Below are 72089 nucleotides of genomic sequence, written 5' to 3'. Positions count from 1 at the left end.
CCATCCCTAGTGCCTGCTGGCAGTTGTGAATCTGCAGTGACATGTAGGCCAGACTAGGTAAGTTTGGCAGATTTTGTTCCCTAAAGGACATTAGTGAACCGGATGGGTTGGTAGTGCAGGGCCAAAGGAAATGATAATGGGAGATCTAAGGGGACAAAAGCAAAATGAGTAAAACCAAAATCTAAAGAAAAACAGGAAACAAAATGGGAGGAGAGGACAGAGTCTGAAACTTGAAATCCAACATGAGTCCAAAGGCTGTAACTCAGATCATTGAAAGATGAGGTCATGTCACGTTCTTTGAGCTTCAGTGTGTTGTGGGAAAAATCATCACTCGGAGTCAGATTTAAAGATTCAACATGCAGTTTGTTGGACAAAGCTTTGGGAGAAGCGCTGGGCTCTGCGCAATGCTCGCAGTCACCTTCTCAACTTTAAAATGGCAGCGAGCTTTTATACATTTTCAAATAATAGACAAGTATGGACATTAGCAGTAAGCATATCGTTATACATTTACGCCCTTTCAATGACTGATCTTGTTAACAAAACTTATTATCCCAAGCTAAGGTGATCATCTAGGCCTTAAGGTCTGATTTATTTCCTGTAGTAATTAGGCACTAACAGGATTTAACTCGTGTAACATCTGTGCCTAAGTCAGCACATCTTAATGTCTTTTCACAGAGTCCATTTTGTGCCAGGCAATCATCTTTTATCTTCTAATTTGGGTTTACTTCAACAAATGGAACACTGGAGGAGGCGGAGGACACACTGGTTAGCTTGAGAGCAAGGTGGAGAATAAAGATAATGTGACTAGAAACTGGGTGGGGCCTCACACTAATTGTACAAAGATGTTCCACGAAGCTGCCACCCAATCTGCATTTGGTTTGCCCAATGTAAAGCAAGAACAGCCAATCTTGAAGCAGCAGCAGCAGCAACCAAAGTTTAAGGTCAACAGTTGCTATCTCTACATATGATAAAACACAAATCTAGTGTTGCTTTTAAACACTGGAAAGCACAAACAATAAATCCAAGTGATAAAGCATTCGCTAATGATAATCAGTTACTAAACTCTGCTGATTTTATGAATTATACCCATAAAAATGGCATTGAAGTTTTAGAGGAGCATTTTATTTGGAACCAAATGTGTCTTTTTTATATGCAAACTTGTATTTAAATTTGGAGTTACATTTTTAAAAATATTTTTGATCTCATTGGGCTATATTTGTCTTAGTTACAATTTTAACAGTCTTGATGGTTTAAGCAGCAACGATCTCTTGAAACTGATTAAATGTAGTCTGACTGGTGTTTATGATGAAGTTGGTGACATCACCACATGCATGGAGGCTGGTGCCCCCTGTAAGGAGGAAGAGTCAAGGCTTCTGACTTCAGGACCCATTCAAAACAAGAGTGTGGACATCCGCTCCTTGTTACAGCATTATCAACCTGATTAGGTGGCTGAAGAGGAGAAATTGCATAATGGAAACCTAGTAAAAGGTTAAAGGCAATAATCCAAATCTCAAACCTGGGAATGATTAAAAGATTTCAAGTTATTTTTTCCACAGGAGACTCTTCTGTCCCTTGGTAGAGGAAGTGGCTGCCCAGACATGCACACTGAGAATAGAAATTGGAAGTTGGATAAAAGAAGAAAACCACTGTCTGAGTTCCTTCTGAGTTTGAGATTAAAAACAGCTCCCCACATTTGGCGCAAAATTCAGCTGCTTCATGCTGTTTTTGAGTCTACAGGTAACCTGAGAGATGCAAAATGGCACCCATAGTGGATGCAAGTGAACTTCCAGTGTTGTGTTGTATATTGTATTGGTGAGGGGGTTAACGAATGCATGCAGCAAGCACCAATCTGAGATGCAGAGTACCGATTTGACACCAGTGCTATTTTTGGAGCTCCAGTCCATGACCGCTCAATCATTCACACCCAGACTGGTGAGTCTCACATCAGTGATACCATCCTCACCTGCACTATTAAAAGTATGATTAGTCACTTTGAGTTGCTGATGGGCTTCTACTGGCTCTTGCTGTGTGGTGGTTATATGTGTTATGTATTTTCTGAAGTTATGTAAAATTGTTAAAAGTTCACGAGGCTGAAGCACTTGGTCCTGATTTTAAACTTGCTCCCAATCATGAGTGCTCTGGTAGGTTTCCCCTAGAAATGCAGCATAACTGGGAAAATAAGCAGAGGTCATACACACAGGAGGAAAAGTTGCTGGAAGTGGTGAGTCACAGTGTCGCGTAGTACAGCAAAGGCCCTTCAGCCCATTGAGTCTGCATCAACAATAACTACCACTAAAGTCACATTTGAATCCTTGAATGTTACGTTTAAAGTGCTCATACTTGAAATGCCTTTTAAAGATTAAGGTTTCTGGCCTCCACTACCTTCTTTGGCTGTGCTTTCTAGATTCCCGCCGCCCTCGGAGTGAAAACATGTTTTCTCAAATCCCCTCTGAATCTCCTGTCTCTTATCCTAAAACTATGTCTCCCATTGATTGACCACACCCCACCCCCCAAACCAAGGGGAACAGCTGCATCTATTCACAATGTCCATACCCTCATAATCTTATACGCCTAATCATGTACCCACTCAGCCTTCTCTGCTGTAGAGAAAACAATCCAAGCCTATCTAGCCTCTCAGCTCAAATGCTCCATTCCAGGCAATATTCTGGTGAATCTCTGTACCCTCTATCCCATCTTGACTGATGTTCTGTACAGTTCCAAAATTACTTCCTTGCACTTATACTTGGTGCTACAACTGATAAAAGCAAGTGTCCCATATCCCTCCTTAACTATGCTATTCACCTGCTCTGCTGACTTCAAGGATCTGGGAATAAGAGCCCCAAGATCCATTTATTCCTCTGAGCTTCCCAGTGTCCTGCCAATCATCAAATAGTCCCTTGTCTTGTTACTTCCAAAATGCATCACTTCTCACTTATCAGGGCTAAATATCATCTGCCACTGCTCTGCCCATCTGACCAACTTATCTATATCTTCCTGTAAACTATGACCTTCACTATTAACCCACTCTTTTTTCCCCACAGCTCTATCATTAATGTATATAACGAATGTTAAGGGACTCTTGTGGTATGCCACTGGACACTGGCCTCCGGTCACTTGAACAGCCTTCCATCACCACCCCTTGTGTCATATTATTAAGCCAGTTTAGGATCCATCTTGTGAATTCACCCTGAATTCCATGTGCATCAACCTTCTCAATCGGTCTCTCATATGGCAGCTTGTCGAAAGCTTTGCTAAAATTCATGTAAACTACACCAAATGCACTTCCCTCACCCATGTATTAGATCACATTTTCAAAACATTCTATCAAACTTGTTAGGTATAACCTCCTCCTGCCAAAGCTATGCTGACTATCCCTAATTAACTCATGCCTTTCCAAAGGAAGATTAATTCTTGCCTTCAAAATTTCCTCCAATAGTTGCCCTACTACTGACATGAGACTCACCAGTCTGTGATTCCCTCGTTCATCTCTACCACCCTTCTTGAAAAGTGGAACTACATTAGCTGTCTTCCAGTCCTCTGGCACTTCCCCCATGGCCAGAGAGGGATTAAAACATTTGTGTTGGAGACCCTGCAATTTCCTACCTCGACTGCCATAGCAGCCCAGGATGCAATTCACCTGGGCCTGGGGATTTGCCCATTTTTAAGCTCTTCAGAGCCTCCAATATCATCTCATTTCCTATCTCAAACTGTGCAAGTTTCTCACAATCCCTTTTCCTGAATTCTGTACCTGAGTGAAGACTAATGAGAAGTATTCAGTTAACACCCTTCTGGTGTCCTGTAGTTTTACACACACATTGCCCCCAGGGTCTTTAATGAGCTTTACACTTTCCCTGGTTAACCACTTCTTCTTAATGTATTTATAGATTAGATTCTCTCTAATCTTGTTCATAAGTATTAGCACTGCTGTTTCACAGCTCCAGGGACCTGGGTTCGATCCCTAGCTTGGGTCACTGTGTGGATTTGCACATTCTCCTCCTGTCTGCTTGGGTTTCCTCCGGGTGCTCCAGTTTGCTCCCACAGTCCAAAGATGTGCGGGTTAGGTTGATTGGCCGTGCTAAAATTGTCCTTAGTGTCCTGAGATGCATAGGTAAGAGGGATTAGTGGGGAAATATGTAGAGATGTGGGGGTAAGGCCTTGGTGGGATTATGGTTGGTGCAGACTCAATGGGCTGAATGGCCTCTTCCTGTGCTGTAGGGTTTCTGTGATAATTTTTCATGCCCCCTTTTTGCTCTTCTAATTGCTTTCTTAAATTCCCTCCTGCACTTCCTATATTCCTCTAGGGCTGCAGCTGAACTGTTTCCTTTGGACTTGCTAAAAGTCTTTCTCTTCTACCTTATTCAGTTCTGAACTGTCTTCGACATCCAGGGTTCCTTGAACTTATTGCTCCTACATTTCCTCTTCCGCTTCCCACAAGGAACTGTTGCCAACTTTGGCCCGATCCTGCCTTATTAAAATAAGATCTTTCAGTAGTTAGCCATGTTCACATAGGGTTTGTCTACTCCAATATCAGCAGGTTCATAACCCACAGAGCTGCTGCCATTTCCCTGGGCTGGCACCTTGGCAATCTTTGTGATATGCTGAAGCTCATGATGGCAGCAGTCTTGAGCTTCCACACTAAGCTGAGCAGTCCATACTTCAATGTGCTTCTAATACAGTAGCGAGACATTGGGTAGTTTTGCTTGTGCTGCAATGGAAACTGAAACATTGGCCATCTATGTTATGGTTGGGTCCACAAGTGTGTGAATGTAGTTGTCAATGTCTCTGTGGAAAGAATGGCTCTGTGCAAAGCTGCTGTCAGATTCCCCAGGCTTCTTAACATTGGCCAGGGTTTCTGACAGCATTTCTGTGCAAACCCATCATCCTGTTCTTGTTTCAAAGCAAAAATACTGCAGATGTTGGAAATCTGAAATGAAAACAGAAAATTCTGGAAATAGCAGGCCAGGCAGCATTGGTGGAGAGAGAAACAGAGTTAACCTTACTTCAGAACTGGGGGAAAGGTTAGAAATGGGTTTCTAGCAAGAGAAATGGGCAAAGGGAGATGGGGGGCAAGGAAAGATCTGGGATGGAGTGGAAGGGGCAAGAGCGATTGAATGATGAAAGGGGTGATGGTGCAAGACATAAGGGAGTCAGAATGGGATAAGGAAAGAGAAAAGATTTGGAGGAAGAGGTGCAAGGGGGAATAAAGAAAAGTCCTCACCAAAACCTCCCACCCAAAAACAAAACCACAGTATGATCTTTAACTTGTGAATTCAGAGTTCCAGACTGGAAGGCTATAAAGTGCCTCATCAAAAGATGGAATGTTGCTCATCTCGTTTATGTGAAGCTTCATTGGATTAGTGTACAAAGCCAAATGGCAGACAAGTGGATACAGATGGGAGTGGAAAATTAAAATGGTGGGTGATCAAAAGGTCAGGGCTTGAACAGAAGTGTACTGCAAAGTGGTCACCTGGTTACAATTTGTCTCCCAGAGTTATCAGACCACATTGTTCTCAGTGAATACAGCAGAATAAATTGAAAGAAATGTAAGTAAATCACTGCTTCACCTGGAAGGAGTATTTGAGACCTTGCACAGTGAGGATGGAGTTGTTAAAAGGGCAGGTGTTCCATCTCCAGTGCTTGCTTGCAAAGGGGGAGAGTGTTGGAGTGATTGAAGAGTGAACCAGGATGTCACAGAGGGCATGGTCATTTTGGATTGCTGACAGGGAGAGGAAGCAATGCATTTGGTAGTAACACCAAGCTGAAGGTGGTGGAAATGTCTGAGAATAGGTGTATGTGCATTGGGATCTTTGAAGGCAGTGGTACGTACTGAGAGAGAGATTAGCAAAACATCTGGGATCTTGGCTTTCATGGCCCAACACTGACCACTTTAATTATGGTAAGAAGTCTCACAACACCAGGTTATTTGTCGAGTGGTGTTCGTTCATCCGTTGTCGTAGCATCTGCATGGTCTCCCCAATGTACCCGGCCTCGTGACATTCTTTCCTGCAGCATACCAGGTAGCACAAGCCACAAGCTTTCAGAGCCCTGCTCCTTCATCAGATGAGTGGGACTTGTGTTCACAAACGGGGCATATAAAGACACAAACTCAATTTACAAGATAATAGTTGGAATGCAAGTCTTTACAGGTAATCAAGTATCAAAGGTAGAGACAATGTGAGTGGAGAGAGAAAGTTAAGCACAGGTTAAAAAGATATGTATTGTCTCCAGCCAGGACAGTTAGAGAAATTTTGCAAGCCCAGGCAAGTTGTGGGGGTTACAGATAGCGTGACATGAACCCAAGATCCTGGTTGATGCTGACCTTGTGTGTGGAACTTTCAGTTTCTGCTCAGCGATTCTGCGTTGCGTGTGCTGTAAAGGCTGCCTTAGAGAACAATTATCCAAAGATCAAAGACTGAATGCCCATGACTGCTGAACTATTCCCCAATAGAAAGAGAACACTCTTGCCTGGTGATTTGTCGAGTGGTGTTCGTTCATCCGTTGTTGTAGCATCTGCATGGTCTCCCCAATGTACCCTGCCTCGTGACATTCTTTCCTGCAGCGTACCAGGTAGACAACATTGGCCGAGTTACAAGAGTACGTACTGTATACCTGGTGGATGGTGTTCTCACGTGAGATGATGGCATCCGTGTCAATGATCTGGCATGTCTTGCAGAGGTTGCTCTGGCAGAGTTGTGTGGCGTCGTGGTCACTTCTTCTGAAGGCTTGGTAGTTTGCTGTGGACAATGGTCTGTTTGAGGTTGTGCGGTTGTTTGAAGGCAAGAAGTGGGGGTGTGGGAATGGCCTTGGTGACGCGTTCATCTTCATCAATGATATGTTGAAGGCTCCAGAGAAGGTGTCATAGCTTCTCCGCTCCAGGGAAGTATTGGATGGTGAAGGGTACTCTGTCTGCAACGTCCCTATTTGCTTTCTGAGGAGGTCGGTGCGGTTTTTTGCTGCGGCGCGTCGAAATTGTCAATCAATAAGTCAAGCCCATATTCTGTTATTATGAGGGCATCTTTCAGTGTCTGTTGCAATCCTACTCATCTGAGCAGATCCTGTGTATAAGGAGGGCTCGTCCGTAAGGGATGGCTTCTTTAATGTGTTTAGGGTGGAAGGTGGAGAAGTGGAGCATTGTGAGGTTCCACCATAAACATATTAAAGACGCCATCCCCTACGGACAAGCCCTCCGTATACACAGGATCTGCTCAGATGAGTAAGATAGCAACAGACACCTCCAGACACTGAAAGATGCCCTCAGAATATGGGCTCAACTTATCGATAGTTAAGATGCAGGAGGTAAATGAAGCAGGAGGTGGGGAAAAGGGAAAAGTTTCTTGGCAGAGTTCTTAGGGTCAGAGTAGGCCAAGCTCAGCAATGAGAGTCCTCAAACTCCTCACATTAGAAATGAGGATGAAGAAATGGAAAGGAATGTGAGGAGATGTTTTTCCATGGAGGAAAGCAGTCTTGGATGACTCTTTTCCTCCAGAATAACCTTGGAGCACAAGGATTTAACAGTAGATGATGGAGATGCATTTGTATGTGACTGATATAAATTTAATCTAGCAATTGAAAGCTGGACCTGTTCTGCAGCAGTCATGCTGAATAACTCTGTTATTTTAAGCACCAAAGCTAGGAAATATACTAGGTGGCAGGGATATAGGAGACTGTACAGTTTGGTAAATATAAAGGGAGCATCAAAGGCTTAGATAGGTGCAGAGCCAAAGGGGAGGGATTGGGAAGTTTGACTGTGGATTTGTGGAGGAGTCAGGGAGCATTTAATCCCCCAGTTTGTATTGAGGGTAATTAGTAAATTTCAGGGAGCAGGTCATGAGGTCAGCATGGATTCCACGATTTCTTTAAAACAACATACAATTTGTAAAGATGGTAACAGCTGAGTATCGGCCACAGTGAGGGGAGGGCCATTCGTAACTTTGCCAGAATGAACAACAAACAGATGTGGAGCAGTGACCCTCTTTATTGACCTAGCCAACTTTCTTGAGTGTGGTCCACGAGACATGTTGTTGACTGTTGCCCATGTGCAGAGTTGCCAGTATCTGCTGGTTTCTGTTCCACCTACTTTTTTCTCCTATTGATGTTACTAAAGTGAAACACATGTAAAGCACGTGAAATGAGGTGTCGCGTGTTCTGCCTGCATTCAATCAAAGCGCTGGCACAGTTCAATTGGCATGTCCCACAAATTCTAATTATGCAAGTACAGTTAGCAAAATTACCCTACTGCGGGAGACTGTCTTGTGACGATATGTTGGATGTAGGAAGTTGTGCTCATTTGTCACTTTTGTAGTTTAAATAAGGTAAGTGTAAATGTTTCCTTCCCTTTTACCATTTGAAGTTGATGACTATGAAAGATTAAGTATTTCTTATAACTTATTTAATATATGCTGAATGTTTCACAATGTATTTAATCTTATTCACGGGGTCATGGTTAGTGAATAAGCCTGATTCCAATCTTGCAGCTCACTATAATGAAGGAAGGCCACTCATGCAGCCCACTCACTAGCCTAGTTTGCCCGTCACGGGCCTGGGGAAAATAGTCCCACACTGCTTTGGTTTGGTGGTTCCTGGGGTTTAATACCAATGTAAATCAAACATGGATTACAACATGTTCAATTACAACACGTTCAAGCACTCCACAGGATCTCAGTGTCCTTTCCCTTTTATAAAGCTTGGATTTTTGGGAATGAAATTTTCCACAAGTGTCAGGAATCTGATTTCAAGATCAGTTGTTCTAAGCCCACATTTCTTGATTGCACGCCAGTGGCACACGTTTAGGGAGAGTGGCTATTTTTAAAATATTAATTCATGAGATACAAGCTTCACTAGCAATGTCCCCTTTAATTGCCCATCTCTATATGCCCTTGAGATGATGTTGGTGAGCTTCCTCCTTGAAGTGCTGTGGAACATTTTGTGTTGGTCCAGCATTAGGAAGGAAATTCCAGGATTTTATCCAGCACCAGTGAAGGAATGTAGATTTATTTCCAAGCTGAGTTGACAACCTCCGCTCCAGAAGTGAGACATGCGGGGGCCAATTAGAAAGCCGGAAGGAATGCCACCCCGTGGAGCACTGGGAGGGATGAGGATGGTGAGGAAGAGGGAGACCTAAATGCAGCCTCTGAATGGAGATGCTTCAGAAAGGGTCCAGAAGTAGAGGGATTAATAAGAAAAAAACAGGCCTAGAACTAAGAGGACCCGCCTGTGTTTGGTCATACAACTGCACCCCTTTGATCCTTGAAACGCCACAACACCAGCATTGACAGGAGCCTCTTATGACCCTCTAACCTCCTGCCAAGAAAGCACCTTCCATGTTGTGGGACTCCAAACATGGCCATCATAAATTGCCCCTTAGTGGTAAATATGTGGGGTTCCAGGGATAGGGCCTGGATGGGATTGTTTTCTGTGCAAGCTCTATGGGATGAATGGCCTTCTTCTGCACTATAGGAATTCTATGATTCTATAATGTGGAGCTCCAGGCAATGCTGGGAAACTTGCATAATTCTCAGAAAATTGCCCTTATTTGAGGCTTTCATTATCTTGATTGCCTCCTCGCCTTCATGGAATGGGGATTGCTGTTTTCCTTGGCTGGCCACCCCAGGAAACTTGCCCAGAGCCAGACCAGCCCATTTGGATTTTTCACTACTTTATCGCTTGCAGACCCATCTCCGTGGAGCTTGGAAAACTCCTCACTTGGCCTCATTGTTTATATTAATAATTAGTGAGATCTCTGCACATTGTGTATCGAGGCATGCACAGAGCTCTGTGCTAAACAGGATCATTAACTTCCCAGTTCAACAAGAGCCAAGCAATGTCTTAGGCCAGTAGTTCACCATATATGAAATGTGAATCAAAATTTCACCATGCAGAGTAACTATTTCACTCCCTCCTTAATATGGTAAGGGCTTTATATTCATGCAGTGTGACTCATTTCCTTAATTTCAAATGCATTATGCTGTCATCATCTTCTGTCTGTGGCAAGCATATTATGGGCCTTTCTCCATTTAGTTGAGTTATGCTACACTTGTCAGGATGCACACTAAAACACAAGTTTGGAATCTGTGAGGATAGCCAGGAATGGCAGCAGATGCCATTGAAACAATAGCAGTGCAAAGTAGCATTGAACTGTGAGATTGTGACTTCAATTCAGGTTTAGTGAAATCCCGAATAAATTAAGTTTGAAAAAGGGAGGCTTGTTGGGTCACCTGGAATAAAGACAATGCATAAGGCAAGGTACTTTTGGCAGGTATCTGTCAGTCACATGTTGGAACTTCAGCCTCTCTATTTGCTCATTTGCATTTGTATCACATTTAAAAGTGATAGCTTTCTGAGTTGTGCTACTGGGAGGGCAACTTACCATCAATACTGGAAAATCAAAGGGTTACTGTCCAACATTTATGTTCTTCCATTTTAACCACCTGTATTAGGAAACAACATCCTCCGTGCCTCTATTCCTCCTGATTCTATGATGCTGGATACCATTTCCTCCATAGACTGGGGGAGTTCCACCATGGATTGCCAAGGTGGAGTTGGCTTTTTTGATCAGCAATACAAAGTTCCTGGACAATAGCATTGATTACGTTGCTATTGGCCAACACTCTTCCATTAAAACCAATTCAAACCCACTTCTCCCAAAACACACCGCGCGCACACACGCACACACACACACACACACACACGACCACCCCCCCCCCCAACTCCTTCACACCTACAAGCAGACTTTTGAATTTCCTTTCGAGTATTAGCATATCACGGTGGCACAGTGGTTGGCACTACTGTCTCACAGAACCAGGGATCCCTGTTCAATTCCTGGCTTGGCTCACTGTCTGTGTGGAGTTTGCATGGGTCCACATCTGCATGGGTTTCCTCCGGGTGCTCTGGTTTCCTCCCACAGTCCAAGGTTAGGTGGATTGGCCATGCTGAATTGCCCCTTGGTGTCAGGGGGACTTGTGGTGAAAATACAAGGGGCTACTGGAATGGGGGCTGTGTGGGATTGTGGTCTAATGTTGCAGTTGTATAGAACATTGGTTAGGCTGTATTTAGAGTACTGCGTCCAGTTCTGGTTGCCTTACTACGGGAAGGATGTGGAGACTCTGGAGAAAGTGCAGAGGAGGTTTACCAGGATGTTGCGTGGTATGGAAAGACTGGGTTATGAGGGAAGATTGAAGAAATTGGGGCTCTTTTCCCTTGAAAGACGGCGACTGAGGGGGGAAATCTAATAGAGGTATATAAGATTATGAAGGGTATAGACAGAGTAAACAGAGGTAAGCTATTTCCTATGGTAGAGACGCATAGCACGAGGGGCCATGGGCTTAAGGTGAGGGGGCGAGAGGTATAACACAGATATTAGAGGGAGGTTTTTCACACAGAGGGTAGTGGGGGTATGGAATGCTCTGCCAAGTAAGGTGGTGGAGGCAAGCATGCTAGAGATGTTTAAGAGTAACTTAGCCAGGCACATGAGTGGGTTGGAGATGGGTGGATATAAGAGATTGTTTTAAATAAGGTTCATTAGCATTGGGGCAAGTCGATCCGCCTTGTTGCCCAACGAGGGGCATACACGTGATGGGTCGTACTTGGGCTTCTCTTGGTTGTTCGAGATTGGCCTAGTACTTCATGTCGCTAGTGTATCCGTAAACTGGACAAGATGCTGGGCAAGACGACAGCTCAGTGACACATGGATTTGGGCCAGTGACTGTGGGAGTTTGCGCATTCTCCCTGTGCTTGTGTGGGTTTTCTCCAGGTGCTCCTGGAGAACCAGATAAACACCCCAAAGATGTGCTATTAGGCTGATTGGCAGTAATAAATTGTCCCTAAATTAGTTTCCCTCAATGTGGATGGCCATAAAACAATAGATAAGGGTCATGGGTGGAGGGGGGGGGGAAACTGGTGGTGTTAAAATGGCGGCGTGGGCTCGTTGGGCCGAAGGGCCTGTTTCCCAGGCTGTGTTGTTCTTTGTGGTCGGCGCAGTCTGAATGGGTCAAATGGCCTCCTCCTGCACTGTAGGATTCTATGATTACATCGCAAGTATGTTCAGCATTTTCTGTTAATAGTTTGGATTTTCAGCATCCCTAGAATTCAGCTTTCCAATTCAACATCATGTGGCATTGAGAAACAAAATCAAATGAGCCAATATACAGGATGATGCCTGGGGTGTGACTGACAGATGGGTGTGTACCAGAAGTAGCTTGGCTTATGCATTGTCTTAATTCTAGATGGTATATCATGGTACACACCCCCTCCCTACCTCACCTCAGGTCATGCCTCAGTACCACCTGTGGCTGAAAGTACCACAGTTTGTGAGCAGTTGTTTGTAGTTGTGCTGTGGTTTGTGGTTACTTAGGTTGGTTTTGCAATGTGGTGTGCTGCACAGATGGTCCAGGATCACCAGATAAACAGTAAGTTCCGCTCATTCCTTTCTTCATAAGGTAATGTTGTATGAAATAGGAAGCAACACCTGCCAACTTGCACCATGATGTGCTGGATTAAAACGTTGCTGATATTGGCAATGAGGATACACATTGTACAGTGAATCAGAATGTACCCTCTGCACTCTGTCAACCTCTCACAACATTTCCAGTACCTTCACTTGTTCAGTCTCTGTCGCTCTGTTTGTCTATAGATGGTGGTTCAGTGCGACCTTCAGGTTTTGTTTTGGATCATTAAATCCACAGTGCAGGTGTTACTTGTGCCATTTCATTCCATATTTCCCCCTCCAGCTACATGGCTTTGGATGATTTCAACAGGCAAAAAAATGGGCAAAATCTGTGCCAATGCCTCTGACTGCTATGCTTGGGCTGGTGAACCCTGGTGATTTCTGGTGTTTTTTTTCCAATCAGCTCTGATAACTGCCTGGCAGCAGAAGACAGGTGTTGCTGTTTCTGCCTTGGTCTTTACCTGTGATTATTACAGTGAAGTGATGATTACAGGTGAAATAAGACACCCAAGGTTAAGATCCTGTGGATTGGAACATACAGCATTAATAACCAGGTACCCACTGCATTTACACCATACAAAATGCTTTTTTGTGCACCATTATGTACGTGGGTCCTTCAATGCTGAAAATCATTAAGTATCAGTTAAAAGAAATGTGTGTCAGAAAGTTAAACAAAGACTATATTCATCCAGTGAGTACATTGGACCATGATTTACTCTCAAAATAATGCAAAGCTAATGTCACTTCCCAATTTTTATGTGAAAATGGTAAACACAGCTTTGGGAAAGGGGTTGGCAGCATGGTGGCACAATGGTTCGCATTGTTGTCTCATAGCGCCAGAGACCCAGATTTGATTCCTGGCTTGAGTCACTGTCAGTGTGGAGTCTGCTCATTCTCCATTTTTGCTTGGGTTTCCTCTCTCAGTCCAATCCACAGATTAGGTGCATTGAGGGAGAATTTAGCATAGTCAATGTACCCAAACAGGCGCCAGAGTGTGATGACTAGGGAACTTCACTGCGGTGTTAATGTAAGCCTATTTGTGACACTAATAAATAAACTTTAAACTTGAAATGCCAATATCTTTACGTTGTTGTCTGAGTCAGCCCTATCCACCAATAGTTTTATCCATTGAAATGGATTGAAAAATATGAAGTTGCTACATTTTTTGCAGTGTGCACAAATGAAACTTGGCACAGAAATTACATCTTGTCATTGCAATGTGCTGGTTATTAATTATTGCCATTGACCTCTCACACAAGTCACATCCCTTCAGATAAAAACTACTGGAGTTTTAAAGTGTAAAATTTTAAATAAAAATTGACTCTTTTAATGTTTCCTTTTTCTCTTGTTCCCTCTCTCTTTTAATCCAATATTTCTTTCCCTCTCTATTTCTCTTTCAGCATCTGATTTGACACAGAATTCACACTCGAATTCAACTTCCTTCTCGGTCCCTTTCAATAGTCAATATAATCAATTACTGATAACCAGTATGATTGGTTAAGGGGATGAGACACAGTTGTTTGTTTGTGCTGGTCACCCAGATGCACTGTTACTGTCATTGAGATGATATCAGGTCATATTCCCAGCAATTTACGACACAAATTGATCAATTGGGCCAGTGGGCTGACAAATGGCAGATGGAGTTTAATTTAGAAATATGCGAGGTGATGCATTTTGGTAGACTAAACCAGGGCAAAACTTACTCAGTTAATGGTAGGGCGCTGGAGAGCGTTACAAAACAAATAGCTCTAGGGTACGTGTTCATAGCTCTTTGAAGTGGAGTCACAGGTGGACAGAGTGGTGAAGAAGTCATTCGGCATGCTTGGTTTCATCGGTCAGAACACTGAATACAGGAGTTGGGACGTCTTGTTGAAGTTGTACAAGACATTGGTAAGGCCACACTTGGAATACTGTGTGCAATTCGATGTGTAATTACTGAAAGGATATTATTAAACTAGAAAGAGTGCAGAAAAGATTTACTAGGATGCTACCAGAATTTGATCGATTGAGTTATAAGGAGAGGCTGGATAGACTGGGACTTTTTTCTCTGGAGCATAGGAGACTGAGGGGTGACTTATAGAGGTCTATAAAATAATGAGGAGCACAGATCAGCTAGATAGTCAATTTCTTTTTCCAAAGGTAGAGGATCTAAAACTAGAGGGCATAGGTTTAAGTTGAGAGGGGAGAGATACAAAAGAGTCCAGAGGGGCAATTTTTTCACAGAGGGTCTGGTGAGTGAATGGAATAAGCTGCCAGAGGTGGTAGTAGAGATGGGTACACTGTTGTCTTTTAGAAAGCATTTAGATAGTTACATGGGTATAGAGGGATATGGGCCAAATGCAGGCAATTGGGATTAGCTTAGGGGTTTAAAAAAAGGGCAGCATGGACAAGTTGGGCCAAAGAGCCTGTTTCCATGCTGTAAAATCTATGACTCTATGACAAATAAAATTAACCTTAAACATGTATGAAACAGTCTAACTAACAGCAGATGTTGTTAGATGTGGTGCTACAGAAAAATCTGGGCCAATGTGTCTACAAGTCTATGGCGATAACACATTTGTTACTTTTGATTCACATGCTACAAGCTTACCGTTGGTGAAAGTCAAAACCACTTTGCACAGATGCTAAATTTGTGAGTCCACTTTTGAAACAAAGCTGTTAACTGATTGAAGCAGAGTGAGACTTCACCCTCCATGAATTTTCACTTTGCTCCCTCCCAATGTCAGGCTAAAACGTTTCTTTATCTACAGACTGTATTTTCACTATAATGGCATCATCAACTCAAAACAAAATCACTTTGCGACCAATAATATGGATTAAAATATAGATGCAACATACAAGAAGCAATGTAAATGCTCAGTGAATCAGGCACAGTATTGGTGGAGGAAATGATATTTCAGGCAGATTTATTCTTGAACACTGACTTTTTCCATTTTTTCCATGTGCGTCACGTTCACACAATATGAACTCATGGAGTATAAATTTGAAATGGACATTTTAAAATAACTTTTGGGACTTATCTTTGAGAAATGGTGAATGGTTGCCTTTCTCCAAATAATTAAGGAAACTGTTTTCACAATACTACTTGCAAACCTATCTATCCTCAGAGTTGAAATCCAAGGAAATAGGTGTAGAAAAAGCCCAATTCTATCACAATGGTATGTGAATGTGCAAAACTTGCAGACCATTGTTTGACAATGGTAGAGCCATCAGAAACCATTTGTGAGGGCAATGCTGGAAATAAATATTTTGTTCACATGACAGCAACTAGGGTTCCGATAAGGAAATTTAGTAAGGCACATTTTTGGAGCATAAATGGAGAAACATCCAGACCAGCGAAAGAAAAAGATCTCACTTAAGAAACACCAGTAAGCAGAGACATGAGGTTGGCCTTTACCTCTGTATCTAAGGAACCAAGTAAGAAGTCTCACAACACCAGGTTAAAGTCCAACAAGTTTATTTGATAGTAAACCCACTAGCTTTCAGGGTTTGCCCCTTTGTCAGGTGAGTGGAGAGTTCTGGTCACACACAGAGCATATAAAAGCACACGCAGTTTACAGAATACTGATTAGAATGCAAGTCTTTACAGCTAATTGACTACCATCTAAGGAACCGTATCAGGATTTCGCTACGGGGGTCAGCTGCACATGACTGGAATGGAACAAGATAAATCTGCTACTGCAAGCAATGAACGACAATGAATCCGTCTTCCTAAACCTCCAGAATATTTCCTTCAGTGGATTAAAAGGATTATAGGCTTGGATCATTTTCCAGTCTTCACCCTGGGGAAAAGCAAGTGTGACCAAAGAATTCTCAAACTTTTAAGACCTAAATGCATGCTACTATTTTGTAATCACAATCTTTTCTTGAACATGTAAGTGTGATTGCATATATATTCCAGTGTTGAGTATGAAATATTTATCTTTCTTTTAAAACTTACAAGAAATCCTGTAATTTGTCCGATCCTGATAGTTACAGCATTCAGGGAGGGTAAAACATTTTCCTTTTCATAAACATGCTCTCTTTGGTCAGTCAAGAGGTGAAAAATACAGGGAACCATCCCTATCATCTCTACTGTCTGTAACACTTCTACTTTTGCTTCAGATTTCCTGTATCTATATTATTTTGGGTATTGAAATGTAAACACAGCCTTAGACTTATTGTCCTTAAAGCTACACAGGTTAAGAGACTTGCTGAAGGTCCTCCACTCCTCCTCCTCCTCCACCAATCTTAAAAGAATAAGGCTGGTCTGACACAGCATTAGAAGTTTATAATCTGGAACAGTATTGGACATGCTGACACTTACATAATACTCAAGCTCCTCCTACAACTGAACACAGATCCTCTTTGAAAAACAAGTACAGAAATCCCATGTTCAAACTTTGCACAACACTGATGCCTATGAAACATACTCCCATATGATTTTACCTGCAAGACTGAATTATCACTTGCTAATTTAGGATTGTTGGTACATTCACTAGGTGGTGGGGAATGTGCAAGCTATGAGATGGTACCATACACAATTCCTTTAAATGATTTTATCATCCCAATGACCTATAATGGTCTATTCTGTGCTGCAGCTGTACTCCAGTTGCCCCTGGTTCCGCAATGTCTTAGTTGTTTTGCAAAACAACTAACACATTGCACAGATATAATGTTCACTATAAAATTCTGGAGGAAAATACCTTACAACCGTGTGGTGAGGTACCATCTTTCAGTAAGGTACTGAGGGCAAAATCGGCTGGTTTTTGTTTTCACATATACAATGGTCCCTCATCTGGAAGTGTAGGATTGACTTTCTGAGGACATTGGTGAGCCTTACCTGTCACTGGGGTATATTGTGAAATGGTGGGCAGCTATTATGGATGAGACTCCATATCATTCTGAAAACAGACCCTTTTTAATTGATCTCTCACACATCCTGTCTGAGGACAAGATCAAGTGGAGGTGGGCACTGAAGGTGGCATCCTGACAATGACAGACAGGAGACACACAACAGAATCGAAAGCCTAGAGATCCACACTTCCGTTAGGAGATCATCTACCAGATTAGATAACAGAAAGAAACAAGTTATCCTTGGTTGTATAAAAGGAAGTAAATCCTAAATGATAACATTCTTAATAAGACAGGAGCAAGAAGAGAGACAGAGAAAAATCTAGTATGCAGCCACATAAAGGAGTGAGTGCAGATGGAAATGATGATTTTAAAAAAACATTAATCAAATTCTGGGCCATTCAATTTAGAAGCAATCAAGGGATGTTGAACTTCTATAAGACATTTATTAGGCCACAGCTGAAATATTGTTTGTAGTTATTGTCAATGCTAAGGGGAACATCTCTTAGAGATGCAGGTGGGACACTGCGAAGGTGCCCCAGGTTTTGAAGAAAGGTTGGAAAAAGTAAGGTTAAGGAGAAATCCAAGTGAACTTTTAAGTTATTTTTTTCTTACTCTTTCATGGGCTATGACTAGGCTAGCATTTGTTGCCCACCCCTTGAGAATTTGGTGGTGAACTGAGTTCTTGAACGGTTGCAGTCCATGTGGTGTAGGTATACCCACAGCGCTGTTAGGAAAGGATTTGGACCCAATTATAAAAAAATGTCGAGATGGTTAACAATAAAAGTCTGTAGTTGCTGAAAATTCAGTAACGGGGTCCACAGACTGAAGATTATCATTGAAGAATGAAAAGGGAAATGAGAAGAAATGATTTGCATGCAGGATGTTATTATAACAAGGAATGCTTAGCCATAAAAGGTCATTGAGGCAAAGACTAGAACTAACAGAATTTAAAAGAGAATTGGATAAGTATTTGATGAGGAAGATTGGAAAGGAAATCTGATTAGAGTAGACTTGGTGTTGAACTGCCAGCACAGACACAATAGGCCTGTAGTTCAATGATTCTGCACAGCTAATTGTGGAAATTCACAAACTGTGCCTGACATTTTCCATCCATTCATTTTATTAAATAGAAAATCATGCCTTGAGTATTGGTGATTTTCCACTATGAAGGCTCCTACCTACCATCATGAGCATCTATAGACTAGGCCCTTACATTAAAGGCTCCAGTTCCCCAGAACACCCACACTCATTAAGCCTGTCAGTGATAAGTTGATTCTCATTGCAATGAAGCTGAAGTTCTTTAAAACCCATTCTGTTACTGAAGTCTTCAGCACTCTTTGTTAAATGAAAAAGATCTGCATCAAAAAGAACCGAAATAATGATGTTTATTATTCTTTGGAACCCACTTTTAAAGGCTGCTACTAATCAATATTTTTAAAAGGTGTTTTCACACATTCAAACCTTGCCAAGACCAAGGTAATTCTTTTTAATGCAAGTTAGTCAGAAAGATGTCCTGGAAAGACTGGCTAATCTGAGTGGATTAGTTGCCTGGTCCGGATGGCTGCTAAAGGAAATGGAGAGAGCAGAAATCATAATTTTCCAATCTTTCAGAGTTTGGGAAAGTAGGAATTGTGATATTGTTGTTGAAGAAAGGGAGTATGGACAAATAGGCAAGACAGTTTAACATCAGCAGGGATAAAATCTTGGAGAGGTTTGCATTAATTAAGGAGATCCAGCATGAAAGGCAGATTGTGATTGACTGGTGTCATTAAACTTTTTTGATGAAGTAGTGGAGGGAGTTGATGAAGAGAATGCAATCAATGTTGTCGATATGGATTTTTAGAAAAAAGCATTTGACAAAGTACCACATAAAAAAGCTGTTTAATAAAATCAAGGTTCATGGGACTAGATGGGATACTGTCATCTTGGATTAAGAATTAATTATTATTTATTAGTCACAAGTTACAATTAATTACAATAACACTGCAATGAGGTTACTGTGAAATTCCCCTAGTCGCCACAGTCCAGCAACTATTCGGGTTAATGCACCTAACTAGCACATTTTTCAGAATGTGGGAGGAAACTGGAGCACCCAGAGGAAACCCACGCAGACATGGGGAGAATGCGCAAACTCCACACAGACAGTGACCCAAGCTGGGAATTGAACCTGGACCCCTAGCGCTGCAAAGCAGAAGTGCTAACCACTGTGCCACCCCACCACTATGCTACTGTGCCACAAATATTGGCAGAATTCGTCCATAAACCTATCCGTGGATAGGTTTATGGACGAAAAGGGATTGGTTTAGGTTAGTGGGTCATTGTTTTTTAACTGGTCGGCGCAATATCGTGGGCCGAAGGGCCTGTTCTGCGCTGTAATGTTCTATGTTCTATGAATTGGCTTAAAGGCAGGAAACAGCAAGTTTTAGCAAGTGGTTGTTTTTTCAAACTAAATGTTGCTAAACAGTCATGTTCCCCATGGATCTGTGTTAAGAGATGTGACAAACATGAAGAATAATTTTAATTGACTGTAACATGATGTATGTATGGCCAAAAGATAAAATACTGCAGATGCTGGACATCTGAAATAAAAACAAGAAATTCTGGATAAACTCAACAGGTCCTATGGAAAGAAATAGCATTAATGTCTCAGATCTAAATGAGTTTTCTACAGAACATTTAGAAGAACTTAGTTACAAGGATTGGTTGGAAAGGTTGGGATTATTCTTGGAGCACAGGAGATTGAGGGGAGATTTGATAGAGATGTATAAGGGAGACAAGTAATAGCTGTTTCTACTGACCAACTGTGGAAGAGCTAAGGGACAGAGATTTAAGGTATGAACAAGAAATGCATGAGAGATATAAGGTAGAACTTTTTAATACAGTCAGTGGTAACAACCTGGAGCGTGAGGGTAGTGAAAGAAGAGACAATGATTCGAAGAGGAAAATGGATGGGCCTTTGCTGGAAACTTGAAGGGTCATCGGGATAGAATTGGGAAATTGGACAGACTGACTAGCTGTACAGAGGGCTGGCAAGGATTCAATGGGCTGAATGGCTTCTTTCTGTACCATTATGACTATGAGAATTTCATGGAATTTTAGAGGGAAAAAGCTTTATCAGCAACACAGCCAACGTCTAAATGTAAAAGAATTGGCAAACTTGAAAACAGAGCAAAGGTCTTGCACAAGTGCTTCACATATCTGTAATGCATCCTTTTGTCAGGTTAGCAGCAATGTAGTAACAGGGCACATTGGAATATGATACAACAGTGCTAAATTTTCATGCACAAGCTGTGGGAATGATGACTTGAATCCCATTTATTATAAATTATTTAGCTGTCCAATAAATGCAATTATCTGAACTCAAGCACATTAAAGGAACCATCAAATATTTATTGATGTCACCGTGAGTTTTTACATGTAGATGGCAAGAGGCACTCATTCATTTATACATATCAAGAGTTCTGAAGAGGTTCTTAAGAGATCGTTCATACTTTTCAGTAAATATTCGACATATAATCATACTAAGATGCCAAATGTTTCTACATTCTATTCCATGTACCATTACCCAATGACGTTGTGGCCAACTCTGATAAAGGGAGATTTAGAATGTGGATAGCTGATCACTCAGTGGTCTCTAAGTGACTGGTTGTTACTCTGGTATATAGTCATTCTGGGTGTGCTACCTGGCTGTCAACCCTAGCTCCATGGGCTCATCAATATGTTCCAAGAATGCTGTTAGACCATGTCTGAGAAAAGAAAATGGACCAGGGTCAACAAGTTTAACATCTCAGTCAGACTGTTACGCTGTGTATTGACAGCAACATTTACCAAGCAAACATGAAAAGAATAAATTGGGACTGTCACTCTTAAAATTGTTGGTGGTAACTTGAGGCTTCTTATTTCAGGAAAATTAAATCACAATAAAATCCACTGCCCAGTCTGGTGAAAGGGGAACCGGTTTCACTGCAGCTGAATGATTTGAAAGTTTGCCTCAAAGGGAAGAAATAAGAACAGAAAGAAACAATAGATGTTTTTTGTATTGTTGAGCAGCAACTCAAGCAGACCTGGATTTCATAGTCCATTTTATTCTGGTTACATCAATGCTCCATTTTGGAATTAACACAGATTTTCAATCTGCCTCATTCAAAAAAGCAGAAAACATGAAACTTTTTGTGCTGCTTACAATAATGACAAATAGACATAGGAACATGCTAAAATGACACAAACAGTAATTTATAATTATTGGACTGGCTGCAACAAAATATTTAGTTTTATCCCAGCAACTTCTGGCAAAACTTTGAAATGACATTAAAAAGACAAATGTTTCTGGAGTTTGATGTATCCAAATGTACACAGTCATGAAGCCAAGTGGTCAGAACCTCAATGATCCGCTAATGTTATATGCTTGATGCCTTTTAAGATGCAGCAACCAATTAAAGCTACATTAGTGCAGATTCCAGGAGCAGTAACACAAAATGGGAACACGTGGGTAAGCAGACATTAGCAGCCATACACTCAGGAACTCCTTGCATCCCACTTTGGACGAACCAAAGCTTCTTTTTACAATCAGTTCCAAAAATACAAGCCTCACAGTCACCGCCATCCAAAAAGAAACTTGCTACACCAGTGACTACAAGACGCAGCTTTTCACATCACTATAAACAATCTGGCAAAGATATCTTGCTTCAGCAACTCTACACATAAAAACATCCATTCCAACTCCTATCTAAATACTGGGGGGAGTATAGGGGGTTGTTGGGAGTGGTGGTGCTGGGGGAGCAACTCAAGAGGATGAACAGTTGGGGAAGGGGTTGAGTGATATGGGTGGGTTGGGGAACCAAAGAGACTACTGCTCCACAACAACAAATAAAGAGTTCATGTAAGTGGGCAGATAATTGGACAACCAAGTCTATTGATTTGCCTAGTCCCCAATCTTGTTACCATGCTGTTAACTTGAAATCAGTGTTGTTTCTCAGATACCAGGCTGATTGGCCATTCCACATATAGCAGCCTAGATGACGATTGTTGGCAGATTATTTAATACAAGGCATCCCTGCCAACCTGACCCTATCAATATTTCCCAGCAGCGATTTGAAAGGACAGTTTTGGCTAATTTTCCGTCTTGCCTAATTTGTGGGACTCCAGCACCTCACTACTGCCCTGGTCAAAAATCAAGCATCTTAACAGTGATCGGGGATTAAAGAATGAACATTCCAAGTTAGCTAGATCACAGACCTATGAACTGTGGCTGTCAGCTTTTATTGACAATTGCTCAATTTACACCAGTTATCACTGTGGTGTTTCCCGGTCGTGAAAAACATTTCTTCTAAGCCACAGATTGTACAATGTGCTCAGCTGTGCACTCCCACACCAGGGCAACCTTTATTGCGACAGGCTTTCAAATTACATGGTAGAAGTGGCATCATGATGAAACTTTTAATGTAATAAATGATCTTCCATTATAATTCTAGTTCTATATTGTGCAGTACAGAAGAGCTAACAATGTGAGCTATTAAATGAATACTGAAAAGTTACCAACTTGGTGAAAAACAAAGTCTGTGTGGGAAGGAAATGGTCAACTTAAATCAGTTACTGTTCAAGTCACTTCTGACTAAAAATATATTCAGGCTTTCCTTTGCTTTTAGTCAGAAAATGAATATGTCAGTGGAACTTAGAGTTTTGCTTTAAGGCAGAGTTGAAACTGAAAAACATCCACCAACAACTGGGAAATGTGACAAATCAACACAAGGCCTTCATCCCATCAGTCTAGGATTAATAGTCACGTGAAATTAGTTTCTGAAGTTTTTGAATAATACTAAACTAATTCAGCACAAGTGGACAGAATTCGCCAAACTGCAACCATCTGGGAAATGGATGAGTCACACTGTTACAGTGACTAAATCATGGTTTGCAGTGATCTGACACACTTCAGAGGCTTGGACAATCTACAGGAGACACCTCAAAGCACTAGAGAAATCCCAGCAGCAATGTCTTCACGAGATTTTCCTAAACTTGTGGCAAGAAAGACGATTGTATAGCAGCAACCTCTCCCAAAGCAACCTGCCCAGCATCAAGGCACCAATCCCCATAACCTGGAGGACATGCTGGGCAGTACATATCATTCATGATCCAGAATGCCAAAGCAACTGCTCCACTCAGAACCCGATTGTGACAGGAGAGGCCTAGTAGAGCAGTGGAAATGCTTTAGGGATGTCCTTAAAGCATTCCTGAAGGGGTCAAACCCAATATCCATTCACAGGAGTCCATGGCTAGTGATCAATCAAAATGGAGAAGCCTCATCCAGGAAGGGACATGTCAAATTGTTTCACTGGCAACAGGCAGAGGTGGAATTGAGGCAACAAGGGGAACTCTCAAACCTCCGATCAACCCATTTACCCAACCCTTCAAACATTACCCCAACCCCCACCCCATGTGGCAGAGGCTATAGATCAAAGATTGGACCTATCTCACCAGAGTGAAAGTTCGATCCGAAGGGATTGCCTATGAGAAGAGGTTCTTCTTTTTGGGGTTAATGCATGTTTTGGGCTGTGGAGAAGGGGGTTTAACCCAGGACTAAGCCTGAAGTGTAAGTGCACAATACTGGCTCAGTACAAAAATTGGAATTTTCAATTCCAAAGCATTGACACCTGTCACCTTCCTGAATACAAAACAAATCCAGTGATGCTGCAATAAGTACAAGTTTCACTGAATAATGTCAGAACAAAGAGTATTCAGCAACCATGAAATTTACTGAGATTCCATTTAGTTTATTCAGTGGACTGTTGAATTAAAATACAGGAATCACTACGTACCAACTCCTTGATCAAAGGTCGCATTCATTGCGCACTGTCAGGGACACACCCAGTCATACCCAGCTCTAAACACCAAATTCTGCAAGAGTGCGTCAGCCAAATGTTTGTACCATGCTTAGTGAACCTGGGTGTTAACACTGGCAGGGTGCCTTTCCAATGGAGGTGAAACTGTTCACCTGAAACAATGCTTTCCTCCAATACATAGTTTTACCCTATTCAGTTAGCACTGGAATTCATGCAGAAAGCAAGAGAAAACCTGCATTTATGGAAAGTCTTAACACAACCTTCGGACATTCCAAAGTGCTTCACAGCCCGCGAAATATTTTTGAAGTGCAGTCACTGTTAAGTAAGATTAAATTCAGTGAAGTTGCTTAAGTAGTAAGGAACAAGAAGAATACTTTCAGGCAAGCAGGTACAAACATTTGGATTTTTAACTACTTTTAAAATTCTCCTCTTTGTTCCTACTATGCTGTGATATGTTTCCAGTCTATCCCTTGTTCTGCTGTGCATGCTATTCTCATTTAACCAGTCATCAGAAAAAATACAAACAGCCAAATAAATTTTCTTTTTGAAGAAGCTGAACAATTTATGAAAAAGAACCGGTCCCTGAGTTCTGGATAGAAAAGGGTTTACTTTTGTTGGAATTGGAATTGGTATTGGTATTGGAGAGAGTGGGGTGGGGGGCACGGGAAGGAGGAGGAGGAGGAAAGATTTTCGCCAATTTGCTGTGAAAGCTATTTTAAATACAGATACTTTTGCCAAAACAAGGAATTTGACCTCGTGATTTAAACTAATAAACCAGGGGTGTTGTGCAATAACAATATGAAGATGTTGTTATTGCACATGAAGCCAGACGATGTATCTGTGTTTCCACAAGGGCATGATTTGATGCAGTCTGCTTAGGATCCTGCCTATGCAAAACAGACTGTGACCGATGTGACAGCAGCGAAATAGGTTTAATTGATTCTCATGTCCTATGACTAACAGAACAGGGAGTGGGGTTGTGATTGGGAGGGGTGGGACAGGGTGGGAGAGAGAGGGGAGGGAAACAATTTTCACTTGAAGAATTTTAAAAGTTAAAGGAAAATAACTCACTATTTCTTGTTAGCACAAAATGTTATAAGATTTTAAATGAAGGCTATTTATTTTGGATAAGTTAGGTAGAAGGGGATTTAGCCAGAGCTAAACCTGAGGTACAAATGCACAATGCTGACTCAGAGCAAAAAGTGGAACTGATATAATTTTGATGAAATAAAATTTTAGCTATTTTGCTAGATAGTCATCTAATGTCTTACACAAAAAAACTATGCAAAATCCAAGTTTCATCAATAAGTTCTACATTCTCAAATAGGAAGCCAACGAGTCGCTTAGAAATCAAGACAGCTAAAATTTGATTTCACAGAATCCTGCAGTGCAGAAGGAGGCCATTAGGCCCATCAAGTCTGCACCAATGACAATCCCACCCAGGCCTCATCTCCACTTTCTCATGTATTTACCCTAGCTAGTCCCCCTGACATTAAGGGGCAATTTAACATGGCCAATCCACCTAACCAGCACATCTCTGGACTGTGACAGGAAACTGGAGCACCCGGAAGAAACGCACGCAGACACGGGGAGAATGTGCAAACTCCACACAGGCAGTGACCTAAGCCGGGACTTGAACCCAGGTCCCTGACACTGTGAAACAGCAATGCTAGTCACTGTGCCACCTTGTCACCCCTTTCACATCCTTTGATTCTTTTTTAGCTTTGAGTGCTTTGATGTGATCAATTGTACTTTAACAGTAAACATCTTGTTAACTGTAAATATTTATTTATATATATTTATACATTATTGGCATTTGTCCATCTTGGGAGATGATAGACTGTGCCCAGGGTATGTTTTAGACTGTGTCCATGATCCTCTTCTTGGAACTTCCTTATTGTCACAGCAGCAGCCACAAGTGTGCTCTGGAGCTGCTGGATCTACTCTAATCAGGTTGGCAGGGAACTCTCAAGAGCAGGACTCCCTCTCTCTACGGGCAGAAGTCCCACTCAGCTTGTTAAGACCAACCCCACTGTAGTATCGCTACAGGGCAGCACCTTTCAAGCTGTCAGCAGAGCAATATGTCCACCCCCATCCCCCAACCACTGTAAAATTCACCCAGTTATGCTGTGATTTAATGCATAAAAGAGCAGAACCATGTGAGTGAGGCGAGTCCCACTGAGCTGTGCAATAGGTGAGAATTGTTGGGTAGGACGGTGTGGTTGATTGACCATGGCTGAAGAGGGGTCAGGGAACACAGGGAGAGATAGAGCACCACTGTTACAGCCAAAGAAAATGCCATTTGTGAATCTGAGGGACAAAGCTTTCTTTAATATTTGCAACTGCAGAAAATTAGGGAGCTTGTATGAATTGGAAAAAAATGGCTGCTTAAGTTTGGAACATTTTGCAAGTCATTTTATTTGAACCACAGCAGGGAATGGCTGCTTTCAATAGTGTCCTCAACTTAAGCATTGTGCTTACAAATGTGTGGAATTGATTGCAAGAATGCCTTCACCACCAATCCAGCCCAAACCAGCATGGATTAGTTTTTACCAAAATGTGTAATTAGGAAATTGATTCATGCTTTAGTGCTATGCAAAATTATAAACCTGCCACCTCATTATGTTTTTGAAACATTGGTTCTGACTTCTAATTATGTATGAAAACCTATAACCCCCATCGTCTGCTGCAGGACTAATCTGCTGTACAGCATTCAGCTTCACTTCTGCCTTAGTTCTGATAATAGCTGGAGTTTTATGTTGTCTGGAGTGGGCATGTCCGCTCCACAGCTGAACATGTCAGGTACTGTTTTCAACAATTGGTGTCGCCTGTGTTTAATTACTACAAAAAAGCAGAAAGTACAAGTTACAACCAGAAAATTAAAATAATAATAAGGAAAACAGGAAACAAGGTCTTAAAGAGAGAGAAAAAAAACTCCACTCACCTGTCACTTTGCCAGAATGGAGATTATCGAAAAAAGGCATTTGATTTGAGATTTTGAAATAATGAGTGATATGTTTGGGAATGTGATGAAGTGAACTTGTTCCAAGCTTGCTTTTAGGTAGAAAGTGAAATGTTGGAAGTAGGAGTTAACATAAGAACATCTGGTATCCCACTCCCAGAAATATAAAGATATGCATCAAGAATCAGAGGTAAAGAAAATACGTTCAAAACCTATTCATACTGCCAGGCAGTACTCCACAGGAGTTTAACTAGATTCACCTCTTTAGTAATCTCTACTCCAAGTAGATGTCACTTTACCACCATTTGCAGATATTGACCCTATCCCCCTCCCACCCCCATGTACCTACCCTTATGTAGGTGTCACCGGATTGACCCATGTACCTGCTACTGAATCCCCCTACGTAGACATCACTGGATTCCACTATGCGTGTTCTACTAGATCTTGCTAATTTAAGGGCTAATAGATTAGCTCTTAAATATGTAGGAGCCATCAGATCTTTCTATGTAGGCATAACTAAATCCCTCCCCAGACATTATCAGATCCCCTTCTGCAGAAGCTACTAGATCTTTACGTGTAGATGTCATTATATCCATAGGGTAGAAATCCCTACAGTGCAGAAAGAGACCATCCAGCCCATTAAGTCTGCACCAACTCTCCCAAAGAACATCTCACACAGGCCTTCCCATTCCCATCCCTGTAACACCACACACTTACCAAGGCTAATCCACCTAACCTGCACATCTTTGAACAATGGGACAAGACTGGAGCATCCAGGCGATGCCCATGCAGACACAGGAAGAACATGCAAATTCCACATAGACAGCCCCTCAAGGCCTGAATCGATCCCAAGTCCCTGTCACTGTGAGGCAGCAGTGCTAACCACTGTGCCAGTCTAACGTATGTAGGCATTACCAGATCACTGTAAATAGCTAATATTAGATTTCCCTATATAGATATTACTGGATTTCCCTATGCAGGCATTACTAGATCACTGCCCTTCTACCAGCATTGTAAAGTCACTGATTGGTTACTGCACTATCAGATCCCCTACGTTTACATTACTGGATTACTATTTGTTCACTAGATTCACCTGTGTAAAATTTGCTGTATGTAGGCATTCCAGGATACCCCGGGAAGGTGTTAATGGATCACATATTTTCCAATGAATTAGTATTATTCTCTGAAGTTCTTTTCTACTCCTTATGCCACCAGTATACTTTTCTGTCAATTCAAGACTTAAAATATTTGATGCTCTCGATGTTGTCATTTTTACCAAGTACTGTTGAATATCAAGTTAACTTACGAGAAACCCAAAAAAACCATTCAAAAAATAAGCTAAAATATTGCCTGCTTGTTTTACAATCAAACACTGGAGTGGTGCCAGTTCGAACACGACAAGTCTTAGCAGTTGTGCGCACTCTTCCTCTCTGCTTCCACATGACTGCACATAAATCTCCATTCTCAATCTGTCCACAAGCTCAATCAGTAATGCTTTCTCGTTTATCTGACTGAAAGAAGCAATCCTTTCACAAATTTATGTAATTCTGCAGCCAGGCAGCTGCTGTCATCTTTACATTATTTCTTCCTTAGATCCATCGTCTTCCTGAAATCCCCCAATTCTCTCTTCCTCTTGTGAAACTGGGACCCACATCTGATGGTGAGAGTTGGATTTTCTAAATGAGAGCCCAGAAATTCACTAGAGTGCTGAAACACCCAAACCCCAGGGAAAGCATTGCTTGACCAACAGTTCTGACTCTCTGATTTCTTTTGTCAGTTGCACAATATTTACTTACACAAGATTTTTCAAACAAGAGTTTTCTGCTATTGATATTTTAAATAGTCTGGATGATTGACACTTTTTGTTTTGTAATAAAAATGAGTATTTTTTCAAGAAAGTGGAAAGTTATCAATGAATAATTATTTTGTTAAAGCTTGTTTTACACATCCTATTGTCATTAGAGGGTTCATTGGTGCTACACAAAGGTCCAGTGGATGAGTGGGGAAGGAAATGTCATAGCTTGATGCATGATTGGATATGGAAAGTGTGCCAGGAATGAGGGGCTGTGAAAGGTGAGAGCTAGAAGGTCAAGTCCTTCAATACTGAGGCGGCTCTTTCAGACTGCATACATCCGGCAGCCCCTTGGCTGCCTGCAAACTTTTTCCGGATTGGCTGGCCTGACTATACCACCCGCAACCGCACTTCCCCCACCCCACCCCACCCCTTTCCATGCACTTTCTCTCAAGGCCAGCAAATCAAGCTCGGAGTTTTCCCATCTTCCATGACTCATCTTGAGGATAAAAATCCAGGCTACTATGTCCTTCAATATTTTTCTTTTTAAAAACAATATTGCAGCTCTTTCTAAAAGAATGAATGGCCTCTGGTTCAACGAAGGTTTGCTGCACAGAACTCCATCTTGCAACAATCCTCTGCATACTGACTTTTTTCACACTCAGCTGAAATTATTTTTATAATGTTGTGATTGTCTTTAATTTGTGCCCTTTTATTCCTCAACCAAGAGAAACAGTTTTCTATTTTTAATATAACCCTGCATTATCATCACCAGCTTACCTCAACCTTCTCAACTCCACTGAAACATCCAAATGTTTTCTTTATAACTGAAATCCCCACCCTTGGTACAAGTGATATTTTTGTATCCTTTTTATGTTGGAGCATCCAAAATGTACACAATACTTCAACCATAGCCTGAAGTCTTCTACATGTTTACAATACTTCCTTGCTTTTGACTCTACATTTCTGGATATAAATCTAAGGATTCCATTAACCTTTTAATAAGGTCACTCTTACATCTTTAACGATCTGTGTGCTGTATGTTCAGGTCCCTCTGTTATGTGACTCTATTTCAAATCTTACCACTGAAAGTAACTTTCTCTTTCCCTTATAATTTTTCATTTTTCAAAGCTGACTGGCATCTGGTTACCCAGCTAGTAAACCCAAGGTCTCCTGCAGTCCTCCACTGCAACATAACTCCTTAGTCCAGATCATTTATCTGGACATATTAAAAGTGCCTTCAACACATACTCCTATAAAAACTCATGCAGCACATATTGCCAGTTCAAGAAAATACTCTGCTTGCTTCCTGTCCTTTGACCTCCTCCCAATCCAGATGGGAACATTCCCCTTAATTTCATAATTATTTCTCATAAGCCACTTAATTATCTTGTCAAATACTTTTGACAAATGCATCGAAACCAGAAAATTATGTACCCAGGAATGTACCCAGCATGTTCTGCTTTTGAGAAATCTGTGCTGCCTTGCCCTGATTAACTTGTGTGCTTAATAAGAATAGCTGACCTTAATTTTTTATCATCTCCCTGTCTTTGGGAAAAGGAGAATCACGTTTGCCATCATCCAGTTCTCTAACATAATTTTCCTTTCCACGTAATCTTAGGCAATTATAATCAGACCCTCCACCACTTCTTCCCTAACCTTAATCACTTTAAAATATGCATTTCTCAGATTATACAATAGGGATATAATGAAATTTGAGCTGCACGAGGTGCTCAGCAAATTAAACGTGTTAGTACTCACAGCTCAGTCTTAACTCTCTCTCATCTGTATCAGCATTGGTTCAGTGATATTTCTCTCACCTCGCTCAGCTGTGGCTCAGTAGTATCTCTCAGCTGCATCGGACATAGCTCAATGTTTACTCTCTCACCTGTATCAACATTGGCTTGGTGGGAGCTCACTCGTCTCTATCAGTCTTGGCTCAATGCAACTCTCTCATCTGTAGCGGTCGTGGTTCAGTGTTAGCACCGTGTGTAAGTCAGAGGTATGAGTTCAAGCTCTCTCCAGAGACTCAAGTATATCATCTAGGCTGTGCGGTGTGAGGGAGATTGAGATCAGAAAAGTCAGGAAATAGTAGAGCTGACTGTCCAACTTTTCCCTCATTCTGCATCACTATCCTGTCCTATTTCACGCAGAACAATGAAGGAAATTCTAATATGCTCTGTGCGATAGTGCTAACCCGTTAGAGATGTCATTTTTCAGATGAGGCATTAAATTGAGGTCCCTTTTGCCAGAAGTTAGCATTCATTGGAGAGCTGGGCAGTTTTCCCATGTTGTAATTAACATTTATCCCTCAGCCAACATCTAAAAACAGATTTAACTGGTAATAGATTGCTGTTTTTGGGATCTTGCTGTGCACAAAATAGCTGCTGTGTTTCTTATATTACACTGATGACTGACTTGAAAACATTGCATTGGCTTGCTGAGATGGTGAAAGGTGATGCATATGAAAGTCAGACTCTGATGGAATACCCTCCACTGACATTCATACTCCACCACATACAGTGGCAGGGTCTACTGGCTTCACAACACCATGAAGTAGCTTACCAAGGTTCCTTCTTCAGTACCTTCCAAACATACAACCTCAGAGGACAAGGGCAACAGACACATAGGATCACCTGCAAGTTCCCCTCCAAGCCACTCACCATACACACTTGGAAATATATTGCCATTCTGATGTTTCTTGATTTTTAGAAGGCGTTTGACAAGATGCCTCACAAGAGGTTATTACAGAAGGTCGGGGGCATGGAGTTGGGGGTAGGGTGTTAGCGTGGATAGAGGATTGGTTGTCAAATAGGAGGCAGAGAGTGGGGGTCAATGGGTGCTATTAGGATTGGCGGTTGGTGACTAGTGGAGTGCCCCAGGGGTCGGTGCTGGGGCCTCAGCTATTTACCATTTATATAGATGATCTGGAGGAGGGAACCGAGTGTATGGTGTCGAAATTTGCTGATGACACCAAGATTGGTGGAACGGCAAATTGTGCGGAGGGTGTGGAGAGTCTGTAGAAGGATCTAGATAGGCTGGGCGAATGGGCCAGGAACTGGCAAATGAATTTAATGTTGGCAAATGTGAGGTTGTCCACTTTGGTAGGAATAATGGTAGGAAGGACTATTACTTACGTGGCGAAAAACTGCAGCATGCGACGGGGCAGAGGGACCTCGGGGTCCTTGTGCATGAGTCGCAAAAACCCAGCCTGCAGGTGCAGCAGGTGGTCAGGAAGGCAAATGGGATGCTGGCCTTCATAGCGAGGGGGATTGAATATAAAAGTAGGGAAGTCTTGCTGCAGCTGTAGTGGGCACTGGTGAGGCCGCAGCTGGAGTACTGTGTGCAGTTTTGGGCACCGCACTTACGCAAGGATATTTTGGCCTTGGAGGGAGTGCAGAGGTTTACTAGGCTGATGCTGGAGTTGAGGGGGTTGAACTATGAGGAGAGGCTGAATAAACTAGGCTTGTACTCGTTAGAGTTTAGAAGAATGAGGGGAGATCTCATTGAGACATATAAGATGTTGAATGGGATGGATAGGATAGAGGTGGAGAGGCTCTTCCTGCTCAGAAAGGACAGTAGGACTAGAGGGCACAGCCTCAAGATAAAGGCGGGGGGCGGGGGGGCGGTTTAGAACGGAGTTGAGGAGGAACTTCTTCACTCAAAGGGTGGTGAATCTCTGGAATTCTCTGCCTGTTGAAGTGGTGGAGGCTGCCTTGCTCAATATTTTTAAGACGCGGGTGGATAGGTTTTTGATAGGCAAGGGGATTAAGGGTTATGGGGAGAGGGCGGGAATGTGGAACTGAGCCACGACAGATCAGCTATGATCTTATTGAATGGCGGGGCAGGCTCGAGGGGCTAGATGGCCTACTCCTGCTCCTATTTCTTATGTTCCTTCACTGTCACTGGGTCGAACTCTTGGAACTCCCTCCTTAACGGTGCTGTGGGTGTACGTTCACCACAGGGACTGTAGTGTTTAAGAAGGCAGTTCACCACCATTTTCTCAAGTGCATGTAGGGATGGGCAATGAATGCTGGCTATTAATTAAAATAATATATGCTTGATTGCTCATTGCATTTCTTTAGCTGATTTTCGTTGATGATGGATTTGTAACTGAATTCTCAGCTAGCAACTGTTTAATTATTTCATCTTTTTTCTTGATCCTGTCTGCCGGTTAATAAGATCACCAAATCATACCACAAGGGATTTCAGGATATTCAAAGAGAATATGAAAGGCAAGTAGTCTAAGCATGTCCTTGAGACCTGTGGAGATCATTGCAGTCAGTCTGAATCTACATTTCTATTGCTTCCTAAAACAACACATCCATAGAAGTAAATTCGGCTTTAATTTTTGGGCTGGTTATTTTAAGATTTATGGTAGATACATAAAAAGCTAGCAATGTGGATCTACCAACAGTTAACAACTTAATAATTATTTTTCTTCCCCAATTGTTATGCCAGCTGGAGATTTTCAAAACACCTTCCTGAACATATCAGTGGATAAAAGATTCTTACCACTTGCAGATTTGAATCAGAAATATATTGCTGTTCCTTCACTGTCAATGGGTCAAGATTCCTGAACTCCCTCCCTAACAGCATTGTGGGTGTACCTACATCACATGGACTGCAGCAGTTCAAGAAAGCAGCTCACCATTACCTTCTCGAGGGGCAATTAGAAATGGGCAATAAATGCTGGCCTAGCCAGCAACACCCACAAACTGTGAATGAATTTTCAAAAATCTGCATCTGGTTGTGACTAACTTCAAATTAATGCAACAATAATTCTCATACATTAGAATACATCCACACCGATTCAAGATCCACCCATTGTAAACAGCTAACAAGGCTCTCCCAAAGAATGCAACTTGTTTCGGTTGAGCAAGTGTATTGCTAAAACTCCAGCACAGTGCAACATACATAACTATCTCCAGCTGAATTACTGATCAGAACTTTGCGTTCTTCTATATATTTAAATATTACCGTACAGGACATACACAAAATGCTGACTCCAAACTACAAATACCTGGGTCAGACTGCAGAATTTCAACTTTATCCTGCATTTTTCATGGTACAGAACTTCAAATATAGCACTACATGTGCAGTACTGCATCCCAAGCAAAGACAAAAGATCCCAAATTCAGTTCTTAAGTTTGCATTGCTCTTAAGTAATCAGGCTAATCTTTGCAAAATGTGTAAAAGATGCTGGCTTATTTCTAGTAAAGATTGTATTTTATATAATAAAATGTTCATACTTAGTGTAGTAGTTCATCTAAACACCAGTTTCCCGTCACCGACGCCCTTTATCGTGAACCAAAGGAAAGGCTTCTCTGGCAGCTTAGTCAGGTAGTCTTCGCCTTGGGACCTACAATACTGGCCCAAGTTACAGGCTTAAAAACCTTTGTTGGCTGTTTCCTCTTGGACAAGTATCCACTCTCTGAATAAGGTAACTTGTACCACATGAAACCCATGGTTAGGTCTATTAACCATTCTCTATGGATTTCTTGCCCGTTATAACATTTCTCCCACCCTTAATTCTGTGTCTCTCCCAGTACATCCACCGCGAGAGCTCCTTTCCATCACCTGGCACTCAGGCAGAGGTCCATCGAAGACAGGGCTGAGTCAGCTGGTGAAAATTGAACAGGAAACCTTCTCAGAGGGAGCACTGCAAAGTTACCGATGCAGATCCCTCCTCAGGTTCTACTTCAGCCCAGAAGCCCACTTCTACAGCCTAAAGAACAAGGACTACAGATATGGCCCATTCTGCAAATTGCACAGGTCTTAAAAGCTCAAGCTTTCAGGGCACCACAGATCCATCTTCTCCAGCACGGACTAAGGGACTGGCCTGGCTCTTACCTACCTAGGTGTAGATCTTGGCCTTGGCTCCTTTTATTTTCCCGAACATAATCATGGACTGATTCAATCTAAGTCCATGGTCATCAGGAGGACTGAACACCTGGAGGAAGAGGAGGATATGTAACTTGAGTGAGAAGACCTGAACATCTTCAAGAAACAATTTGCGCTGGTACAGGATGTTTAATATTGAAACATGTCCCAAAATATAATCAGTTAAGAAATAATAGCTGCTGGTTACGTAGCAACATGGAAATAGAGTAGGCCAGTTAGCCTCTTGAGCTTGTTCTGCTATCCAATGTGTAACCTGGAGCTGATGATGTATCTGCAAGTCACAGGTTTAGGAAGCACTGTCAAGAAAGCCCTGCAGACTTTCTGTATTATATATTTAGGGCACAGTACAGTCACAGACATGGGTGGTGGAATGAGAAGATATTTAAGTCGGATTGCCAATCAAGTTGCATGCATTGTCCTGGAAGAAAGCTGTAAGCACTGAATTAGTACATGCAGGGTTAAAAGGCAAACCACGGGTGACCTGAGGGCTCACTTGTTACCTTGGTGATGGTGACTGTCTGATATTTGGGTCACCCTCACTGGGCTGGACTTGGCCTGGTCAGCCCTCAGTTTGCTCATTGTCTAATATTTCTCATTCAGATCCCAGTTCCTCTAAAGTTAAAGCTCCCCTCGATTGCTGAACCCCCACTTTAAATCATTCCCTAAGTTTCTTTCTAAGCACTGGGGAAGGGGGGGGGGGGGGCAGTCACACTGGAGTCTTCGTACAGGTTGGGGGTTTGAGGGCAAGCAGCACAAACCATGTGTGCATAGACATTTCCATACCATGTAACAGTCTGCTGGTAAACAAGCACCCTCATGGGGAAACTAAAACAGAAACTGCTGGAAAAACTCAGCAGGTGAGGCAGCACCTGTGAAGAGGGCAATAGAGTTAATGCTTCAAGTCTGTGCCCTTTCATCAGAGCTGGGGAAACATTTGAGATGGAATAGATTTTGAGCGAGGGGTGGCTGGGATGAAGACAAAATAAGAGGCTGTGATAGGAGAAATAGGAAGACAGGAGAAACTCGGTGACAAAAGAGTATTCCAGGTCAAAGAAAATGGTGATGGGGCAAAAACAGAGACAGAGTTGTGAGGGTTGGTAATGGATTGAGAATACATTGGGGAGGCCTTGGGGCTGTGGGGATTTAACAGGGAGTGTGGGGCTTGGGGGATTTAATTGGGGATATCGCTCTCACTCACACAATTGCTCTGTAATTTCAGTTTAAAGAGGGCGTATCAGAGGCTGGGCTCTGACCCGGAATCCGCCTCCACTACCGGGCCCTCCCATCCCCTCAGGGGGAACGGCTCTCCAAAATGGGTACCGTCCACGTGACTCAGCAACAGGCCGGAAATGTTCCGGGTTGCCATGGCGCCGTTTCCGGCGTATGGGGGGGCGGGACTTTCCCGGTGACGCGTCTCCGTCTCGCGCGCGCAGCCAGGGCTGCGGTGACGTCACAGAGGGGTTTCCCCCAGGGTTCCCTCGCTCAGTGCTGAGTGTCAGCGGCCGGGAGAGGGGGAGGAAGCTCTCTGCTGTCTGTGCCCAAGGGGCCAATATACTGTCAGCACTGCCTTGATGGAGAGCCGGCCTTTGGTTTCTGTACACAGGGCAGCCACTGAAATAACTTGCATTTTTCTACCCCAACACACAGTAGCAGCAGATATCCCTCTTATCAGGAACATTAGGAAGATGGCTTAGTGACTGCTATGCGTTTATATCCTCGCCTGTTGCAAAGTCCATACAGGTTTATTATCCAATCTAGCGCATTCTGAATAATCACTGTGAATTTATACCTCGGTTGGCAAATCGGAGCCACATTCTAAATCTGGCAGGAGAGGCCTAATGAGAATACCAAATAAGGAGTTGGAATGTTTCTCTCCGTTAATTGTAGGTTATCGCTGCAGCAGAAAAACGCAAACACGCACTTAGGGAATGAAATTGAAATGGATTTGGCAGAGCAGTGAGTCAGAAAGTGTGCATTCGCCTTTTGAGGTCATACTTCAGACCTAGCCTAATAGGCTGGAGACCTTTTTGAGCAGATGTTTTCATCTTGTAGCATTTGGAATTGTTTGTAAAATCTCTTATTATGGGTACCAAGCCAACCTCGTAGTAATATTTTCGCAGCACGATCACAGTAGCAAAAGAAAATGATTGCAATAACACCCTGGATGTTACATACCAGATCACTCAAAGATGAATTGACAGGAATCTTGCAGATAAGCAAGAGGCGGCACAGTGGTCAGCACTGTGCCTCACAGTTCCAGGGTTCAATTCCAGCCTCGGGCTGTGTGGAGTTGGCATGTTCTCCCTGTGTGTGCATAGGTTTCCTCCGGGTGCTCCGGTTTCCTCCCACAGTCTAAAGATATGTGGGTTAGGTTGATTGGCCATGTTAAATTGACCCTAGTGTCAGGGTGATTAGCATGGTAAAGATATGGGATTCAAGGGATAGGGTGGGATTGTGGTCAGTGTAGACTTGATGGGCCAAATGGCCTCCTTCTGCACTGTAGAAGTCTATGATTCTAATCTGTTCTGGACAGCAATTTGATGAATGTCCCACATTGAGGGAGATGTTGCTCTTTATGCTTCAGAAGCTTTGCAAATAAGTAAACTGAAATCTAGAAAGTGTGATGGTGATAACACTCCATGCCGCATGAATTAATAACATCAAAATGGCTGCAGTGTAAAACCAAAGATTTTTCAGGGCTGAACACTATAGTCCCTGAAATTCAAACACTTTTCATGCATCAGTGCACAGAACCAAACACTTGTGTTATTGGTCACTTTTCCAGTGGTTAACTGGACAAGACAGGTCATGGATTACGATCATCCTCCTTCATTAACCCACCCACTTCATGCCAAACAGCTCTTATTCAAGTAAGAATTGATTTCACCATTCAGTGACGCATTCATCGCAGATAAATTAACCCTTTGCTGGTAAATTTCCCTAACACTGAGGGTGCTTCTGTTAATTTAGTAAATAATTATCCATCAATGGCAGGTGAAGACATAACAAATAACATACACAGATGACCCGCCCCCCCACAAAGGATGAGGCTTGCTCTTGCCTTTATTTTGTCGCCATTAGCTAATGGTTAATAAGAAAGTGGTTTTCAAAGTTTGGTCTGGAAGTGATCCTGGGGCTGGTCCAAAATGCAAGTCACCATATAAGAGGACAGGCTGGGATGCTCATTCCCTCTCGTGTGAACTTACAGAGCCAGACTAATCCCCTGCGTGCATGACTCGAGCTGTGAAAAGCACAAATAATACTGATGTAAACAAGATTTATTGTTATTGTTGGTTTTGTTTGACTAATATAAATGTGGGAAACCTTGTGGTGCAGTAAGTAGTGTTCCTACCTCTGGATTCAAATCCCACTCCAGGATTTGATGGCCATGAATGGTCATTCATTACATAGCTAATATGAGCCTGTAAATCCTTCCAATACACCTAATGGCAGGCAGTAAGAGTGGTTAGCCACACTGCAGAATGCAATGGCAAACTAAAGCAGTATTTTGCCAAGCATTATCAGGCAATCGTCTCCAGCAAAGTCATAATTCCATCTTTTACTCTTGTTCTATGCTCTTAAAACTTAACTAATGCTTTTAAACTTCAATATTGCACTCTGCACCCTCTCCTTTTCTTCTCCCCTATGTACTCTATGAATGGTATGTTTTGACTGCATTGCACACAAGAAATAATACTTTTCATTGAATTCCAATACATGTGACAATAATTGTTGCACTAGATGATTTGGTAATACTAAATTGCCCGTTGCTGTCTCAGGATGTGTAGGTTAGGGGGATTAGCAGGATAAATAAGTGAGGTTATGTGGATAGGGCTTGGCTGGGATTGCTGTTGCTGCAAGCTGGATGAGCTGAGTAGCTTCCTTCTGCACTGTAGGAGTTCCATGAATAAATCAAATCAATGGAAGTCAGTCCTTTCAAATGGCCTCTTGGGGCATGCAACGTGGGGGAGGAGGAAGAATATAGATGTAAATTAAGCATTAATTTCTCAGGAGAAGATAATGCAATGATTTTTGGACCACATACATTATTAAGTGGGCCAGTAAAATTCAGGCCATTGATTTAAACCTAGATGTGACGGTGCTTTGATTATTGCCCAATTATATATTCAGTATTATTATTAACTGTAGATTTGGACTTTTTGCACATCATATTCACAGCTGCTGTTCTGACTGAACATGAGAGATGTGCCACTACTAAAAATACAGGTATGTTTTTCCCTAAGATAAAAGCAAAATACTGCGGATGTTGGAATCTGAAACCAAAACAGAAAATGCTTGAAAATCTCAGCATGTCTGACAGCCTCTGTGCTGAGAGAACAGAGACAATGTTTCGAGCCTGAAGTTGGCTGAGGGACATAGTACCTGATTGATGACAGATGGGAAGACACGATTAAAAGATGCATAAGCAAGTTGGATATTGTCAAGTCTGCATGATCTTACAGTGCCTATGTGGAGAATCAAGAAGGACTGAGACTTTTGAATCATAGAATCCCTATAGTGCAGAAGGAGGCCATTTGGCCCATTGCGTCTGCACTGACCACAATCCCACCCAGGCCCTATCCCCATAACATCATGTATTTACCCTGCTAGTCCCCAAGACACTAAGGGGCAATTTAACATGGCCAATCAACCTAACCTGCATCTTTGGACTGTGGGAGGAAACTGGAGCACCTGGAGGAAACCCACACAGACACGAGGAGAATGTGCAAACTCCACACAGACAGTGACCCAAGCCAGGAGTCGAGCCTGGTCCCTGGCGCTGTGAGGCAGCAGTGCTAACCAGGCCCAATTGTTTTGAGAATGGCTGCATCAGGCTTTGAAAAGATGGAATGGAGCAAGGAATTTGGCTTAATGGGAACTGCTTCCAGGATTTCTCTGGGTAAGGGAGTCCAACAGTAGAGGGTATAGGTTTAAAGTGAAGGTGAAGGTTTAAAGTGAAGGATCTGAGGGGCAACCTTTCACACAGAGGGGGTGGTGTTTATATGGAATGAGCTACCAGAGGGATTGGTAGAGGTGGGTACCATTACAACATTTAAAATACATTTGGAGAGATGCATGAATGGGAAAGGTATAGAGGGATATGGATCAAACAATGGCAAATGGAACTGGTTCAATTCAGGAAACCTGGTCGGCATAGATGAGTTGGGCCAAAGGGCCTGTTTCCATGCTGTATATCTCTATGACTCTATGACTCGTAGCCGAATGCAATAATGAATTACTGGGGACAACAGGAGGTAGAGGCAGGCCACAGAGTGACTGACTAACGTGTCCACCCATTGTAAGGTTTCTCAGAGACCTGCTGGTATGTGTACCAAGGGGAATGTTACCAAATTAGACAGACTAATTTGGGGTTATTCATTTTGGGGAGCTGTTGAGAATGTTTGTAATAGAGTGTGTAAATGGAGTTGGTTTTCTTTATTCCTACCTTATGATGTATAAAGTACTTTCTCCCTTCAGTAAAGTTATTTTTCTTTTTACTTTTTGTGTCAATTGTAATTGTTATATTACTCATGATTATTTTAATTATTATTCAATATTCAATAAAATTGTTGTTTTAACGCATTATTTGGCATTGTTACTCACTCCTGTTATGTCCAGAGTATGGCTCTGAATTGAAGTGAGACACCAAAGGGACTCTGACGCATGCCCTTACAACACCTTCCCTCTGAAATTCCTGAGAGACTGGACATCACACTGGGCAAGGCAATCATTGTGAAAGTTTAGCTGCACTCATTGTGTAACAGTGAGGAGGCAATAGTACTCGACCTCCAGCTGAGGATTGATTGACTCTTAGTGAAGGTAGACCTAACACTGTATAACCTCACCCATTCAAGATATGCCATTGTGTGTCGGTGATTGACTTGGCTCAAGGGGCATCTCACTCAAGCCTGTTACTCACTCACATCTACACTTCCATTCAGGATCAGAAACCCTGTTTCACCCAAAGACCCTGAGCCCCAGTTGTAGTGATCAGTAGCCTCACATTCACTGCCACTCTCAGCAGATGTCCCATAATTCAGTCTAGATTGGAGCATTAATCAACGAGTACGCGCTTGAGAAATTGTTGAACAGTTCTATCCCAATCCGATGTGAAATATCCGTAAACAAGAAGCCCAACTCCAGGGGCGGCATGGTGGCACAGTGGTTACCTCTGCTGCCTCACAGCATCAGGGATCTGCGTTCAATTCCAACCTTGGATGACTATCTGTTTGGAGTTTGCGCATTCTCCCCTGTCTGTCTGGGTTTCCTCTAGGTGCTCCAGCTTCCTCCCACAATCCAAAGATGTGTAGCTTAGGTGGATTGGCCTGGCTAAGTTGACCCATAAAGTCCCAACATATGTAAGTTAGGAGGATAGCAGGGAAATATGGGATTATGGGAATAGGGCCTGGGTAAGAGAGTTATTGCAGACTTGATGGGCTGAATTGACTCCTTCTGCACTGTAGGGATTCTATGATTCAAATTCCAGATTACATTGATGACTTTTAAAAGACAATCAGACAGACTGTCTGCCATATGTTGTACATTCCCCACAGCCAAGGGGGTCCCAGTACTGGGTGGTCCAGTGGGTTGGATATTGACTTTTATCATTGCAACTCTCATTTGAATCTGATGGGAATCCAACGTTTCTCTATGGAGAAGGTGCAGGATTGGAGGGGCCTGGAGGGGGTTAGGGAGGTGGCTAAAGTTTTTAAAAAAGTTTTTCTTTAAAGTTTCTTTTAGGAAGTACAACTCCAGCTTAAAAAGTGACTAAATCTAAACTAATGTTCTGGGGACATGGAGTCAAATCCCACCATAGCAGCTTGGTGGAATTTAAATTCAGTTCATAAAATCTGGAATATGAAGCCATTGTCAATTGTTGAAAAAACCCATCAGGTTCATTAATGTCTTTCAGGGAAGGAAATCTGCCATCCTTACCCAGTCTGGCCAATGTGTAACTGCAGACCCAGAGCAGTGTGGTCGTCTTTTAACTGCCCTCTGAAATAGTCTAGCAAGCCATTCAAGGGTAACTAGGGATGGGCAACATCCAGTGACACCCACATCCCATGAAAGATTAGATTTTTTAAGAATCTGGTTTTAATAGAGGCATGACTAAGAATAAATGAGAAGTATACTGGGTGAAATCATATATTCATTAATTACAGGAGGGCATACAGGCATTGCTGCAAATAATTTCTGCAGGAGATGTTAATGAGTTGTTGGAAATTGGCTTTAAATTGGCACTGGATGAACAGTACTGGACTCCTGGACTTGAGAAACTGACCAGTCAAACAGGTGTGATTGAGCTGTAGTTCACCTGGGTATTTAAACTTGTCATCTGAATACAAACTCAATTATAACAGCCTCTGCTGTCTCAGATCACCCCAGCAGGTGTTTGGCAGCGAGCATTTGTCCACATACAGTTTTCTTCAACCTTAGATGATTCCAAACACCACAGCTTGCTATGGTTCCTGTTCTGACCAAGACCCTAAGCAACTACAGAAGGTTGTGAATGTAGCTCAGTCCAACACTCAAACCAGCCTCCCATCCATTGACTCTGTCTACACTTCCCGCTGCCAGTATAATCAAGGACCCCATGCATGCTGGACATTCTCTCTTCCACCTACTTCTGCTGGAAAAAAGGTACAAAAGTCTGAGATCATGTGCCGACCGACTCAAGAACAGCTTCTTCCCTGCAGCAATCAGACTTTTGAATAGACCTACCAGATATTAAGCTGATCTTTCTCTACACTCTACCTGTAACTGCAACACCACATTCTGTACCCTCTCCTTTCCTTCTCCCCTATGTACTGTATGAACTCTATGAACTGTGTGCAAGAAACAATACTTTTCACTGTATACCAATACATGTAACAATAATAAATCAAATCAAATCAAAGATCAGTATGGCAGTCATCCTGAGGTGTGTTTGAAAGAATAATAGGAAAGTCAACACCATCCACAGCAGCCGTGGTGGGATCACTCTATACAGCGGATAGGAGTGCACAGACGGAGAGAGGTGTACCGAGCAGAGGTTCTCAGTATTTTAGCATGGGGGAGATGATTCTGTGTGCATCAGGTCCCCATCTTTCTATTGTATTTAATTCTATTGCATTTAAAGTCATTGGCCAGAGCCTTGATACCCTTAAGATGGTGGGGGGCTTTCATCTTAGACTGTTACAGACCTTGTTAGAAATGTGCTTTGGTGGACAGTGGGCAAGGGCAGATTAGGCTTACCTGATAACTCCCTTCCCTCACCCTTGTTAGTTTGTTTAATTAGTTAATTACGCATACTCAAGACTGTAAAGCAACACTCCTCCCCACAATGTTATCTGAATGTGATAAGTTTACTTTAAAATTTTGGGCTTTGTTATAGTGCTTCTAAAGGGGTGCGTCATTAATTCGAAATGTCAGCTCTTTTCTCTCCTGACAGATGCTGCCAGACATGCTGAGATTTTCCAGCATTTTCTCTTCCAGCATTCGCAGTAATTTGCTTTTATTATGTGTCAGTAGTTTTATTTAGTTGCTACTCAAAAGAGTATAACAAGATGCTAAGCAGCTATGGTAATGATAGTGACCAGAAATCTCCAGTCTGACGCATTCTGCTACTGCTGCCAGTGAGAACTCCATCACTGTATTGGGGCTGGAAAATCCCAGCTGTGGGCAAGTTGTGGAGAATTCCGGTCACTGACTCAATCTCTGCACCAGAAGCTCTGGGTTCAAGTCCCATGTCAAAACTTGTTGACCAAGGAAGGAGAATTTATGATGTGGTTCTGTGGGCTAATAATTAGCTTAGAAATCCTTGTTATCACCTCCCCACTCTTCCCAAAAGCATGTTAAGATAAGGTCTCAACCAATATAAAGGGAGGCAGGGAGAGTAGGTAGAAGGTAATCGTGCATTCTGTAAATAGCCAGCTATCAAGAGAAGGATTTGTGTCTAGTGTCATATTTCACTGCTTGTCTTGGGCTGTTTTTAACATGCTGCACTTTCACTTTTAACAGAACAATGGAACGTTCCTGAAGTGTTTTTTTAATAAATTCCTATTTTGCTTTTCCCTTCCGCCTCTGACAGCACAAGACAACTCATAGCTTCCACTGTGCTGACAGCAAACAGATACAGCTCTGGCTTATTTCAAAAAACAATCCTCTTTATGTCAGAAGTTCATTAGCCTGACCAGGGAGACCAATTAGACACAAGGTAGGGGCAGAGGGAGGCTGACGTTTAAAGTTTAATTATTAGTGTCCCAAGTAGTCTTACATTAACACTGCAATGAAGTTACTGTGAAAATCCTGCACACTCTGGTGCCTGTTCAGGTACACTGAGGGAGAATTTAGCACGGTCAATGCACCTAATCAGCATATCTTTCAGACTGTGGGAGGAAACTGGAGCATTTGGAGGAAAGCTACACAGACATGGGGAGAACTCTGCACAGAAAGTGATCTAAACTGAGAATTGAACCCTTGTACTGTGAGGCAGCAGTGTTAACCACCGTGCCGCAATCACTCTGTTCTGTTAGTTGTATGTTAATTATACATGGGTGAAGGACATTGGCTAATTAATTACTTAGAGAGCTTGTAAGGAGTGACTTCTTTCTGTGACTGGTGGGCAGCGCGGGGGTTAGACTGTTTCATTACCCACCAAAATAACATTTTAATTTGATTCAGTAAAACACTTCTGACTATTTTCTTTAGTCACAGTGCCCCTTAGGAGCTATCAGTCAGCTTAATTGTTTTTTAAACTAGTTAATTTGTTTTACTGGCACTGTGAAGAATATAAAGAGAGACTGTTGGACACTGGGTTAGCAGGGAGAAGCCAAACATGTAATGCTGCATAAACCTATTAAACCTATTATCAAGAAAACTGTTATTGTTTCACTGGCTTGGGGTTGGACTAACTCACTCTTATTGGACTCCAGTGGGCATCTCCCTGGGAATCAGAGACTGGAACTATTGTCCCTGGGCACCAGGGCTGTCTGGAGTGGGGGGGCTCGAATCCTTAGCTTTCTGACTCTCTTTAAGACACCAGCCAGAGTTCATTTTCAGCTTTTGTAATGAAGTAAAAACTTTTGATTTAGGTGCAGTCCCACCAATGACCGTCATAACTGCTGGTAGTGACTAAAACTGGGGATTTTCACAGTCAGGCTGGCTCAGGCAACAGTAATGTTCCTTGGATATATGCTCTAGCCCCTCCCCACCTGTAAAACATAATTACTGCTTATTCCCATTTCACCATTGCAAACAAAACCGCGTGGTCACTGCCGGCTCCATCCTTTGATACAGTAGGAATCACAGCTGTGTAATTGTTACATTCCCTCATGGATAAAACGGCCTAATTGACTCCAATAGATTCCATGGGTTGGGGGACGGGGGATCGTGTATTTCATTTGAGTGAGTTTGGTAATTGTTCCTTGCCTGTCTCCTTGGTGCTCCAAAAGCCACAAACATCTGTGTGAGCAAAGCATTGAAAACTGCAGCAAGCAGTTCTTAAAGGGCTGCTGCAGCTTGGGTTTTGCCATTTTGAAGGTGTGAGGTGGTGAGGCAGAACCAAAGTCACTACCCCCGCTGACCTCTGAACCCATAAGACCATAAGTCAGAGGAGCAGAATTAGGCTGCTCGGCCCATCGAGTCTGCCTCACTCACTGATGGATCTGTACTTACTGAGATCTCTGCTCCTCAAACCACTTCCAGACATATTCAGTCTTCCAGGTCTATAGGAGGGGAATGTGGGACTAGGGGAAAGTGCTAGGCTTGGGCTCCCATTCAATGGTGACTCTCTGAAAAGAGAGGTGTCATAAATCTATGACGGCACTGGAGGGAGGGGGGGTCATTCGGCCCATCAAATTCATCATGCTGGCTTCTACATTGGAGGCATCAAACACTCTGTATTTTGTCATGCTGTCAATGCATCCTGGAAAACTCTCCTCACCCTCACATCCTCTAATCATGATCTATACACAGCAAACATCAGGCAATCTGGTGACCTCCTTTAAAGGCGTACATCCCGACACCATTTCCCTTCAGAACTACATTCTTCTGACCACATCTCGGCCAACGCGTCTCCATTGCCCAACTTGCCGCAAATTACTCGGAGATATCATTTGTCAACAAAGAGCTCTGTAGAAACAACATGTTGGTGTTGTTGTTGAACAGCCGCCAGAGACATGAATTAGGCCTGAGGTGTTCACTCTATCCCTTCCTCCCAAAGTACCAGCCCGCAGCTCGGCCCTGCCTGTTGCTGGTTTCTCATCAGAGAAAGAACCTGTGACTTCCTCACGAAACCAAAGTCATGAATGGAGCCATTGAGAAGGTGAGAGTGTAAATCGAGAATCGAGTCATGGTGAGTCAGCACTAAAGTCACCAGAATAAAAGGCAGGGAAGATGTTAAATCACCTCCTGACCCACTCTCAGCAAGTTTACAGTACCAGAACAATAACCTGATTTAGTATAGCAGCGTAACACATTAACACACCCCACAATGTTTTACAGGAACATAATCACATACAAATTGACACTGAACCAAAAGTGATATTTGGCTTGGAAGCTTGATCAAAGCAATAGATTTTGACATGGATTTAAAGGAAGAGAGAGACAGAGAGGATTAGGAAGGCACTTCCAGAGCTTATCTATCTTAACTATGGCATCAAGTATCTCTGATATTTTCCACTGAGAAAAATGTAGGAATACAGGGAGTATTAGTCTAATATTTGGGAACACAAAGGACGCTATTGGAAGCACAGACAAAGCCTTGGTTGTAACTTGTTAAGATCTATTGTCAGCTTGTGGCTGTTGTTGAGCATCCTTTGATACTCTGAGAAGATGGCAGTGTGGCCAGGAGATGATGAAGTTGATAGAGAGAAAATAATGGGGATGAGGTGTGATTTAGCCCCTGTGGGTGTTGGGGCAATTCTCTCTGTACCACATTGTGCGAATGACAGACCCATTTCTCTCCTGGTGTTTACCCAGTGAGATTGTTTTCACAATCTGCGAATCTCTGGCAAAACACTCAACGTACAGACCATCTCAAGCAAATGTTAAACAGAAAAGACTTGCATTTCTATAGCATATTTCACAACCACACAGCATCCCCAAAGAACTCACTCATAGATTCATGGACATTTACAGCACAGAAGGAGGCCATTTGGCCCACTGCGTCTACCCCGGTCAACAAAGATGTAACTACATCAACCCGATAATTCACCACTGGAGGTTACGGCAATGCAAGTGAGCTTGAGGTACTAAGCATTCTGAGCTAATAAACGTGACAGCCAATTGACATTTAGCGAGATCCCATCAATAGCAATGCAATAATGTTGCAATAATCTGTTTTATGCTGTTGGTTGGGGGGATAAATATTGGCAAGGGCACAAAGGGACCCCCCCCCCCCCCCACCCCCCCCGCCACTTTTCTTCAAATAGCACCAAGGGATCCTCTACCTGAAGACAGGGTCATGGTTTAACATTTGAACTGCAAGGGGAACCTCCAACAGTGTAGCATTCCCTCAGTATTGAGCTGGTGTGCCAGTTTAGATTATATGCTCCAATTTAGCACCACAGGCTCCTGGCTCAAAGACGAGGCTGAGCCGCAGACAACACTTAAGTTATAAATACCAAAATTCAAACCATGCAGATAGGAGGATATGAAACAGATGTGAAAATTTGGTACCATGAGTTGGTATTGCTTTTTAAAGAGTCCAGCTGGTGAAAGCTGCCCATGAAACCGGTCAGTGCAGCTTTCAGTAATGGAATTGGGGGTGTCCTTATTCTGCAAGTGGAGGTACTGGTCTTTGGTCCGGATTCTAGAAATGGCAAGGCCTGCGCACACCTTCCTGAAAGAAATATAATAATCACCCACTCAGCCAGACTGAGCCCACAAAGCAAAACAAGGGAATTGTTCAAGCTTCAATTAGAGCTAGAGTATTTCAAGCTTTTATGCAAAGTGAAACGCACACCTAAATTGGGAGATTCTTTCGAGGAGTAACAAGTGTCAACCCAGAGCCTGGACCCCGGGATCGATCAACAAGCATCGGATTGAAACGTTACTCAAAGCCCTAGGCCCTGGATTTCCACATCTTGCTGCAATGGTTATGTAATGCTACTTCTTCAGAAGACACGAGGGAAAATGTGGATGATGGCAGGAGATCGGGAAACCACCTTTTGCACGTGACAACTCAGAGCCCAGGTATTTTCCATTTCAATGCATTCTGCCACTAAATGAGGTGTTCATTATATGTAATGGGGTCGATTTTCCCATCCTGTCTGACTGTGTGTGGAACCTCACAAGCTGTCCCACCCTCCCCACGGCACTGTCCTGAGGGCAAGAAAACTGTGAGTAATGTGCACTGAATTTCCTTATTGGCACTCCTGCTGGTGGCAAATCTCCGTGTCAAAATGTCACTTAAATGTGGTGGTTTTCCAAGCTGTAGAGATGCTTGTGGGGAGGAAGAAGAATCTGTCTAGTAGGAATGTACCCCCAAGAAGGAATTGGATATCCATGTGAAAGGGAAAAATACATATGGCTCCCCAGGAAAGGGAAGGGCACTGGGACTAATCATGTACTCCTGCCAAAGAGCTTTGTTTTATATATTCGTGGAACAAGGGCATTGCTGGCTGGCCAGCATTTGTTGTCCATCCCTAGTTGCCCAAGGGCAGTTAGTGAACCAGATGGGTTTTTACAACAATCGACAATGGTCACCAGTAGATTATTAATTCCAGATTTTGTTTTTGAATTCAAATTCCACCATCTGCCGTGGCAGGATTTGAACATGGGTCCCCAGAACATTGGGTTTCTGGATTAATAGTCCAATGATAATACCATTAGGTATGCCTAGTGGTATTATCATGCCTAGGCATGAGGGGCTGAATAGCCTCCTCCTGTGCTGTATGACTTTAGTGACTATCTTGCTTTTCTATAGGTGCTGAATACTGAGTCCCTCTCCCAGGGATTCTCTTTCATTGCCCAAATGGATACGGAATATGACACGGGTATAAACTCTGAGAATAAATGCTGGACTTGACAGCAACGCAGACATCCCATGAAAGGCTAAATTAAAAACAAATGATAGCCAGAGGTTAAACAGGCTGGGAAACCACTTGTCTGAAAGCAACTCCAGCAAACAGTACCTGGGCTGGAAAAGACAAACTGGTCTATCCAGTCTGTGGCAGATTGTTGTGATGTCTTCTGCATCATGGTACTGACACTCCTCACTCCACCTAGAACAATGAAACTCGAGGCCAATTAGTGGAATCAACCTGGGAAACCCTCCACTGAGCATCTTAGGCGATTGCAACTAGGGCAGGCGATTGCAGAGGTTCTGCTTATTTTACAGAGAAAAAGCTCCATACTCAGACACAGGCACCAAATTCAGGCTGATAATTCAATGCATCACTGAGAGAGTGCTGCACTGCCAGCAGTGCTGTCTTTTGGGTGAGATGTTAAAACAAGGAGTTGTCCATCCTGTCAGGTGAATGGAAGAGATTTCATTGCTATATGAAGAAGACAAGGGGTGTCTTCCCTTGTGCCCTGACCAATATTTATCTTTCAAGAAGCCTGACACCATCCGAGGTAAAGCAGCTCTGCTTCCCCATCCACCACCTTCAATATTCACTCCCTCCACAAGGGCAGGATGATGGCACAATGGTTAGCACTGCTGCCTCGCAGCCCCAGGGACCTGGGTTCAATTCCTGCCTCAGGTCACCGTCTGTGTGGAGTCTGCACATTCTCCCCATGTCTGTGTGAGTTTCCTCCAGGTGCTCCAGTTTCCTCCCAGGCCAACAGTTGATTGGCCATGCTTAATGGCCCCTTATTATCAGGGGGATTAGCAGGGTAAATATTACAGAGATGGACCCTAGATGGGATCGTTGTTGGTGCAGGCTTAATGGGCCGAATGGCCTTCTTCTGCACTGTAGGGACTCTATGAATCTATGAATTGATGCACAGTGACACAGTGTGCACCATCTACAAGATGCACTGCAGCCACTTGCCAAGGCCCCTTCCAAGCCTGTGACCTCTACCACCTTGAAGGACAAGGGCAGCAGACACACGGGAACACCATCAGCTGCAAGTTACCTTCCAAGTCACACCCCATCCTTATTTGGAAATATATATTGTTGGTCCTTTGCTGTGAGTGGGTTAAAATCCTGGAACTCCGTCCCTACACCACATGGACTGCAGCGATTCAAGGAGAAAGCTCAACACCAACATCTCAAGGACCATTAGGGATGGGCAATAAATACTGGTCCAGCCAGTGATCCTGTCAAAGAGTAATAAGCAATCAGATTGTCAGTGATGACACTGAGGGAGCTTGCTGTGTGTAAATAGGTTGCTGTGCTTTCTATTTTACAACGGTGAGCATTCTTCAGATAGTCCCAGATTAATTCATCGGCTAAAATGCCTTATGATGGTCTGAGGTGGTGAAAGCCACTGAATAATTTTCAATCTTACATTTTGTTTTAAAAGTTAACAATGCCAAAGAGGCTGTACTGACATCCTAGAGTCAATACATTTCCCATTCACAAGCTGCAAGCTTGTGCTCAGGTCAGTAAGTGAAGGAAAGCTGTGGAGAACCAGGCCAAAATGGCAGCCCAGTAATGACAACACCAGGTTAAAGTCCAAACAGTTAATTTGATAGTAAACTCACAAGCTTTTAGGGTTTGTCCCTTCGTCAGGTGAGTGGAGAGTTCTGGCCTCAGACAGGGCGTATAAATGCACACACAGATTACTCATTAGAATGTGAGTCTTTACAACTAACCTGCTATTCAAATCTTAAAGATGCTGACAATGTGAGTGGAAAGAGCATTAGACATAGGTTAAAGAGATGTGTATTGTCTCCAGACAGTACAGTAAGTGAGGTTTTGCAAACCCAGGCAAGTCACGGGGGTTACAGATAGTGTGACATGAACTCCAGATTCCAGTTGAGACCGTCCTCATGTGTGTGGAACTTGGCTATCAGTCTCTGCTCAGCGACTCTGCGCTGTCGTGTGTTGTGAAGGCTGCCTTGGAGAATGCTTACCCGAAGGTCAGAGGCCGAATGCCTGTGACCACTGAAGTGTTCGCCAACAGGAAGGGAACATTCTTGCCTGGTGACTGTCGAGCGATGTTCATTCATCCGTTGTCGTAGCATCTGCACGGTCTCCCCAGTGTACCATGCTTCGGGACATCCTTTCTTGCAACATATCAGGTAGACAATGTTGGCCGAGTTGCAAGAGTAGGTGCCGTGTACCTGATGGATGGTATTCTCACGTGTGATGATGGTATCCATGTCGATGATCCGGCATGTCTTGCAGAGGTTGCTGTGGCAGGGTTGTGTGGTGTTGTGGTCACTGTTCTCCTGAAGGCTGGGTAGTTTGCTGCGAACAATGGTCTCCACATCAAAATGGAAGCCTCCAGACTGGCGAGCGACAGAGGTTCCACTGATTGGATGGGCAGAACAGCCTCCAGCTGTGTCACAATGGCTCTATGGGGAGTTAAATAATATCATCATGGGGTATGACACCTTGCTGGATAAATGGAGTTAAGACATAGGTCAGTTATGCTCTAGTGAAGAACCAGCTTGAGGGGTTGAATGGCCTCCCTATACACAGAGGCTCCTTCATTTCAAGGTCACAGTTTTCTGCTCACAACCCCCTCAGGATGTCAACTGGCTGCTAGGTGCCGGTAAGGAGGAGGAGACGGGCCAAGGATCAGGAGGTCAGAAAGAAGGGTGGGTAGGGAAGGGGATGGGTGGGAGAAGGATGTGGGGGATGGGTGTGGGAAGGGTTGGAAGAGGGGTGCGCGGTGGGGGGAGGGGGTGTCAGAGGCAGGGGAGTGGGTGAGAGGAGTGGGTGGAGTGGGATAGGAAAGGTTTGCAGGTGGGTGGGGGAAGGGTCCGAATGAGGGGGGAGAGGGGATTGGGTAGGGTGGGAGTGCTGGGTTTGGACTGCATTCATCAGCAGGAGAAAAGACTATCAGAAATTTGCTCACATTTTGGGGTGGTGGTGGTCCCTTTAAGAGCCATGGGAAAGTGGGTGGAAGCTCAGGACAGCAAGCTGCACAGTGACGGTGTCTGATGTCTGTAGTGGGTGGGAAGACAGCCTTTTTGTGATTAATGCACCCTCCCTTCGCTACATGAGAAAATCCTCCACACATTAATTCAGCCACCAACCAGATGCAGCATGAAAATGGCAGACAGCCACAGAACTGAAACCACTGATTATCCCAGCAGTCAGATTAAATTGATGCTTTCGTCAGCCTCAGATCTGCTGCCCCAGGACATAGGAAACCCTTTGGTGTCTGATAATGAAGACAGGGGAAGCATCGTGTGTGATGTTGGGGGTGGCGAGAGATATACAGGCTGGGTGTGTTTCATTTCTGCTTCCTTTATCCAAACTCACACAACTGGACTGTTACATAACAGAGTCACTCTGCAAATTGGACCCCTGTGAGGAGATGTCATTTAGGAACTCATGGCTTCAGGTAGAGAACATTTGCAGGTTAAAATGGGAAGTGCCTGATCAAAGATTTACATTTCTATAGTTACACTCCCACCTCCACCCTCACCCCCTTTACCCCCCACCCCACCCCACCCCCTACACCCCACCCTATCCCCCACCCCACCCCACCCCCACCCCCCCTCCAACCCCCCACCCCCTACACCCCACACTATCCCCCACACCAAGCCCCACCCCACACCCCCACATCACCCTACCCCAGCCCCCCACCCCCCTACCCCCACCCTATACCCCTACCCCCCACCCCATCCCCACCCTACCCCACCCCCCCACCCTATCCCCACACCCCCACACCACCCTACCCCCCACATCGCCCCCCCCCCACCCCACACCCCCACACCACACTACCCCACTCCACTCCCACCACCCAACCCCCACCCCCATCCCCCCTCCCACCCAACCTCCCCCCCTCTCCAAGACCTGGAGAGTTACTGTGCTGGGGATTTCCACTTGCTCTGGAGACTGAATTCCCGAAGCCAGGAACAGGACAGGAGCCAGAGTAGGCTTTAGAAGCAGCAATAACTGACCCACATCTTGGGGAGGTTGTGGTGGGTGGGTAGGTGGGAGGAGGAAGTCCCGTTGGGAGGTCCATTCTCCAGACCCAGAGAGTGTGCTTTCAGATTCTGGTGGAGATGTGAGCTGATGGAGGAGGGTTTGGGGGATAATCAGAAACTCCCAGCGTCACTAAAATAATTCACCTTGCCAAACTACCTCTTGGGAGTCGTTAAGCAAAACATTGCAATTGCTGGGAATCTGAAAGAAAAACAAGGAATTGCTGGGAAAACTCAGCAAGTGTGGCAGCATCTGTGAAGAGAGAGAAAGACCATGGTTAACATTCTGAGTCGTCTGACTCATCATCAGAATTAAAAGAGGGAAAATGTGTTGGATATTAAACTGTAGCTGGGAGAGGTTGTGACAAGATGCAACAATCTTATGAATAAGAGATAGATGGTTCAGTATGGGGTGGGGCGTGGGAAAGGGAGAGTAAAAGTGTGGATATAAAGAGGGACTAAGGTGGAGGAGAAAGTCTAAAGTTGTTGAACTCACCATGAAACACTTCTCTCCTCTCCACTCCCCACATCTCCCCCAGGACCGTTCCCTCTGTGACACCTTGGTCCACTCTCCATCATACTCAGCTTCCTATCCCTTGCCCATGGCACCTTCCCCTGTGAACGCAGGAGGTGAAATACCTGCCCCTTTACCTCCTCTCTCCCCACCGTTCCAGATCTCAAATACTCCTTTCAAGTGAAGAAACATTTCACTTGTACCTCCTTCAATAAGTTCTGCTGTATTCACTGCTCCCAATGTGGTCTCTTCAATACGGAGGAGACTAAATGCAGTCTGGGTGACCGCTTTGCTGAACATCTTGTTCGCGTTTCCATATGTCTGTCCTTGGCCTGCTGCAGTGCTCCAGTGAAGCCCAATGCAAATACAGGAGCAACATCTCATCTTCCGATTAGGAACGTTACAGCCCTCAGGATTCACATTGATCTCAATAACTTTAGGCTACGAACTTTCTCCTCCACCTTAACCCTACTGTTTGTATATCCATACTTTTTTTGTCTTAATGCAAAAACCTTCCCTCCCCCATTCCCTCCCCTACACGAGGCCATCTATTTATTTCTTGTTCTTAAGTTTACTACATCTTGTTGCAATCTTTCCCAGCTGCAGTGTGGTATCGAACACATTTTTTTTCCGATGAAAAGTCGAAACGTTAACTCTGTTTTCTCTCCTTACAGAAGCTGCCACATTGCTGAGTTTCCCTAGCATTCTCTGGGAGCGATTGGCTCCCTGCTCCTTCTCCCACCTCAGTCAAACCCACAATTTGCTGGCTTGGAGGCATAAGTTTCAGATTTTAACTATTTTAAAATCTCTCGCGTTTGGCTGTTAAAATTCCGCCCATGTGGTTTCAACGTGTTTTTCAGCCAGATGCGTGCTTTTGTCGATCGTTGTTGGAGGAAACGCATCAGCTGAACTACGCAGAGCAAGCTCCCACAAACAGCAATGTGCTGACATGTCTGTTTGCAGGGGTCAATACTGACAACAGTGTTATCATATCTACCAAGAGGACATCTCATCTGAAAATCAGCATCTCCAACAGTGCAGCAAACCCCCAGCGCTGCACATAATTTGCAGTATTTTATGAGTGTCAGCCCATAATTTTGTGTCCAAATCTCTGTAGAGTGGGACTTGTACCCACCACCTTCAGATGTTAGAGGGTATCTACTGTGTGCAGGCTGCCATGTTTCCTTCATTAGAACAGTTACACAGCAAAAATGCTTCATTGCCTAAAGAGCACCTTGGGATGAGCGGAGGTCATGAAAGGCACTATATAAATGCAGGTTTTTTTCTGGGTTTTTTTTCAATGAGTTGTGTGATGTTGGCTGAGTGAGACACTGATGATCTCTAGGCATTTATCACAGGAGTGCAATGCACAATAACCTGAGGACATAAAACTAACACTGTATTTCCATAATGAAAGGGAATCATGCAATTTCCGGCAGATTTACTACTTTCCCCAGGTGGGTTAATTCATCTTCCATAAAAGCAGCTTGTGGATTAGTCAAATCCAAAAGGTTCAGCGGATCAGCAGAATAGAGTTATTGACAATAAGAGAACGCCCTCCTTCTGCACAATAACAATTCTGTGATCTCAGTGATTCAAAGGAGAGATCAAGTTAATTGCTGGACATGTTTGCAGAGGAGCTGAAACAGTAGGAGAACCTCAAGGATCAGGAGAAACAGGAGGCAGACAACTGGGACATTGTCTCTTTTGATCTTGGAATCGGGACATCAGAGGTAAGGCTGGGTGTTTGTTGCACATCCCTGGTTGCCCTTGAAGAAATGCTGGTGAGCTACCTTCTTGAACTATGACAGTCCACGAGGTCCCAGTACACTCCATGTGCTGGGTAAAATGGCTTCTGATCCAAAGCCTTCATTTCACTCACAATGACTTCAGTGAGTCACAAGGCTATGGCAAGCCACAGTACACAAGAAGCAACAGTGCACAAAGGCAGTTTCTCCAAATGTCCATTGTGCTGTCCGGAAGGGAATTCCAAGATTATGACCCAGCTACAGTGAAGGAATAGTGATACGGGTCCAAGGTGGGATGCGACTAAAAGGGGAACTGAGAAGTGATGGTGTTTCCAGGACTTTGCTGTTGTCATCTCTTAGCGCTAGAGATCCAGAGTATAACCATCCCTGTCACCATCTCTGACATTTTTAAAACTAATAAAGTCACAAAGTCATTATAGTGCAGAGGAGGTCGTTCAGTCCATGACAGCGCTCTGTAGACCAGTCCAATCCCATTCCCCACTTTATCCCTATAGCCCTGTGAGTTTATTTCCTTTGAAATAGACACTGAAGGGGCAACTTAACAGGACATGTAGATGCCTGTATTAAACATGAATGACACTGGGCCCCTCGAAATGATAGCTGGGGACATCACTGGCATCAATCAGTGTCCAGGGCCTTGCCTCATCACAGAGCTGCCTAATGTAATACCTGTTGCATTCCCATTTGATTATTGAACTAAAAGACAGGGAGAGGCTGAGGTGATAGAGAACAGTAACTAATCTCACAACACCAGGTTAAAGTTCAACAGGTTTATTTGGAATCATGAGCTTTTGGAGTGCTGCTCCTTTATCAGATGAGCGCTCTGAAAGTTTGTGATTCCAAATAAACCTGTTGAACTTTAAGCTGGTGTTGAGAGACTTCTTACTGAGCTTATCTTTCCAACACATCTCTCTCGTGATAGAGAAAGGAAGAGGACAGAGAGAAAAGCTCAAGTGAGGAGGTTGAATGTCGTGGGAGGGACCTAATTTCAAAGGATGTTACACAAGTGGTAGGAAATGAAAGGATTTAAACATGAGGATAAACAGGTTCAATCCCATTTCTCTTCAGCCAGTGCAGGTTGTGTGAGGATTGTCAGCCTTGAAGACCTCACAAGCCACCAGGAGCACTCCCAGGGCAGGCAATGATCATGTCAACTGCAAGTCTTTCCTTTAACCTCTCCAACGGTTTTCCACTTGGCACAAAATCGTAAAACTAAAGTCAATCGGCCATCAGTTAATTTCGTTTCCATTAATCTCCCTCACAACAAATCGAATGTCGACCACAATGTGTCTCAGTCTCAATCTCCACCGCCACTTACACTGAACCAAGGAAATGAAAATTTGGGGGGAAAAAAAATCACCTGAAAGTTGACGTCCTCCAGTCTCTTGTTCCTGCATTTCAGAGTAAAGAAAAACAGGTAGAAAAAATGCTTCTAAAACTAGTTTGAAATTATAATTGTTGCAGACTCTGTTTGTTGCCAAACTAATCTACTACCTTATGATTTACATGCTGAAGGATATAAAATAATTAGAGACTCGGTGCTGTAGAACTGTAATTAGATGATGACTTCACGTGGGAACAAGGCAGGAACATTATGGTAACACAGGCACTGGCCCTACTCGCTGTTGCTGTGGTAACATTCGATTGCTGTTCTGGTCAGGCCATGTACAGAATCTTATTAGAATAAGAAATTCACCACGGAATTAATAGTCTGTACTCCACGTATCAGCATTTTCTGAGAGTGTATTTCAATGTAAATTGAAAGCTTTTTTTCAGCAAATGCCTCAGGCATCCACTACAGTGAATGTGGGAGAACTTTGATGTTATTCCAGGAATTGTACCCTTTTCTTACACTGATGCAATAGACGCAGTTTTCTATTCACTGTCTTAAATTCTCCTTGATCGAAGAATCTTATTAATGGGCTTGAGCCAACTAAAGGTGAATTTTGTGAGGCATGGCTCACAGTGTTGTGCCTCAGCATGTGGCAATGGATTGTAATTTTGTTAACCACCCACCCCTGAAGAGCAGACACCACTGTGGCTACACATGGTAATAGCACCCGAAGGCTCACACCCGAGCTCTGTCACCACACTCTGCTGAGTGCCTTGATGCATCACTCCAACTGACTAACTTGAGCCTTACGGGTATGGCTGAGAGAGGAGAAAGTATAATGGCGAGGGTGGTGGCTCCATCTTCAGTCTGTGGGGCCAGGGCTGGCAATCCAGATGGGAAAATAAAGTTTTTAATCAGGATCTGGGGCTTTTTCCTGAGGGGCCGGCTTGTTTGGCAGTCTGGACATTGTGAGCAGCAGTCCTGTCTTAACATTTCGTAAGACCCCTTTGTAAGTTGCTCCTAATTTGAGTTCTTCTGCTTTAATGTCATGGACATAATGGGTCAATGTGCACACTTATGATCAGGGCCTATTTCTTAGCACAGTCTGTGTAGGTACCAACTTACCATCATGTGATACATCAGATCCATTTTGCAATGGCCTCTTTCACTCCCTGACCTTTGCATTTGTTGCCCCTCTTTCACCCCTACCCTCCCATCTCTCATCTTTTTTATCCCCCTATCCTCCCACTTCCCATCCCTCTTCATCCCCACCCCCCCACCTCTCATCCCTCTTACTCCCCACCCTCCCATTCCTTTTGCTCCCCAACCCTCCCACTTGTCGCCCCTGCTGCTGTTTGACCTCCCCTGCCTCTCCGGCTCACTGCACCCCTCCCTGGTCTTCCTACTCATAGCTCCTGTCCTCTCCCTCTCACCTCCTCTCTCCCAAATATTTCTGGCAGTGCTGCACAACAGTGATTTTCTACAAAGTTATATAAAACAGATACCCAACTTCTAAAACCAGTGATTTTTTTTACCTTCTTTTCAGCCTGTAAGTCCAGCTGTTACGCCCTGCGGTTTAGAAAGGGACCCCTTGCAGCTAGAGTCCAGTGCTCACAGCAAGGGTTCGGGAGAGGGAAAGAGTGAGTGAGAGGCAGCTGGAGACGGAGACAGCAAGTGGAAGGTTTAGGGAGCAGATGGATAGTGAGATAGTTTGGGTGAACTGCAACAATTGCTTATTCCTGTTAGGGAGAATGGAAAGGTGGCCAAACCATGGCTTACAAGGGAGATTGGAGATAGTACTAGATCCAAGGAAGAGGCACACAAATTGGGCAGAACAACAGACCTGAGAATTGGGAGCAGTTTAAAATTCAGCAGAAGAGGACCAAGAGATTGATTAAGAAGGGGAAAACGGAATGCAAGGGTAAGCTTGCAGGGAACATAAAAACTGACTAAAGAAGTTTCTATAACTATGTGAGGAGGAAAAGATTGGTGAAGACAAGTGTAAGTCCCTTGTAGTCAGAAATAAGGGATTTATAATGGGGAACAAAGAAATAGCTAACCAACTGAACACATATTTTGGTTCTGTCTTCACAAATGAGCTCACAAATAAGATACTGGAAATGTTGAGGAAAACAGGGTTTAGTGAGAGGAAATCAATATTAGTAGAGAAATGGTGTTGGGGAAGTTGATAGTATTGAAGGTGGACAAATTCCCAGGACCTGATAATCTACATCCCTGAGTATGTACGGTAATGGCCCTAGAAGCAATGGATCCATTGGTGGTCATCTACCGAGATTTTATAGACTCCGAATCAGTTCCTATAGATTGGAGGGCAGCTAATGTAACCCTGCTATTTAAAAAGGGAGGTAGAGAGAAAACAGGGATAATAAACCAGTCAGCCTAATGTCAGTAGTGGGGAAAATTCTTGAATCCACAATCAAAGATTTTATATTAGAGCACTTGGTAGAATTGGACAGAGTCAGCATGGATTTACAAAAGGGATATCGTGTTTGAGAAATCTACTGAAATTGACATTGTCCCACCCCACAACATTACTGACCCCACTTATCCCCCCCACCCTCCTGCTACTCAGACCGAACCCGCCCACTGCTCCCTTCCCCCACCCCCACTGACCACACATAAAATGGCAGCGGACCCCCCTTTCACCCACTGATCATACACAGAGTGGCAGCGGACCCCCCCTTTCACCCACTGATCATACACAGAGTGGCAGCAGACCCCCCTTTCACCCACTGATCACACACAGAGTGGCAGCGGACCCACCCTTTCACCCACTGATCATACACAGAGTGGCAGCGGACCCCCCTTTCACCCACTGATCATACACAGAGTGGCAGCGGACCCCCCTTTCACCCACTGATCATACACAGAGTGGCAGCGGACCCCCCTTTCACCCACTGATCATACACAGAGTGGCAGCGGACCCCCCCTTTCACCCACTGATCATACACAGAGTGGCAGCGGACCCCCCTTCCCCCCACTGATCATATACACAATGGCAGCGGACATCAGCCCCCCCCCCCACACTGATCACAGAGTGGCAGCGGACCCACCCTTCCCCCTACTGATCATATACAGAATGGCAGGGGACATCCCCCCTCCTCACACTGATCACAGAATGGCAGCGGACCCTCCTTTCCCCCCCTCCCCCTGCCACTGATCGCACGCAAAGTGGCAGCGGCTTCTCCCACCCATGCTCCCTGCCCCCCACCAGAGAGCCATCGGGCACACCTCCCTCCTCCCCCACCAGAGAGCCATCGGGCACACCTCCCTCCTCCCCCACCAGAGAGCCATCGGGCACACCTCCCTCCTCCCCCACCAGAGAGCCATCGGGCACACCTCCCTCCTCCCCCACCAGAGAGCCATCGGGCACACCTCCCTCCTCCCCCACCAGAGAGCCATCGGGCACACCTCCCTCCTCCCCCACCAGAGAGCCATCGGGCACACCTCCCTCCTCCCCCACCAGAGAGCCATTGGGCACACCTCTCTCCGCCTCACGCCCCCCACCAGAGAACGAACTGACCCACCTCCCTCCCCTCCCCTTCCCCCACCACCGATCTGAGTCAGGGACGAAGCTTAGAATTTATCTCCTCTGAAGATGGAGCGCCCGAATCGGACTTTTGTGGACCATGTCTGTTTTGCGCCAATTCTGGACGGGTGAACACGGAGGTAAAAGGGGAAGTGCCGGTAAGTTTGGGCATGCAGCCATTACATCCATGGACGCTGTGTCCATTTTGGGCACGGTCCTGACAGTGGCCATCTTTGGTCCTTGGTAAAGGGGGAACGGACGCTGAGATGGGCGCGGATTGTGCTACTCACCTCACGCCCAACCTCACCAAGTTTTTGCACCTGAAAACAGGTGCAACTTGATGGTAAAATCGGGCCCACTGTCTCCTGTAACCTTTGAGCTGCTGCTGTACTGTCAGCCCTCGGATTGCTGTTTCTGAAAGGTTGTTGGTTCAGTTCCTGTTATTCCTTTAATCTAATAATCCCCTTTTAGTTCATCCAATTCTCTTATGAAGCCCCATATCATAACCAGGGCCTTCCCCACTGAAACCATGGTCATGGACTATTCTCTAAATTGTTATAACGTGAAAGATGACACAGATTTTGGAAGGAATCTTTGCAGCAACGGGTGTGACTTTTGACTTCTTTAAGGAAGGTGTGTTTCACTAGTGTGAACTATGGTGATAGCAGTGGACAGCAGTAACAGCTGGGGCAGGTCAGAGACAAGGCAGCAGCAGCAATGACAGCAACATGGAGCATTAGAAAACTCTCAGAAAGTAAGTTCAAAAAGGCAACTGGATGGAAATAGCGGCTGTCTCTTGACTAATACATTAAAAGAGTCACTGAGTCAGCTTTTCATGGATCTATGGAATGTAGGGAGGCAGAAAATTGTCCATTGTAAACAACCTTTTTTTCTTATTCATTCACGGGACATGGGCATCGCTGGACAGCATTTATTATCCATCCCAAACGATCCTCAAATTGAGGGCATTTAAGAATCAGCCACATTGCTGTAAGCTATCACATGTAGGCCAGACCAGGTAAGGATGGCAGATTTCTTTCCCTTAAGGACATTAGTGAACCAGATGGGTTTTTATGACAATTGATTTTTTTAATGCCAGACTTTTTATTAAATTCAAATTCCACTATCTGCCGTGTTGGGATTCGAACCCAGGTTCCCAGAGGGATACTGTGGGTCTCTGGATTACTGGTCCAGTGACAGTACCACTGTGCCACCATCTCCCCTTGCGGTACCTCTTCTTTTTTTGCTTTTAAAAGTTGGCTTCCTTTAAATTGCATGTATTCTTGTTGAAAAGACAGACTACAGTATGAAATGGGTGCAGGAGGCTCCCTTCAACATTAACATTAGGCTCAGCAGAGGTGGTTACCAGAACTGCTCAAGATAGAAAAGACCTGAGCAATGTGGCAGTAGCCCAATTGCCCATTCTGATTGGATGGTGACCTGTACCTAAGATGGCTATCCACCGGTGGATTACACTTTGGTCGCTGGGGGGGTGGTGCGGGTGCACTCTCCCTCTTTGCAGGGCCCCCATGATGTCCCACCCCCTGGCAATGTGGCAGCCTGGACACCAGTGAGAGCCTTGCTCTCACGATCACAACCTACCTCAGCCTTGGCCTGGGGTTCCAGTTGCCCCTGTAGCTGCTCTACTTGACAACCAAAGCTTTAGCCATTCAGGTACTGGTGAAATTGTTTAATGCTGAGTGCTTCTTTCTCAAGTTGTGCATAATTTTGTTCTGCGCTTGATCATGTTTAGAACATGATCAAGGCTGCTCCTCCCCAGTTGCTGTACTGTGAGATACAACACCCACCCCGTGGGGCGATGCATCACATGTGAACTGAATTTTCAGCTCTGGGTTAAAGTGAATCAGTACCTCAGATTGTTTGAACACATCTTTGACTCCTTTATATACACTTGCACACTCCGTCCAATTCCACTGTTTGTTGGGACACACTAATGAGTGAAGTGGCTTTAGCAGTGTCGCAAGGTTTGGGATGAACTTCCTGTAATAATTGATTAGTCCTAAAAATGATCATAACTGTGTCACGTTCTGTGGTCTTTGTGCCTCTAGCATCTTTGTGTAGGCTATCCTTGTCTATCACGTGACCTAGATAACTGATAGGTGATTTGAAAAGTACACATTTTTCTTTCTTCACACAGAAGTTGTACTTCTCTAGACCCCCCAATGTTTCCTCTCCATTTTGTAAATGTTCTTGTTCAATTTTGCCTGTGTTTAGAATGTCTTCCAAATAACACTGGACACCGTTATGGCTATTTAAGATTTGACTCATTAATTTCTGGAATATGGTCAATGCCGATGTAACTCTGAAAAGTAGGTGTTAATGTTGAAACAATCCCTTGTGGATTGTTAGCTGTGGTTGTGGCTCAGTTGCCAGCCTCTTCTGGAGGTCTGCCTGGGTCAAGTCTGTGTTGCTGAACTGCTGACCACCAGCCAGTCCAGTGAATAGATCCTCAGTTAATGGCTAGGATTACTGGTCAACATACAGTACTGGATTTATCCTCATCAAAGTCCCCGCAGAGATGTACAGACTATCAGGTTTAATAACTGGGATGATTGGGGTGACCCAATCACTCACTGTTACAGGTTCAATTCCTCCACCCTTGACTAATTTCTCTAGTCCCACTTCTACCTTCACTTTAATTGGAGAAGGCTTTGAAACATTTCGGGTTGCTATCAGGTTTGATCTTGAGTTTTGCCTCTACTCCAGTCATGGATCCTGGGGATTCTCGAACACCTTCCTATATTTCTTCAGAAGTCTTTGTAATGCATTCTTGCTCGCAGCCAATTGAATAATTATCCCCCAGTTAAGCTTGATTTTGTGTAACTGTGATCTTCCAAAGAGGGCAGGAGAATTTCCCTTTACTCTGTGCACAGGCAATTCTGCTGATCGACCATTCGTTTCTACTGGAACCATGATAGACCCTTTCAGTGGGACAACCTCCTCGGTAGAAGTTTGCAGGATTACATTTGAAGGTTTTCATGGTAAGTGTTTAAGTTTTTGATTGTATATCCTTTCTGGGAGAAGTGATAAAGCAGATCCCGTATCTACTTCCTTCTTTACTTCATTTCTGTCTAACTTTGCATATATCCAGAACATTTGCTTATCCCCTTTCATGGATAGGACAACTAGGGGGCAACTCTCCTGGCCTGCTGCGCGGCTCAAGTAGAGGGAGGCCTGTAGCTGGACTCATGACTGATGTCTGACCGATCGCAAGTCTCCTGCGCAATGTTTTCAGCCTCACACTGGAAATTAGCGCAAGGTTGATTACCACATGGAAATTAATATTTCCATATGATTAGTGAGCGTGGGCTGGTATTCCCTGGGATCACTAGTCTGTTGTGTCCAACATGCCTTCACTGTGTGGCCTTTCTTGCCACAGCTTTTACCTTTATTTCTCTGCTCCAATGTTCATATGGAGAGTGCCCAACTAGGACACACCAAGGCACGCTTGCAGTTTAATAATAACTTTCTTTCTGTCCATTGCTATTTGTGTATTTTGGCTCAAGCTCCAATTTGAGAAGCTTCTTTCACGGCCAATTCCATGGACATTGCGACCTTTATAGCAAGTTTCAGTGTTAAAATGCTTTCAGTGAGCAACCATCTGTGAATTGCTTCATTTCAAAGTCCACAAACAAGCCTGTCTCACAGAGTGTCTTTGAGGGTCGAGCCAAATTCTTCACCAGCCTTCTTAACAGTGCTAAAAAACTGCGATATATTTTCACCTCTTCCTGGCTGTGTTGATGGAATCTAAAACTCTCAGCAATATTTAGGTGAAAAGTGACTTTTGAAAACCTGAGCCTGTTCCTCGTTGGTTTTTCCACCAGGTTTCTCAGGATGAACAAGGCTCTGTAAAGGTTTTATGCCCCATTATGTTAAGAAAAGTGACTACTTTCCGGTATGTTACTTGCTGCAAGTTGATATTGTAATCTCTCTTGGTAAACATTTCAGGGGCGATTCTCCCAAAAAAAAGCTAAATGCCCAAAGGATGGGAAAATGGGAGTTTTTTTCATCCATTTTTGGGTGTGCTCAGTTAAATGAACCTCTGGCAGTCTGTGCTCCACAGAAAGCCTCGGGGGATTCAGGCCGGGAACTGGGGGGAGAGGCCTCATCCTGCTGGAGAGGCTGGAATCAGCATACTGAGCAGGCTGCTGCATGTGCACTGATTTATCAGGGGGGCAGATGGGCACACACGCACTGGCCTCCCACCACCCCTGTTCCCCCTGTCACCAGCTTCCTCATCACCAGCCTCACCATTTTTTCCCAGGCCCCCTCCTGATTGCCGGCGCTCTGACGCTCCCCAATGGCCAGCCTCTCCGACCTCCTCCCATGATTGCTGGCCCCCCAATCCCCCCTTCACAAATACTGGCCTCCCCAACTTCTCCTCCTCTGGGCCAGTCCCAATAGCCAAATCCCATTGCCAGCCCTGACCACGCACCCCCCTCCCCGCCCCGATGTGTAGCCCCGATAGTCCCTCAAGTTCAGCCTTGATTGCCTGCCACCCACCAATTCCCAATGCAGAATGTGCAGCTGCCCTCCTTGCTGCTCAGATCTGCGCCAGTAGGCCCCACCCCATGCCCCACCCCACTGACAGGCAGTGCCAGGGTGCCTAATGGGCAGCGTCAGTGTGCCTGGTGGGCAGTGCCAGAGTGCCAGGCTGCCACTCCTGTCCCTGACCTCTGGCCCCAGCAGAGGGGTGATCATACCTGGCCCCTGTTGATGGGGACCAACTTTAATCCGCCATTAGTGGCAACCTCTTCCGACGAGGTAGGGAGGGAGACACTAGTGAGCCTGGAGATGATAATCATATGGAAATGTGCATTTCCATATGGTAATCAGCTCTGTGCTGATTGTTAGTGCAAGGCTGATTACATTGAAAAAAGGGCCTGGGAGACGCATGATTGGCTGGATGCTACAGGGAGATGCCTCCCGGCTCTTAACGTTTCCATATCTTCCTCAAACACTTCTATAGCGCCTCCTTTGTCCACCATTGCAGTTACTGCTTCTCTGGTCATAGTATTCCTTTAACTTTTACTCCCCTCTTATTTCTTCCAAATTTAATTTGTGTTATTCCTTCTGTTGTTTCTTTAAATTATTTCTTGGTTGGATTGAAGAGAATTTTTTTTCTCCTGATCTTTTTCTTGTTTTTCTATTTATTTTTACAGCAAAGACCAACCTGCCTTTAAAGCAGGAGATTTGAGTTCTGGTTTATCGTTGTGGTTTTGGGGCTTTTGTTGAGCAGCTGCCTTTCCAGGAGTAGGTTTTCTCTCTCTCTGTACCCGATGCAGTCAGGTGCGATGGTGCACTCCCAAAAATCGGTAAATGAAATGATTGATTTTGCTTTTATTCCTGTATTTATACAATTTGCTCATGTTTTAGGATTGCCGCTATGTTCGCCGACAATTACTGTTCCCGAGCTCTGATTCTCTGAGTCGCCTCAAGGTTGCTGATTTAAAAGAAAGTGGAATGGTCTGGAGCGCTTTCATCAACTTAAAAGTTAATATTCACCCACAGTAAATGCTTACAAAATCCTTTTTCCGTGTCCAAGTGTACCCTCCATGCGAGCGTCTTCCAGCAGAGAGTTCCCCAGAAAGGAGCTGCTTGGGTATGTGCCCGTCTGACATACGGATGACATGACCTGCCCACCGGGTCTGTGCCCTCATCAGCAGTGTGTGGACTTGTGAGAAAATCTTGTGATAAACGTGTGTACTACACTTTTGAGCGATGGTGTGGTTGTTCCCTAAAAATCCACTCAACTTGAAGTCCAGATTAAATATTTCTTCTGACTGTTTTCTCATTGTGAGTTTTGTTTAAAACTGGTCTTTATCGATGATCTTGCTGGAAGACACACTTTGTCACCAGTTTTGTTCCTTACTGTTATGTTTTGGGGCATTAGCCTCTTCTACAACAAAGACTAAACGACAGGTAGCCACACTGTGGATTACTTAACCAACAGGTCAGAGTTTATTGAGATAGATATTGCTTCATCACAGTCTATGGATAGAACCCTGAGAATGCCTCTTTCATATTGTGTTCACTCATCCCTAAAGGTTCTTTTACAACAAGATTATTATGCAGCGAACAAGATTAACCCTTGTTTGTTGCATAATACTAGATCTAAACTAACCTGTTCTCTCGTCAGTTCCTCAACATACTGTTTTGAAAAATAAACATTGGGAATGGGGAGGGCTGATCTCCATGCTAATTCTGTGATGTGTGCTCCCGATTTGGCCCCACGTCGGGACTTGCATCCACTTAGCCGCATTTGCTTGTTTAATGCCATTGAAGAGGTAACTCAAACATTTTCAAAGATAGAATATAATCTCATGGTTGGTGACCCTTCCTCTGCTTTGGCAAACGTTTGTTGAGGTGAAAGATTAAGGGCAATCTGAGTGTTTAGTCTCACTACAGGACTGACTCCCAACTGTGAGTGTGAGACTCGGGGAAATGAGCCCAGATATATCTTAATAATGCATACTATAATGTTTTAGAATTATTACAATGACTTTAATGAGATTTTATCACAAGACCAGTCAGTTCCTGTTTTGAAAAAATACATTGGGAATGGGAAGGGCTGATCTCCATGTCAATTCCGTGATGTGTACTCCCGATTTGGCTCCATGTCTGGAGATTCATCCAGACATCTTCCTAACACCAGTTCTTCCGAACACCAGTTACAGGTTCCGATTTTTCTGATTTACTTGGAGGCTGATATCCTCCAAACTTTGTCAGCAAAGACTCACTTCCCCCTGTGAGCCAAATTAACCACAGTGCCATTGAATTGTCCAACGCGGAAAGTTAGCACTTGACCCATCAAAGCTGCACCAGCTGCTCCAGAGGGCAATCCAGTTAGTGCAGTCTTCATGAGATTACAGAAACCAGCTAGCTGTGTCTGCAAATTTCCTCAGACATTGTGATGTGCTTCGAATGCACTCAAGGCACTTTCTGTATTGCAGCGATGTTGCCAAGGTCAAGAGCTGGCCAGGGCGACGTTCAACTGGGCCAATTGTTGTTTGCCCACCATCTGGCATGGTTTCCTTGTCACTGCCATCTGTTACTGGTTGATGCCCCATTGGCAAACATGTCACCATTTTATAGAATACTCGGACACCAGTGCACACGTGCCATGAGATGATAATGCACAGGTTTGCCTGCACCACTGAAATGCCAACCAACTACACCAGAACGAGGAAAAGGGCTCAACAGTGAGCACTCTTAATGACCAATGTTCCCCGAGACTTACGACCCATATATAACTTGGTGCTGAGCCATGGAAATAAACTTGAAAGAAAATAATCAGGCCAGAGAGATAATCTTTTCAGCCCCTTAAAGAAAAGAAAAGTTTTGCGAACGGTTAAAACCCAGCCACTAAAACCTCAGAATGTTTTGGAAAAAAGGGAAATCTTCTTCCTTAAATTACCTCAGGAGCTAACAAATAATTGTGAGGGCAAATAAGGACATTTGTGGCCCACAAAATATTTTCCTTCGGGTCAAATTTGCTCTTACATCAGGCCAATTGGCAAGAGATAAAATGGATGGGAAGAAGCACAAGAAATGGATTTGCTTTTGTGCATGAATACCAGATGTAAAATGACATTTCAATCAAGGACTGAAATCTGAGGCTGGGGCTGTGGGAGAACAAGGGGCAAACCCTTCACATCAAATAGCTGCATATTTATCTGTTTAATATCTGACACACCTGCTTGCATGAAAAACGTGCAAGTTGGTATGCATGATATCCTGACATTTCTTTGATGAGATTTTGTCGCAAGATTGATTTTGCTAACCAGCTGCTACGGACTTCTTGCTTTCTGATTTACTTGGAGGATGATTCATCGCGGTTTATATAGTCCCCTTCATACTTAATCATTAAATGCTCATTACTGCCCTTTCCAATACTCATGGGCTGAATTAACCACAGTATTATACAACACAGAATGGGTCATTTGACTGCACCAGCTCTTTTGAACGATAACCCAGTTGGTGCCCCACTCTTCCACCATCTTCCTGCACCCGTTTTTCACCCGTGTTTATCCAATTCTCTGTTGAAAGTTACTGTTCAAACTGATTCCACCACCACACCAAGGAGAATTATATCATGTGCATTATCACCTGATCAGATCCATTAACAGATAGCTTTCAGTTCCGCAATCATATTCTCCAACAGGGGTACATAACCATACCTGGGGGTTTGTATGAAAAACAATCTTCAACGGGGATCCATATTCAGCAGACAACATCCTGTTGTGTGAGGGGGGGAACAAAAAGTCCCACTGGGGTTTCTTGAAAGGAGGAAACTTTGATATTGCATCAATAATGTCAGAGTTAAAGCTAACCAAACACGTTGAGAGGAACTTTATGTTCCCTCCCCTTATTTATGTATTTGCTTATGGGGTGGAGGGGTATGTAAAATAGAACAGGTGGCCAGGCCATCATTATCCCACCAACCCCATATCATATAACTGTAAACTCAATTCCCCCGTATCCCATAACTATACACTCAATCCCTTTCATATCCCATAACTATAAACTCAATCCCTTTCGTATCCCATAACTATAAACTCAATCCCTCCCATGTCCCACAACTATAAACTCAATCCCTTTCATATCCCATAACTATAAACTCAATTCCCCCATATCGCATAACTATAAACTCAATCCCTTTCATATCCCATAACTATAAACTCAATTCCCCCATATCCCATAACTATAAACTCAATCCCTTTCATATCCCATAACTATAAACTCAATCCCTTTCATATCCCATAACTATAAACTCAATTCCCCCATATCCCATAACTATAAACTCAATCCCTCCCATATCCCATAACTATACACTCAATCCCTTTCATATCCCATAACTATAAACTCAATCCCTTTCATATCCCATAACTATAAACTCAATCCCTCCCATATCCCATAACTATAAACTCAATCCCTCCCATATCCCATAACTATAAACTCAATCCCTTTCATATCCCATAACTATAAACTCAATCCCTTTCATATCCCATAACTATAAACTCAATCCCTTTCATATCCCATAACTATAAACTCAATCCCTTTCATATCCCATAACTATAAACTCAATTCCCCCATATCCCATAACTGTAAACTCAATCTCTCCCATATCCCATAACTATACTCAATTCCCCCATATCCCATAACTATACACAATCCCTCCCATATCCCATAACTATAAACTCAATCCCTCCCATATCCCATAACTATACACAATCCCTCCCATATCCCATAACTATAAACTCAATCCCTCCCATATCCCATAACTATAAACTCAATTCCCCCATATCCCATAACTATACACTCAATCCCTTTCATATCCCATAACTATAAACTCAATTCCCCCATATCCCATAACTATAAACTCAATCCCTCCCATATCCCATAACTATACACTCAATTCCCCCATATCCCATAACTATACACTCAATCCCTCCCATATCCCATAACTATACACTCAATCCCTCCCATATCCCATAACTATACACTCAATCCCTCCCATATCCCATAACTATACACTCAATCCCTCCCATATCCCATAACTATACACTCAATCCCTCCCATATCCCATAACTATACACTCAATCCCTCCCATATCCCATAACTATACACTCAATCCCTCCCATATCCCATAACTATAAACTCAATCCCTCCCATATCCCATAACTATAAACTCAATCCCTCCCATATCCCATAACTATACACTCAATCCCTCCCATATCCCATAACTATATACTCAATCCCTCCCATATCCCATAACTATAAACTCAATCCCTCCCATATCCCATAACTATACACTCAATCCCTCCCATATCCCATAACTATACACTCAATCCCTCCCATATCCCATAACTATACACTCAATCCCTCCCATATCCCATAACTATACACTCAATCCCTCCCATATCCCATAACTATACACTCAATCCCTCCCATATCCCATAACTATAAACTCAATCCCTCCCATATCCCATAACTATACACTCAATCCCTCCCATATCCCATAACTATACACTCAATCCCTCCCATATCCCATAACTATAAACTCAATCCCTCCCATATCCCATAACTATACACTCAATCCCTCCCATATCCCATAACTATACACTCAATCCCTCCCATATCCCATAACTATACACTCAATCCCTCCCATATCCCATAACTATACACTCAATCCCTCCCATATCCCATAACTTTACCCTCAATTCCTTCACTCCATAACCATAGACTCAATTCACCCCCACTCTATTTCTATGAAATCAATTTCTTCATATCTATAAACTCGAAATGGATACTACTGCTGTGAGAATGAGGCCATAGCTCTGGCATTGATAATGTGGCTGTAAACATGAACTTACTGTTAATCAGCAATTGTGCAATAAAGCAATTGTCTGAAACTCACTGTAGCTGAGGTTATTGTGAACTTGTTCAAGAGCAGCAATGTGCAATTTACAAAGATTTACATCTCCGGATACCAAAAGAATGAAGCTGCTTGTTTGAGATTATGTTGTTCCGACAAAACCTTTCCATCACGTGTGGACACATTTGTGGGGGCTGTGGGCCAATATTTTTCCTATGATCTGATTTTAATTAACATTTGCACCTGTTTCCTTATGGTTTTTGGACACTGCAATTGTACAGTTTAAAATGTTACTTATCACTCATCAGACACTATGTGTAAAGGAGTTTCTCCTGCATCCGGGGTAATGTGGAGCTGCAATCTGAATGGTACATTAATATCACATCGTATGGATATAAGGGAAGGTTCATCAGAGCTCCATCATTCAGATCACAGTTAAACATTGCTATGCAATCCTTAACCACATAACTTTCTGAATGAAGCAAATTATTAGCTGTGGGAGACTTTATGAAGTTGCTCTCTGACTTCCGGAGGGTATAGTCAGACAAATCTATAGTCCATCAATATTATAGCCAACTCGCTCCTTTAAAAGTAGTCCATGTGGCAGATTGTCTTCGGAATGAAGCCACAGCCAGTACGGTTACAGTTTTACTCTCCGAAAATCAGCAAAGCAAGAACTTACTGTTTAAAAATTGAGTCCCGATATAGAGTAGAAAAAAAGGAACTTGTGACTTTCACATCTTCAGCATGTCCCCAAACACTTCACACCCAATTAAATGTCCCGAAGCTATAGGTACACCTGTTTTGTGGGCAAATGTAGCAATGAATTCGCACAATGAGATGAATATGTTTTGGCAGGACTGGTTAAAGGAGAAATGAAGAGATTTCCCACATCTTCTTCACTTGACACCTACTTTATCTTACCTGACTCTGATTCTGCAATCTTTATTCTGTAATAAAAATATTTCAGCTAAGTTCAGTACAGAACTATTGTTTCTGCAGTTTCCTTTTTGTGGTTCGTCTCATCAATGACTAGAAAACGCAGGAATAAAAAGATTTGGTGCATCTCTGAAAAGGAGAATGATGTCCCAGTTCCTGCTTTGATTTTCACTTACTGTTAAAATTATCTGGTAACAGTGTATTATCACTGACAATCCACATTACTGAAGAGACTTTGGTTTAATGTCTAATCTGAAAGATTAACAAGTAGGTACATTCCATGATTGCACATTACATGATAACTGTGAGCTAAACCCTCTCCTACTTCTATATCAGGTCTCTTCATAGGCAAATGTGTAACACTGCTCCTGATTATTTAATTCTTTCACTGGGTGTGGATCTCGCTGGCCAATCCAGCATTTACTGCTCACCCCTATTTGTCCTTGAGAAGGTGGTGGTGAGTTGTCTTCTTGAATGGCTGCAGTCCATGAAGTGTAGGTACACCCACTGTGCTGTTAGGGAGAGAGTTCCAGGATTTTGATCCAGTAACGGTGAAGAAATGGTGACATGTTTCCAAGTCAGGCTGATGAATGTATTGGAGGAGAACTTCCAGTGGTAGTCTTCCCATGCATCTGTTGCCCTTGTCTTTCTAGGTGGTAGAGGTTGCGAGTTTGGAAGGTGCTGTTGAAGGTGCCTTGGTGAATTACAATGCATCTTGTAGATGGTATGCATGGCAGCCACTGTGCGATGGTGGTGGAGGGAGTGGATGCTTAAAGTGT

General features: G+C 43.6%; 1 long non-coding RNA gene across 1 annotated transcript; it reads right to left on the bottom strand.

Annotated features, from left to right (window-relative positions):
- Positions 1-15865: 15865 nt before the first annotated feature.
- On the bottom strand, positions 15866-37639 carry LOC145353423 (uncharacterized). Its single transcript, XR_013888697.1, has 3 exons — positions 35971-37639; positions 34726-34821; positions 15866-16224 (listed from the first exon to the last, which is right to left on the bottom strand). It is a non-coding gene; the product is annotated as an uncharacterized LOC145353423 (long non-coding RNA).
- Positions 37640-72089: the final 34450 nt, after the last annotated feature.

Source organism: Carcharhinus amblyrhynchos, chromosome 15, assembly GCF_965287045.1.
Source record: "Carcharhinus amblyrhynchos chromosome 15, sCarAmb.v2.hapA, whole genome shotgun sequence".
Classification (NCBI taxonomy): Eukaryota; Metazoa; Chordata; class Chondrichthyes; order Carcharhiniformes; family Carcharhinidae; genus Carcharhinus; species Carcharhinus amblyrhynchos.
The sequence above is the reverse complement of the archived record's forward strand: the minus strand, read 5'-3'. Positions and strand labels throughout refer to the sequence as shown.